General features: G+C 39.3%; 6 protein-coding genes across 7 annotated transcripts; 3 read left to right on the forward strand and 3 right to left on the reverse strand.

The window, feature by feature from the left end:
- Positions 1 to 333: 333 nt before the first annotated feature.
- Positions 334 to 2877, forward strand: LOC130232805 (uncharacterized). Its single transcript, XM_056462791.1, has 4 exons — positions 334 to 558; positions 702 to 860; positions 1013 to 1105; positions 2350 to 2877. The coding sequence occupies exons 1-4, from the start codon at positions 397 to 399 to the stop codon at positions 2674 to 2676; spliced, it is 741 nt and encodes a 246-aa protein (XP_056318766.1). The 5' UTR covers positions 334 to 396; the 3' UTR covers positions 2677 to 2877.
- A 10170-nt stretch (positions 2878 to 13047) lies between these two features.
- LOC130232694 (aerolysin-like protein) lies at positions 13048 to 14110 on the forward strand. Its single transcript, XM_056462669.1, has one exon. The coding sequence runs from the start codon at positions 13057 to 13059 to the stop codon at positions 14017 to 14019; it is 963 nt and encodes a 320-aa protein (XP_056318644.1). The 5' UTR covers positions 13048 to 13056; the 3' UTR covers positions 14020 to 14110.
- A 1911-nt stretch (positions 14111 to 16021) lies between these two features.
- LOC130232695 (aerolysin-like protein) lies at positions 16022 to 17491 on the forward strand. The gene is made up of 2 exons (XM_056462670.1): positions 16022 to 16075; positions 16257 to 17491. Exon 2 carries the CDS (start codon positions 16274 to 16276, stop codon positions 17234 to 17236), a length of 963 nt encoding a protein of 320 aa, XP_056318645.1. The 5' UTR covers positions 16022 to 16075; positions 16257 to 16273; the 3' UTR covers positions 17237 to 17491.
- Positions 17492 to 26711: 9220 nt separating this feature from the next.
- Positions 26712 to 32426, reverse strand: LOC130232696 (aerolysin-like protein). Of its 2 annotated transcripts, none has more exons than XM_056462672.1 (4): positions 32371 to 32426; positions 32189 to 32248; positions 31879 to 32010; positions 26712 to 28627 (listed from the first exon to the last, which is right to left on the reverse strand). In XM_056462672.1, the coding sequence occupies exon 4, from the start codon at positions 28608 to 28610 to the stop codon at positions 27666 to 27668; it is 945 nt and encodes a 314-aa protein (XP_056318647.1). In that variant the 5' UTR covers positions 28611 to 28627; positions 31879 to 32010; positions 32189 to 32248; positions 32371 to 32426; the 3' UTR covers positions 26712 to 27665. The 2 variants fall into 2 exon arrangements, with proteins under 2 accessions (XP_056318647.1, XP_056318646.1); XM_056462671.1 differs by having other exon boundaries at positions 31879 to 32083.
- A 4837-nt stretch (positions 32427 to 37263) lies between these two features.
- jac11 (jacalin 11) lies at positions 37264 to 38834 on the reverse strand. Its single transcript, XM_056462673.1, is given in 3 exon segments — positions 37264 to 38385; positions 38388 to 38471; positions 38694 to 38834. Coding segments are annotated over 2 exon segments (942 nt in total). The 5' UTR covers positions 38455 to 38471; positions 38694 to 38834; the 3' UTR covers positions 37264 to 37510.
- A 25223-nt stretch (positions 38835 to 64057) lies between these two features.
- Positions 64058 to 69454, reverse strand: LOC130232699 (aerolysin-like protein). Its single transcript, XM_056462674.1, has 2 exons — positions 69386 to 69454; positions 64058 to 65283 (listed from the first exon to the last, which is right to left on the reverse strand). The coding sequence occupies exon 2, from the start codon at positions 65279 to 65281 to the stop codon at positions 64334 to 64336; it is 948 nt and encodes a 315-aa protein (XP_056318649.1). The 5' UTR covers positions 65282 to 65283; positions 69386 to 69454; the 3' UTR covers positions 64058 to 64333.
- Positions 69455 to 72089: the final 2635 nt, after the last annotated feature.

A 72089-nucleotide genomic window follows, 5' to 3' on the forward strand; every position in this document is an offset into this window, starting at 1 on the left:
AAAGATGAAACACATATGACTCTACCACGAGATATGAAGCACGACATACTAGAAAAGCTTGCTGAGACGATGTACAGTTTCAAGGCTTACCCTGACGATGATGACTTCAGCAGTGTTGCAAAAGCACTGATTAGCAAACACCCCTGCCTCACTGAGCCTGGACCACACAGATGGTATGGCTGGAAAAATAGCCTTAAATTTAAGATGGCCAATTATCGCACAAAGCTTCGAAAAGCTGGATGTGAGGATGTAGCAATCAATGGAGGCAAAAGAAGTAAAGGCAACCCAGAGGGAGAATCCTCAAGCAAGAATATCATGCGGCCAAGAAGAGGTGAAGCAAACTACCTGCCTAACTTACCTGAAGGACATGATGAAACAAGTCTAGAAAATGCCAGAATGGTTCTAGTGGAAGAAATGAAGAAAAAACAACCAAATGGCACTCTCATTTCACAAATGATGGACCAATCATTCCCACTACGCAGACAAGAAATTGTAAAAAAGTTGCCTGCTGTACAGAACATGGTTGAACGATGGCCAGCACTCTTCATAGAGAGACAGGTAAGCAATTTTTGTTCTCAACCAATAAAATAATGCAAATTAAATATAAATTCAAGGTGTGTGACTAGAAATCCAAACACTTGTTGGAATGTTAATCCCTCTGCCACCTTTCCATCCCTACCCACTCCTCTCTACTTTTTCAGGTGTTTGCTGAGTTTAATAGAATCGCCAGTAAGAATCTTGAGGGAGACTTCTTTGAGGCTCTGGACCAGTATGCCCCACGTTACATTGAACTTTTCAAAACAAAAAAGGGAACTATTGGCCAGAAACTCAGGGAGCTGATGCAGCACATGAGCTGGATGGTAAGTAGGTTTATTTTGCTTTTGATCTGTGTGATAGTTCATCAATCAAGTTCTAAATAAGACCATCCAGACCAACTTATTTTATTTCCTATCTGCTTGTGCCTTGCAAATTACTCTGTTAACTGGTCTTTTCTCTCTCTGTGTATCATTAGACACCAGACGTCACAGTACTTCGCTCTGTTGTCCTCAAAGGCATTCCCATTTTACTCGGTGATGACTCCAGTGAATTCTACAAGACCTGCTCTGTAAGTACTTGCACATAAAAAAAAGTTTGGTCTTGTAGAACACTTAGAATTGAAGACCAGGAGACTTGGTTCTTTCTTTATTGAGAACACGAGCTGCTGCAGTTAAGTCTGATCAAGGCACAACAAAAGGGTTAAATATATCATATAATATTATTGACAAGAATACATTTCCATTACCAACACTTAGTGTCAGATAACTTAAAGACATTGCTATTGCCACAGTTTCTATGACTGCTCCACTGATTTCTTGTTGCAAATTTTACACACACACACACCCACCAACCTAGAGGTGGACACACCCACACACCACACACACACACACACACACACACACACACACAAACTTACTGACACGCTCACACTCACACATTCAAAAAGACTCACACACACAGATTCAAACACAGACACACACACACTCACACACACTCAAACACAGACTCAGACACACACACATACACTCAAACACAGGCTCACACACTCACACATTCAAAAAGACTCACACACACACACACACACACACACTTTACCAAAATAAGAGGAATTAAAATGAAAACTAAAATTTACAATTTTAATTTGAGTTGTCACTATTATTGCGTGAGCGTTAATAAAGAGCTTTTGTTAAACTATTTGTAGTTTCTTTTTCACGTTTGGCTTTTCATTTTAATATTGGCTGTCTTGCCTCGAGACTGTAGTGAAAATGAAATGTGAAATCACCAATTGCATTTTATTTTTCAATTTGACAGGGATGATGCACTGTCACCATGAGAATGAAATCATTTCATTTCATTCTCAATTTTGTCACACATTTTGCATACAGTTTTCTGTAATGAAATCGTTAATCTGGTTTTAATTTTCATTTTAGTCATTTAATTTATTTAAATTTGGCAGAAAATGTCTTCCATAGATTCTTAAACATATTCTTAAATTTGTAATCCTACAGTCTGCATGAACATAAAACTATACCTGCGTTGACATAGATGTAATTCAATATACAATATACATTTTGTACAGTGATTGATGTATTTTGTAGGTTGAAAAGTCAGTGTCACTCTTTGAGAATGTATAGACCTTTTTGTATCTCCATAGCTTTAGTTTAACCATAACAAATATATTTTGTTTGCTTTATTGTAACGATCCAGTGTGAAAACATATTTAAAACCATATTCTCTGATAACATTACAACACTAAAAAAGAATGTTTTAGAATAGCATAAATTGCAGTGCTGAAGAATGTGTGTCTTTTAGGATACAGAGAGAGACGAGGCCCTAGAATGCATCACTGTTGGTGTGCTGACAGTTGTCAGTGAAGATGGTCCTCACGAGGGTCAAAGCTCAGTGGACCTCCAGCCCATCTCCACTGCCATCATTCTGGAGGGAGGTATTGTCATGGATCATATTAAAAACTTGCCTCAGGCAGTTTGTCTTTTGTTTGGTCTTACATATGCATTGCATTTGGATTACCCAAAATGCATGGCAAATACACTCAACTTCATTCAGACTGTGATGCTTGGACTGGGAAAGAAAAACCTCCCACCAAAACTGTTAACTCTGAAGAACAGTCTTCTGGGTTAGAACAGTAAAGCAGCCATTAATGTTCTCTTATCAGAGAAATTTGATGCTTTCATGGAACTGTTCTCGCTTATTTACGTTCTCAATGGAAAAAAAGAATATTCCATTAAAGTCTACCATGTTATGCAGGTATGCTAATGGTGGAAATAGTGCCACGTTGTGTTGCAATGAGTTGTTAGTTGTTATTAGATGATAATGTCAGAAAATAACCTAGCAAGGTTATCCTGTTTACATTTGTGTTTTGAGAACTTTTAATGATGTTTTTATTTGTGTTGGTTTAATCCTTGGACTGCTCACTTTGGGACACAAAAGTATTTGTTGTACTTTCGGTTTTGATCAGAAATGCACTGATTTTGCATGCACTGAAGTCGTCCTGTAGTTAGCTGTTTAATATTGGGAGACTGTTACATGCATACAATTAGCTCACAGAAATGTTTTTATTTTATTTTTTTTATATTTTTCCTTGTCATTTTATACAGTTAAATCAAACCACAAATTTTTTGTTTAGCTGCTGTTTTGTACTTGAATGTGCATTGAATAAATTTTGTAATGGAGCTTAATCAAACCAGTGAGTGTTCTTTTAAATTATATGTTTGTGTTGTGTTTGCCTTTATCACATAGTAACAGCAAAAATAGATAAATGGGGAAGAGAAAAGGCCACATGTTGGACCCAAACCTGGGCAGCTGCAACAAGGACCCATTAAAGGAAATTGGTTTCTTTAATTTAAGTGAACTTGAAAAATGAGTGAGCAGAACTGAAAGTGTTAAGTTGTAGGTATTTAGTAATTCTAAGTGGGGTTAAATTTATATCAAGCAATCCACACAAAATGAAAAAATTAAGTTAACACTAAGCATGGCTATTAAGTTACATGAACATAAAAAAACTGTGTTAGTGGTACTACTTGATTTAGTACTGCACACTTAAAAAAAACAAGCTTTTCTAACTCACTAATCTTAAGTTTACTTTGCGTAATTTTTTTGAGGCAACGAGTTTGCATACTTTTTTTAAGTAAGGTCAACTAATTACATTTTACAGTGTAAGAGCAAGGGGCGGCCCCTGGTGGTTCGGCGGTATGGGTTGCGTATAGGGAGGAACGGCTCTTTAATGTTTATTTGCAACCCTTCAGAGAAAGACTGAAAATACGGGAGAAATACAGGAAATTACTTTTACGGGATGATAGCGGGATAAAACTGTAAAATATGGGAGAATCCCAGAAAAAAAGGGAGGGTTGACAGGTATGTTTAAGTCAGTTTTTAAGTGTCTGCTATGAAATGGCATAAATGTAATCTTCGCAGCACAACAAAAGTGCACAATTTAGTTTCAAACAGAAGGAGAGAAATGTTTCAATTCAGCTCATAGTCTGGGTTACATTGGTCCCTCGCTATAGCGCTGTTCACCTTTTACAGTCTTGCATTTTCATGGATTTTTTTTGCGCTGTCTGACATGCTTTTTAAAATTTTTTTACAGAGCATTTCGTTCTGCGTCCTGATTGGCTGTAGACCATTGTCAAGCAATCTCCACCGTGTCTCCTGTACAGTACAGAATGCGTTCAGCTTGTCAAATTAACATAAATCTTTGATTGCTAGTAGTGTGAGTTCCAACAAGATTGCAAAAAGGGTTGCAACTGTCCTCAACAAGACCATCGTAAGGGGGTCACACACTGGATGTGCCATGCCACACAGCGCCATGCATTTTAGAATTGTAAACATTGGTTTATATCAGGGTACACACACCGGCGCCACAAGTCAGCGGCGGTCTGTGGTGCCCAGCTACGACTCAGGACAAATGTTCATATTTCTCAGCACCATCCGAGTAATTTCTTTTTAAATACCAGGTCAATGTCCATATCCGGTGTGTGTTACTTCCAACTGTCATGTGTGCGGTGCATCCAGTGTGCGCGACCCCATTAAGGATGGAGTCTGCTAGTTTTGTGGATCAGTGACTGCAGGAAAAAGAACATTACGCTGGATGCCGACATTATCCACACCAAAAGCTAAAAAGCTTAATGAACATTTTGCTGACAGCGATGAATGTTTGCTCCTGACAACAGGTTTTGATCTTTGGTTTCATTCTATAATACTGGACTTACTTTTCTGGACTCTGGACTTATTAAAGTTTAAACTTTAAGAGTGTTTAAACGAGAGAAAAGTGTGAAAATGTTAACGCGTGTCTTGAGAAAAGTGTATTGAAGCTAGGGACTGCTATGAAAATAAAACTACTTACTAGGAGCAAGTCTATAGTGCTGATTTGGATTAGTCATTTAACTTAAGTCACATGTTTTTGGATAGTGAGAGAAAAAACGAGGGACCTGGGGAAAACTCACGCGAACAAGGAGAACATGTAAACTCCGCACAGAAACGTTGCCTGGTAAGGACTAGAAGCAATGACTTTCTTGCTGTGGGGCAACAGTGCTAACCACTGGACCGCCGTGCCGCTGTAAGGATGGCTATATCTCTCCATAATATTAAACCCTGAAAACTGTTATGGAACTCCACACGAGACAAGACCACGAGAATGGTCAAGCACTAAAACAATAAACTTTCTAATCTGAGAAGAAGATCAGCCAGAAAACCAGTGGTTCGGGTTGTCTCGATCATGCATCCTGAGCCCCCCTCTTTGCCCTGGACTTTACCTTCTCCACCAGAACAGCTCACTCACATTCCACACAGAATGTTTAAGTTTTTAATATGGTGTATCTTGTGGCTTTATATTCATATTTTGGGTCGTTTTAAATGTCTCTGTGTGATTGGTAAAGTGGTCCTAATTTCACTGTAATATTTTACAATCTCCCTTATATCAGTTAATTTGGGTTTTGACTTTGATAAGATCTTTACCAGATGCTCCACTCCAGGGAAAATGGTCTTTGCATCAACTCATGACCAGGCAAGAGTCTTGGTGAAGCTTTTATTGTCTTGAATTTATGATGATTTGAGTATTTAGGCAAAGGGTGCAGAAGTGTCTGGGGGATTCTGTAGACAGGATACCCCATTGCAGCTTGTGAGTCTCTGAGCTCTGCATCAGGACTTATATGCTGCGATGTATTTCTACACGGTCAGGTATTAATCTCTAACTTAAATGTATCTTTGAATAATTGATGTTGTACAATCTTGATTGGCTTATTTTGTTTAATTATGTGAATTAAAATGGAAAATCTTTGCCTGACAAATAAATGTAAAATTCTTGTTTAACTCTAATATCTCCTGAAATCATTTAAATCTAGTAGATTGTTTAGGCTGATGTTTCCGCAGCCTACGACCAGGATTAGTCATACATTCAGGCTCAATGGATGGAGCATGGGCACAGCATTAGAGACCTGTTGATTTCTGACAATCACTGACTTAGTATGATATAATCTATTGGCTAAATCAAACTTTCTTTAAGTATGTGCAAGCATGGGGCGACCTAATATTACTTAAAGTTTGATTTAGCTTAGTCAGAGAGTATAACTGGAAGCTAATTTCCTTTAAGTATGATCAAGCATGGGGCGGCCTATTGTTACTTAAAGGAAATTAGATTCCAGTTATATTCTCTGACTAAGCTAAATCAAACTTTCTTTAAGTATGTGCAAGCATGGGGCGGCCTATTATTACTTAAAGTTTGATTTAGCTTAGTCAGAGAGTATAACTGGAGGCTAATTTCCTTTAAGTATGAGCAAGGATGGGGCGGCCTATTATTACTTAAAAGAAATTAGCTTATCTGCTAAGAACCAGAACTGGCGAGGATGTGTCCATGAGCAGATGAAACTGGCCAGCATACTGACTCTAATCGACTTCGGGTAAATGATGAACCATTAAATGAGAATAAGGATTTATTAGGTTAACCAACCTAAATTAGACCTAATCACAACCTATAAGGTAATCAGCTGGAATTAGATGAATCTAAATCTAAAATTATTATAAATTGGAGTCAGATTAAAATTCGGAGTTGGAAACAAATTAAAATAAATCTTAATAAATAAAAATATTTCTTTTCACATGTGCTAAAAGGCTTACACGCATTTAACCTTCACCCATGCTGTTAGTTCCGTCATAGGAAAAATAGATGGGCCCTTACACCGCCCATCTAGGAAAAGAGGAGTAGGGGAGGAATGGGGGATTCTTTAAAACGAAGATGACTATGGTATTGAACTTAGATTATTTATGGAGAACAGGAAGCTGATTGGTGAATCATAATTGAATAATGCGGAGCCGTGATCCTCTCGAAATTAGTTTATAAATAAACTTCACAATGTCTGTAGTGAGGGGTTTTACAGCCTTAAAACATCTATAATAATTGTAAAAAAATAAAGCTGACTACTACGCGGATTTCGCCTATCGCAGATTATTTTAGACTGCGATTAACGAGGGATCACTATACACTCACAAGGGGGAGATGTAACATCATTAAATAAGAAATATGACCAGAAAATGGATTTGAACGCTTTTTTTAATTCAACACTTAGCTTTCAGTAATAATTGAATTGTGTGCAAAAAATGTGCATCAGCTTCAATAACTGAACACTATTTCTGTGTGCAGCTTCATGAGCCCATTAAGGACAGGCCAAATGCTGAATCCAAACCCTCCATTTGGCTTTAAGGTCATTCTCTTCTAAGGGCTACAGGAAAACGGAAATGAAAACACGGTACGGTTTTCAATTTGCTTGGGTTTGGTGCTAACATTTCACTGATTTTACTAGCCAAAAGTTTAGTTTTTACAACTGACCAGAGTATAGTAGCCATGAATTTGTTCTCCTTACAGCCAACAGCTAAAACATCATCACTAACAACATGCATCTACAAAGACACATAAATGGCATAATTTAACTTTGATGTATTTGACTATAAATCAGGCAGTGCTATCCCCAAAAACATTAAAGGGTGGTGCAGTGTTTTTTTTTAAGGCTTGGTTGTGTTTATGGTGTGCAAATCAACCTGTGCTTGTCCTGCAGCTGACCGCAGAACAAAATGATGCGAGCCGCGGTAAAAAAACACGCATTTTTGATGGCCTCATCTGTCCATCTGCAAGTCCACCTGTTCCCCTGTGTTTTTTTTTTGCTCCACAGTCTGTCATTGCGCCAATGCCCAAATCTACTTGTTTAATGGCCCTTACAAACCCAGTTCCATGGTACAGGTCCTTGTCACCCTACATGAGCCTGACCATTCATCCTCGCACTACCTCCATTTAGCCACACTTATAGAGTCGTATTTGGCTTTTAGTTTTATTTATGTTTCAATGTCTTTTATTTTTAAATTTGTCTGGTTTCCTGGTTCTCATAGCACGTGGTCTTGCCCAATTTTTGTCTGTACCAAAACTGGATAGCGCTGGATACACTTTTGTTAACCGATCACCGTCTCAAGTTTGCAGTGTACCCCATGCCTGGCATGGACAATCTCCTGGACTGCCTGGGCTGAGCACAATTTATTTATAATCTCACAAAGGGACACTGGCAGCCCCTGAAGCCAAAGAAAAAATAAAAGTCTTTTCTTTGTAAATTTGTCTTGGTTTCCTGGTTTATGGTCATTTTATTGTGTGTCTTGCTGTTCTTTAATCTACACTTTTCCATAGTTTCTGTCAAAGTGTAATTTTTATGGTCTAGTTTGGTCTAGTTATGTCCAGGTTTTGTCAAATTGTCTTTAAAAATACACAAGGGCCATTAAACTAATTGTGACAAGCTCATGAAGTTCCTCATTTGTATGTCAATTTGGCTGAAAGTATTTGCCAAATGAACATGTAAATTCAAAGTCCTGAAAACAATACTGACTACTCTTCAGGATTGCTGATTTGATTTATCATTCATGCAAACCAGAAGTTATTTCCATACCCGATAAACATGTTTATCTTTCTGCAGTATTTTATATCATAATTTTTCTATCCACTGCATTTTAAATTATGGTTTGCACTTCAGGTTAGGGTAATTTTCCATCAAAAAACTGAAATATTTTCAAATATTATTTCTGGTCTACAAATAATTCTCATCTGTGATTAAAAATTGAATAGGGTACGTTTTTCCTTATGCTTTATTTTGTCTGATATAAAAATTAAAATGAAAAAGTAATACAGTACGAGTACGTTGGCCAGCATGGTGGCTCAGTAGTTAGCACTGTCGTCTCACAGCATGAAGGTCGCTGGTTCGAGTCCTGGCCATGCATGGAGTGTATGGATGTTTCCAAGCACTGGGGGTTCATGAATGAATGTATTCTCAGTGCTGTGTTGTGGCTGGAATGGCATCCTGCACATAAAATATATGCCAGAGTAATTCATTCAGCTGTGGCAACCCCTGATAAATGAGTGAGTTATTTGGACTTCTCCACACCGTAAGTGTAAGGTGGACAATACATGTTTCACATTATCCACAGCTAAGATACTGAAACCATTGAAACATTGAAATCAACGTTTGGCATTGGTACAAGTGACCAAAGGTTTGGCTACAGCAGCTCGGCCATGTATATTGACACCATGGAGCTCCCGTCGAACAGTTGTGATGGAAACAGGGGAGTTGAGGTGCACGTTTAATTCTGCAGTGATTTGGGAAGCTGTGGTTTTATGTTTTTGGACAAAATCCAGCTGTGTGCTGATAGTTATTGCCACTGCAACATCATTCCCACTGCACCCCTAATGACGATGTGGCCCTAGCGGGTTCCAGAGGCTCACAGGGAAGCTACCAAGGAAAAGATTTCAATTCTAAAAACTTTGATTCATCAAGCTATCTCACAGCATGTGGTCTTGCCCAATTTTTGTCGGTAGCAAAACTGAATAACACTAGATAGGCTTTTGTTAACTGAACACAGTCTCAAGTTTGCAGTGTACCGCATGCCTGGAGTGGACAATCTCCTTAACTGCCTGGGCTGAGCATGCTTTATTTCCACCCTCAATCTTACAAAGGGATACTGGCAGCCCTTAAAGCCAAAGAAAAAAATTGCCTTCAGCATTAGCATTACTGAATGCTATCATTAAGGCCCAATCCCAATTCTACCCCTTAGCCCTTCTCCTTACCCCTACCCCTACCCCTCGTTTTGCGAGTTCCCGCGAATGGGTAGGGGTGTCCCAATTCTCTTTAGCTTGAAGGTGTTGAACGAAGATTTTTCAGGACCTCACTCGAAACCAAGGGGTAAGAAAATTTCCCAGAATACACCAGCCAAAACTGCACCCGGAAGTCAGGAGATCCCCAAATTTGTATTTTTTGTCATTATTATGAATTTTTACAACAAACAAACACATTTTTTTATATATTCATAACCGCGTTTGTGTTTTACCATCATGCTTTTTAAAAAAAAACTCTAATATAAAAACTGCTGAATTTCGCTATCTATAATCCCTAATATTAACTCCTATATAACAGTCCCACAACATTCTGTCACTCAATGACACTTGTATACCCTGTCAGAAAAGTCTAGTGGCTGGGAATGAGCTTCTTACAGTGTCTGCTATAATGTTAATGTTGTTTTCTTGTGTTTACTTGCGTAGATGGATATGGCCAGGGTTTAAATGCAGTTATCTTACGTACAGTTATCTTATTGCCACATTATATCGTTATGATAACATAATATATGCCTTCAGTGATTTCCTGAAGATAAATACCAAAAAATAACACAAATGGAATAAGCAGTCATGATCGTTGATCTCATATGAAGCAAGAGATCGCGATGACATCTGATGACGTGTGCAGATGCTGTAGTGCTGTCCCAATTTTTAGGGGTAAGTTTTGAAGCCCTTGCCCTTAACACTCATTTTTAAGGGGGAAGGGGAAAGGGTAGGGGTACCAAAATAGAATTGTGATTGCACCTAAGTCTGCCACCTTCCAGTGCTTGCTGGACGTCCTGCTCTGTCCACATCAGGAATATTTCGCCGCGTACCTGAATGACATCATTGTCTACTTTGAAAACTGGGAGGAAAATCTAACCCAATTGTGGAAGGTGCTGACAGAACTGCAAAAGGGTGGAATCACAGCCAACCCTAAGAAGTGTCATCTGGGGCTAGCCGAGTCATGTAATCTGGGTTCCCGAATTGGCTGAAGATTAAAGGCTGATTTATAGTTCTGCGTCAAGTGCATGCGTATGCTCCAGCACAGCCATTCATGCAGTCGCATATCCCTTGCCATGGCTGACGCCGACGCTGATGCGCACCTCTCAAAAAATATTACTACACGTCGCAACGATGCGCATCGCAAGCTCTGTGACTGGTGGGCTTGGTAGCTGTGACCAATGTGGGCAGGACCGAGACCCACGCGAACCCATTGAAGCGAGTGTTTACAAGTGTCGAGTCGTTAAGTAGCTCTAGATGGAAACAGTTGTTCTATGTTTACCTTATGTTTAAAGTTGTTACACGTCTGAATGAGCGAGTTTTAGCTACTTGTACATTAAGGTAGTGTTCAGAAAAAAAACAAAACACCCGTGAAGAAACTTGGCACAGAGGAACATAAAAACCTGCTGCCAGCTAGCGTTTTGGAAGCGTTATTGCAGAGCAACACAAACAGCACGCAGAAGTACAAATGCATGACAACGCGCAAGGCAGGTGTCATTGGTCACACCAATCACTCGATGCAGAAGTCTAAACCAGCCTTAATTAAACCCCTGAGATGAAGTCGAGGTTATTCAGAAAGTACAATGTCTAGTCAATAAGACCGAGGTACATGCTTTCTCCAATTGACTGGCTATTATAGATGTTTCTCTAAATCTAAATCTCTAAATTTTCGTCTATAGCAAGCCCTCTTTATGACCTAACCAAGACGTAGCAGTCAGAAAGAATTCACTGAATGAGGGAGTCGAGCAGGGGTTCTGAAGTCCCAGTTTAGGCCACTGCCCATTCTTTATGCCCTAGACACCAGCTTGGGTGCAGTCTTGTCATAGACAAAGGGAGGGGAAGAGCACACAATCACCTACATGAGTCACTGGCAAAGACCAGGTGCAGTATTTGGAAAAGAAAGCCCTCACCATCATGCAGGCAGTACTATCTAATGGGAAGGACATTAACACTGTGTATGGACCATGGCCCTTTGCAGTGGATGTCCAGGCCAAGGTCACCAATGTCCACATCTCCAGGGGGTTCCTTGGGGGATGAGGGGAGTGCAATAATCCACCCAATGTGGATTCATTGTCATTATTGGTACAGGACATTCATCCAAAATCAGCATGCCGATCAGCCGAACAGAATCAGCCTTCTGGAATGTAAGTGGCTACACAGAAGCATACGGTGAACTACAACTCCCAGAGACTTTTGGTTGTTTTCTCTCTATTTGAGAGGTGTTCAGCATGCCATAACAGAACCAGCACTGCACTTCTAAACAGACTGCACTCGCCTGTCCACCTGCATGTCCAGAAACTCTCCACAGACAGTTCATTCTCTCACACGGCACATTCACCTGCATGTCAATAAAACACGCCTCTGGGTCTTGTAACTTGTAACTTCTTGACTGGGTTTCACTCCCGCAGCTATTGTCAATCAGACTTCACAATTGGTAAGAATAAGAAAACATTTAATTTGTTTTGAGGAAAAATCTAAAGCTAAATCTAAATATCTTAATTTATGCAAATGTAAACATCATCAGCAGTTTCAGAATAAAATCAAAATGACAGTATACTCAAACGCATCACTAGAAATAGTAAAAAGCAGCTTAAAGTTTAACCATAAAGCTCTAATTTTAACACATTTCAGCCAATTTAATTAAATTATGGGACAACAAGAGCTCAACCCATACTTGTCAACACTCCCGTTTTTCTCAGGAGTCTCTCGTATTTCAGACCCTTTTCGTAATTTCCAGCATGCCACTCTTCCTCCTCAACTTACCAACCCCCCCTTTTTTTAAAATAGAAATAAAATAGAGGTTCATGAATAGATTGCCCTTAATAAGCTACATTAAATTATTTGGATACCTTATTTTCATAAGCAAACAGAAGACGCTGACACATGCTGTTTGGCTGTGTTTTCAAGCTCTATTTAAGCAGCTTAATGAAACCACAGTTCACCTCTCTGGCTTCAGTAGGTAAGAACAAGAAGTTCATCAGACTACAGTCATCCCACTGAGTATATTTACAGCACAGTGACTTGTATCTTTCAGTAGTCTTTCCAAAATCCTATTTTCTAGCAGGTATGCCAACACTGAGTACTGATTATTAAACTTTATCTTCGAGCTGAAATCTCGTGGTACTCCAAAGACAAGACGATAACAATATATTTAGTTTTAAGTCTAGCTCAAAGGAAACACAGAAATACATGTAGCTTAGATACTATAAAACGAATGTGAAAATATTTTGACAGTTTTAAAGTAATATATGTGTATAAATATATATGCATGTGTAAGTATTATCTAAAGTAAGATGAGTGTTGTTAATACTGCATACTCGATTTAGATTGCCCATTTTAATATTAATCTCTGATCTATTTTTTCAGATCTCATTTCATCAGAGATGTCCTACCCAACAACAAAAGGTGTAATTGGTGGTAAAGGAGGTGGTCCTTTTTCATTTACTGGTGAAAACAATGGTGCCAGTTTAGAGAAGATCTGGGTTTGGATGGGAGAATGGCAGATCAAGGCTGTCAGGGCTTGGCTTTCAGATGGTAGAGATACAACCTTCGGAGTACCATTTGGACAACAACAAGAGTTTGTGTTTTCACCTGGTGAGTGGTTCACCTCACTGTCCCTCTGGGAGAATGGGGAAGGATCACGTCTTGGAGCCATCAAATTCAAGACCATGGATAGTCAAGGTAATGCAAGAGAATTTTTTGCAAAGATGACAGGCAGGGCTTTACCAACAGAATGTCCGTTAGATGTTGGCTCTGGATATTGTCTTGGTATTGAGGGAAGATCGGGTTCAGACATCGACTGCATGGGGTTCAAGTTTCTCAATGCAGTTCAATCAGCAGTTCTCACCAATGTCAACTATCCCACCATCAACCAGCTGATCCCAAAGGTGGCCGTGGAAGAGATCAAGTCCATGACATTCAGAAACAACACCTCTGCTGCTCAACAACAAAAAATAGAAATGTCAAAGAAAGTGACCGTAGCGTCCTCATGGTCTCTGCTTCAAAACCTGACAGCAGCATTCGGCGTGGATGTGCAGGCTGGCATTCCAAAGATTGGAGAAGTTCAAAAGAATTTTAACGTCAGCATCACACCAGAAAGCTCTTATAACCGAGATCACACAAAAGAGAAAAATGAAACGCTGTCTAGCACTATTGATGTCCCACCAAAGAAGAAGGTGGATGTTAGTATCACCATTGGCAGAGCCTGTTTTGACCTGCCGTACACTGGCACAGTGAAGATCACTTGCAAGAATGGCAGTGTGTTAACGTACGAAACCAAGGGACAATACAAAGGCGTCACTTACACTGAGATCAAAGTGAAAACAAATGAAAGTGATGTTGTCTAGACAGATTGTCCTCGTTAAGATCTATTATTTCTTGATTTTACATATGTATTTCCTCACTGATTTTGTCAGTCATTCTAAATGTAACTGAAATATTCTTTGGTGTTTTGGGTGATCTGGGAAGTATAACATGATTATCCATTCTGTTTCTGGTACATATGAAATAAACTTTAACTGGTATGATTTAACAATACAACATCGATAAATTATGGTATGTATAATGTTTCTTACTCATTTCAGAATTTCAATCTATGATTTTAATATAACAATTAATAAATGTAAAATTTCCATTTACTGTGTTCTTTTACTGTACATTGTCTTTTTCTACACTTTTGTAAGGACAACAATATGAATTATTCCCAGTTTAAAACACATGTTGCCATCTAGAAATTATTGGCACCATATTTAACTCAAGTTTTTCAATCACAACAGATATAATCTAGGCTCAAGCTGAGCAACTTCATGAAACTCACTGTATACTCACTAAACCAGTTATACTAAATGTAGAGCACAACAGATTTTGAATAAGTTTTGGGGGAAAAAACTGCACATTGTAACACATTATATAAAAATATCTTTTTCTGAGCAGACTTGTTTGTCCATAAACTATGCAATTGCATAAAGAAATTTTAAAAACTAAATGCTAAAAACCTTTCATTTCTACAAAGACATTTGTTAATTCAGTTTTTCCTACAACATGCCAGAGTACAATAACTAATAATAGACCCCTGTTACAACCGGCTCAAAATTGTAACATTAGAGTAACAATACAGACCAGGTAAATTGAAAAGAGAAATGATTTATTAACAAAACGCCATAAGTAACAAAAGTATTTAAAGCAGTCAAAGTCAGTATAAATGGAAGTCAGTAGTGAAAAGCGGGTGCATGGTAGTGAACTGAGCTCATGATCCAAGATAAATCAAAATGTGCATGGCAAATATGGGGTAGGTACCTATGATTGCGTGAAGTGAAGACCAGGGCCACAGTGACGGCGGTGTTAAGGCTGAGGGGAGTTATTTGGAGGCGGTGAGTTATGATCACGCAAACAGTATTATATATATATATATATATATATATATATATATATATATATATATATATACACACACATATATATATATACATACATTTATGTGAAGTCCAAATTATTAGCCCCCCTATATTTTCTCCAATTTTTGTTTAACAGTGAGAAGATTATCAACACAACACATATCTTTGCCATGATGATGGTACATAATATTTCACATTTAATGACGGCAAGTTAGCATGATTAGGCAAATCAATAACAATTGTTTGTTCTGTAGACAATAAAAAATATTGCTTAAGGGGGCTAATAATATTGACATTAAAATGTTTTAAAAACTTTACCAACTGATTTTATTTTAGCCGATATAAAATCCTTGCTCTGTTAAACATCATTTGTGAAATATTTGAAAAAGAAAAGAAATTCACAGGAGGGAGAATAATTATGATTTAAACTGTATGTATGTATGTATGTATGTATGTGTATATGTATATGTGTATATGTGTATGTATGTATGTATATATGTATACTATCTATTTACTCGAGTAATTTTTTTTATCAGATACTTTTTTACTCTTGCTCGAGTAACTTTTAAGACTGTTACTTTTTCTTGGGTAGATTTTGGATACTCTACCCACCTCTACCAGAAAGGGAACAAGCTAAAAATGTTTCACACACTCTGTTCAGACCTGCACTTAGAGTTGTGCACTTGAGATCAGTTTGATAACACAGATTTGAACAGAGCCTAAGTTACTATGGCTGTGCCGCTCTTGCCTGAAAAACAAGGTGGACAGCTTAGAGGTTCTTGGGAAGCTCATTTTACTATTCCTGCTTTCCTCTGAATTTCCATTTTGAGTGGTTGTGAATTCCTGTCAGGAAGTCAACCATTTTTATTTGTGCAGGTCTCTGACTCATGGTTTCGGGGTGTGTTTTCCAGCTCTATTTAAGCAGCAGCTCAATCAAACATCCTTCACTTTTTTCAGCTTTTTGATGAGCTGCTCTTGAGAAGAAGTTCATCACACTGCAGTCAGTTATGTGAGTATAATTCCTGTGATATGCATCTAAATCTACTTTAACTAACTAATGTAGTATGAATTTAGAGCAAATAAAGTGAATCCAAGTTACTGTGAAACTTGGTAAAATTGTTGTTTATGCTTATTGAGTCTTTAGAGAGCTGATGATAATTGTGATATTAAATTTGTGATGTAATTTACAGACATAATTTCCTCAGAAATGTCCTACCCAACAACACTAGAGCAAATTGGTGGTCAAAGAGGTTCTCACTTTTCATTTACTGGTGAAAACAATGGTGCCAGTTTAGAGAAGATTTGGGTTTGGGTGGGGGAATGGCAGATCAAGGCTGTCAGGGCTTGGCTTTCAGATGGTAGAGATACAACCTTCGGAGAACCATCTGGACCGCATCAAGAATATGAATTTACCCCTGGAGAGTGTTTCACCTCACTGTCCCTCTGGGGTAACGATGAAGGATCACATGTTGGTGCCATCAAATTCAAGACCAACAAGGGTGGAGAATTTTTGGCGAAGATGACAAGGGGTTTAAAAACAGAATATCCCATCGATGTCGGCTCTGGATATTGTCTTGGTATTATAGGAAGAGCTGGTGCAGACATCTATGGCATAGGATTCTTCTTTCTCAATGAAGTTCAGTCAGCAGTTCTCACCAAAGTCAGCTACCCAACTATTAACCAGCTGATACCAGAGGTGGCCGTGGAAGAGCTCAAATCTGTCACTTTTGTAAATAAAACATCTGTTCAGAAAAAGCAAACTGAAAGTTTTCACATCGAAACCTCAAAGAAATTCACCAAAACATCTTCATGGTCTATGAGTAACAGCTTTACATTAGCATTCAGTGTGGAGGTGAAGGCTGGGATTCCCAAAATTGCAGAAGTTCCAACGGGATTCAGTGTCAGCGTTGGAGGTAAAAGAACCTACATGCATGGTCTGGAGCAGACGGATGAGAAAAACGAAACCCTGACCACCACTGTGGAAGTCCCACCAAAGAAGAAGGTGGATGTTGACATCACCATAGCCAAAGCAAGTTTTGACCTGCCGTACACTGGCACAGTGAAGATCACTTGCATGAATGGCAGTGAGTTAAAGTACAAAACCGAGGGCCAATACAAAGGCGTCACTTACACTGATATCAAAGTGAATACGGTTGAAACAGATCTGTAATGTCAAAACTGATTGTTTACAGGCAGAGTATCAGTTGATTTACCTTTGGTTAGTTTTGTCTGTGCTCCCCTTCCTCTGATCCATTTTAAATGAGTCTTTGCTTAATGATTTAAAAAGACGAATTGTACTGTATACCCAGAACTGTGGTTTTCCAATAATCTTTTCTGATTCTGTTTAAAAATGGTCATATAGCTTCATACCTTTTGTAATTTTGAAATCAGTAACAGATTATGTGAATATGTAAGAGTTTCGAATGTTAACTCAAAACTTTAATAAAATCATTGCATTTAAGAACCTTGTGTTTAGTGTAGTAAATGTGGTTTTGTTTAATAAAGTCATTTTATTAAATATGATTGTTTAGTTTTAGGTCACCATTATGTGGTTAAATATATTTTAAGCTACCACTATGGGGTTAAATAAATGGATCTGAAATAAGCTATTCATGATGACAGTAGACTGAGGTAAACATCAAGATTTACAAACAAACAAACATGCAAAGGTATCACAAATAATCACATTCACTAATGATCACATGTATTGTACGCCATATATTCAAAGTTTTTCAAAGTATATAATATACGTTGTTATTAAATAATTTATGAATATTTTGGTTGTAATTGGGGGGAAAAAAGTAATATTTCAATATTTAGCATTTGGAAAAATCTGATTAATAAAATGAATATAAATTTACCATGAAATATGACATCTAAGATGCAAATAGATGTCATTTAAGAGAGACAGCATTTCAGTGGGTAAACATACCATTTTTTTTGCTTAGAATACTACACGCTACGCTATACTGGGCCTGTTTTAGTAAGAAGGTTCAACCAACACGGAGATTAAACTTGAACTCAGATTAAAAACTCAGAGTTTTCGGTTTTCAAAACAGTTGATCTGAGTTAGGTCAATCAAGTCTGAGTAGACTGATTCAGCAACTATAAAAGGCATTATCTGTCAAGGTTCGATGAGGGGAAAAAGGGGCGAGGACTCAAGTGCAGAAATAATGGGTTTTATTAATAATAAATTAAAATAAAAGGCAAACAAACTACCCTGAGGGGGAAAACATTAACAAAACAGACAAACCAAACTAGACTGGGCAGGCTGGCAGGGATCAAGACTGGACCACTCACGATAAGGCAACATACAATGACGAACTGGCCCAGGACAGCAGACATGAGGAGAATATAAGCAGAAGTAAATTAACACACAGGTGAACAAAACAGGTGTTAGACAAGTGAATCTAATAAACTAATAATGGGTTAACAAGGAGGGTGGGACTAGACGATAGACGGGAGAGCACCTGACACAAAGAGACAACACAAGCCAGGTGCTCACATAAAACAGGACAAGAACACGCAGCCAATGAGAGAACTCCTTAACCGCGTGTTCGAATGACAAGACAACACAACACTGAAGCGCACAACAAAAGCACGCGACCAATGTACAGTAGTAAACACAGAGCCACGTGCTGACAACAGACGCAAGACACGATAAGTGAAAACACTTTACCGTGCGCTCACATAAATGCAACGCGCATGTTTCATCTCAGCGCCAACCAAAACCGAAACCAACTAGACGGAGACGCTGAGAATGAAACAGCACGATGCTGACAAAACAAATCACAAACACGAGTACAAGACCGCGCGTCAATGGCGCGCATGGTCCGCACGCACCTATGACGACGCGCACCCAGACATGACAAAACAAGTGCTCGACCCAAGAAAACTCGAGCCGAGCACTAACAGGACAGGACAAGACAGAGCTAGTGTCCGGACTCTGCCACAAAACAAGAATTAACAAAACCAGAGTGGCAGAACCCTGACATTATCAATGGAGCGCAGATATTACGAGTCACCATGGCAACATCTGAAAAAAAGAGATCAGCATTTTTTTCTCCAGCTGAACTTGATGTGCTCATGCAAAGTTACAGCAAACATGACCATATATTCTTTTAAAAGCAGCACCACTGCATCAGTGAAACAGAGACAGTTAGCGTGGGAAAACAGCTGCTAAAGTTAATGCGTAAGTTTATATTTAAAATATTTAAACTACACTGAAAAAAATTATTCAAAGATGATTCCTTGGATTTACTCAATTTTTTTAGGTTAAGTGGTTGTAACAATTTATTTGGGCTGAATTTAAACAAACAAATTAAGTTGAACATTGCTCTATTTAATTTGTTTGTTTAAATTCACTACAAATAAATAGTTTGCAACAGTTTTGCATGCAACACTTTTTTCAGTGTAGTAAAATATTAAAGTATAATAAAAAATAAGTAATGTAATGTGACGTTTATAGACTTTTCACTTGAAAAAGAGGGGAATTGGCCTTAATTTTGAAGTTATTTTAGATCTAATTGCATTTATTTACATAAAATAGGCTACTGCATAGTTTCTACAACAAACTTGACAAAACGAGAATGGAGATAGCCTTAACTTAATGTTCAGTGGAAATGCTTAATTTAAGTTTCCCACTTTTACACACGTTGATGTTATGAAGCGGACAGGAGACAGAGGTAAGGAAACGTTAGGGTGTTTATTAAATGACAACAAGGAGCACATGAAGGATAGCCAGGAGGATCAGGAATGATGTTGGGGTCTTTTCCTCCGTGGCTGGGTAATAGGAATACACGAGGATGGACAGCACACACCAGATACAGCTGACAGAGGATGACACAGACTTGGAAGGACTGGAAGACAGGACGATTCGGGAGGACCAGGAAGACTAGGAGGAATACAAAGAGAACAGGTAAGTAAATCGTTTGTTTTAGCTGAGGATGACTACGCTGAGTGGTCGCTCAGTTGTCCGCTTTCGTCGAGACGAGCCCGGACAATGAGCGACTGGAGTGCTGTGCTTTTATCTGGTGCTCGTGAATGTGATGCAGCTGTGTGCTCATTAGAAGTCAGGTGATGGTGATCTTCGTGAGTGGGGATCGTGAGAGCCTGACCAATCCGTGACAGTACCCCCCTCCCCAGGGCCCGCTCCTGAGGGCCGACACCTCCGACGCCGTGGTGGTCTCCCTCTGCCTCTAGGCGCTGGGAACTCAGGGTGGCTCTCATGAAACTCCACCATGAGACTAGGATCGAGAATATCAGCTCTGGGAACCCATGTCCTTTCTTCGGGGCCGTACCCTTCCCAGTCCACCAGGTACTCCAACTGGCCACCACGACGTCGGGAACGCAAGATCTCCTTCACTGCGTAGACGGCTCCTTCTTCTAGGAGCAGTGGAGGAGGGGGTTCCTCTTCGTGGTCAGGCTCTGTGGAGGGAAGAACAGGATCGTGATAGGGTTTCAGGAGTGATACGTGGAATGTAGGGTGAATACGGTAGTGAGAGGGTAATTGTAGTTTGTAGGTGACGGGGTTAACCTGTTCCACGATGGTGAAGGGACCAACAAATCGGGGACTTAACTTGCGAGAGGGCAGTCGCATGCGTATGTCCCGGGTGGATAGCCACACCTTTTGTCCGGGTGTGTATCTGGGTTCTTCAGACCTTCTTCTATCGGCGGTTACCTTGCTTCGACGGACTGCCCTCTGCAGATGTTGATGAGCCTCGTCCCAGACTCTCTCGCTCTCCCGGAACCAGTGATCCACTGCGGGGACATCAGATGGTTCGCCATCCCAGGGAAAGAGCGGTGGTTGGAAGCCCAGGACGCACTGGAATGGCGTGAGTCCGGTGGAGGGTTGCCGCAGTGAATTTTGGGCATATTCTGCCCAGCCCAAATACTGGCTCCAGGAGCTCTGGTGACCACTGCAGAAGGTCCTCAGGAACCGTCCCACCTCCTGAATCTTCCTCTCTGTCTGCCCGTTGGTTTGGGGATGATATCCAGAAGAGAGGCTGACGGCCACACCTAGGAGCTTGAAGAAGGCTTTCCATAGACGTGAGATGAACTGTGGACCTCTGTCCGACACAATATCTTCTGGAATACCAAATGACCTGAAGACTTGATTAAAGATATTGTCGGCTGTTTCAAAGGCTGTGGGAAGACCTTTCAGAGGGATTAGTTTGACAAACTTTGAGAATCTATCTACGATGACTAGAATACAGGTATTACCTTCTGACGAAGGGAGGTCAGTGATAAAGTCCACTCCTAGGTGTGACCAGGGACGGTTCGGAATCGGCAAGGGATGGAGCTTTCCAGCGGGTAGATGACGTGGGCTCTTGGATTGGGCACAGTCCTTACAGCCCTGAACAGATTGCCTCACATCCCTTGCCATGTTTGGCCACCAGAATCGTTGGGATACTAGCGAGAGAGTATTGTTGATCCCTGGATGTCCAGTGCCTAGCGAGGTATGTAAGGAGTGGATCAGATCTACCCGGTGTTCAGGTGGTATGAACTGCCGATGAGGAGGGCATCCCGGCGGAGCAGGGGCTTCCGGAGTGGCAACGACTGGAGGAGCGTTCCAGGTGATCGGACAAATGGAGATGTGTTCGGGAAGAATCTTCGTTGGGAGTTCTTCATGATCGTGATGCTCGTGTAAACGAGAGAGAGCGTCTGCTCTTAGATTCTTGGGTCCTGGACGATAGGAAATGGAGAAATCAAAACGTGAGAAGAAAAGTGACCATCTGGCTTGACGTGGACATAGTCTCTTGGCCTCTTTGATATATTGGAGGTTTTTGTGATCTGTGATCACCTGGAACGGATGTTTGGCTCCCTCCAACCAGTGACGCCACTCCTCCAAGGCTAGCTTGATTGCTAGAAGCTCCCTGTCTCCTATGCTGTAATTCTGCTCCGCCGGGCTCAACTTCCGAGAGAAATAGGCACAGGGATGCAGTCGGGGCGGTGTATCATGATGTTGGGATAATACTGCCCCGACGCCGGTGGTGGATGCGTCCACTTCCACCACGAAAGGAAGATTTGGGTCAGGATGAGTCAGGAGTGGGGCCCTTGTGAACTCCTTCTTAAGAAGGCGGAAGGCTGCGGCTGCTTCTTTGGTCCACTCCAGTCCTTTGGGTTTACCCTTGAGGAGATTAGTGAGAGGTGATGTAATCCTGCTGTAGTCCTTGATAAACCGTCTATAAAAGTTAGCAAACCCAAGAAACCTCTGGAGCTCCTTAATGGAAGTGGGTTCTGACCAGGATAGAACAGCCTCAATTTTCTTCCCATCCATACGTATACCGGTTTGGTCAATGATGTATCCCAAGAAATGAATCGACTTCTGGTGGAATGAGCATTTCTCCGCTTTGAGGTAGAGGTGATGTTCTCTCAATGTGTGTAGGACCTCCGCAACGTGTTGGCGATGTTCGGCCTCACTCCGGGAGTAAATGAGGATGTCATCTATGTACACTATTACAAAGTGGTGAAGAAACTCCCGGAGGACTTCATGAATGAAGTTTTGGAATACGGAGGGGGCGTTGACCAGACCGTAAGGCATGACCTCATATTCATAGTGGCCAGTAGGGGTCACGAATGCTGTCTTCCATTGGTCCCCCTCACGTATTCTTATCAGATTATACGCGCTGCGGAGGTCCAATTTAGTGAAGACTTTAGCTTCTCGGAGCTGTTCCAAAGCGGCTGGTACCAGAGGAAGGGGATATCGGTATTTTACTGTACCGTTATTTAGGACCCTGTAGTCGATGCATGGACGCAGCCCTCCGTCCTTCTTGGCCACAAAGAAGAAGCTTGAGGCGGCTGGTGATTTTGAGTGACGTATGTACCCCTGACTCAGAGCCTCCCTTATGTAATCTTCCATTGCCTGATTCTCTGGAAGCGAGAGCGGGTAGATCCTACCTCTTGGCAACTGGGCATCTGGAACTAGGTCGATCGCGCAGTCCCATGGCCGATGCGGCGGTAGCTGGGAAGCTCTCTTGGGGCAGAAGACATCATGAAAGGAGCTGTACTCCTTAGGAATGTGGATAGACTGCTTCTCAGGAGGACTCTCGACCGATGTTGTAAACAAAGAAATGGGGTTCCGACCTTGAAGAGGGAGATTTGGAAAACAGGTAGGTGTACATCCAGATCCCCATTTCTTTATCTCTCCTGTGCCCCAAGAGATGATGGGATCGTGCTTCACCAGCCACGGGCGCCCTAGAATGATGTCCATATTTGCACCCTCCAGAACCAGAAATTGAATCCTCTCTTGATGTAACAACCCCACTTGAAGAAGGATGTCTTCGCATTGTCGATGGATACGGGTCGAAGATCGAGTGCACTGGGTTATCGGTTGTATCTGGTATATATGCGAGGACGCCTCAGTACGTAGGTGGAGTTGACGACAGAGGGATTGGGAGATGAAGTTCCCTGCTGACCCGGAGTCGATGAGGGCTGTGACAAGGAGAGAAATAGAGGCAGTAGTTATTTGTACGGTGGTAGTAAGTGGTTTACATTGTTCAATATTCGTACTGAATACACTCACTGAAGTCCGAATGGGACGAAGGGGACACTCCATACGGGTGTGTCCACTGACACCGCAGTATAGACACAGACCCCGGGTCAGCCTCCTCTGTCGTTCCGCTGATGTCAGTCTTCCAGACTCTATTATCATGGGTTCTGGTTCTGGAGAGGCTGTTGACTCAGGCGATTGGAGGAGTGCAGACGAGGGGGTGATGGTGTCCTGTTGATAGGAACGGAGACGATCGGAACATCGGAGAGAATGTTGGATGAATCTCTCCAGACCCATAGTATCATCTAATGTGGCCAGCTGGATTCGGAGAGTGGGTTCCAAGCCGAGCCGGTACGTGGTCAACAACGATCTCTCATTCCATCCACTTGCAGCTGCTAGAGTGCGAAACCGGAGAGCATATTCCTGTGTAGATAGAGTACCTTGCTGTAGCTGAAACAGCTGCTCTCCAGCGGCTACTTCCCCATCAGAACGTCCAAACACCTCTTTGAAATACTCCGTGAAGGTAGTGATGGAATTCATGACCGGCCCGGCTTGGTTCCAGATCGTCTCAGCCCATTTAAGTGCAGGTCCAGAGAGTAGTGATACGATGTAGGCGATCTTTGACTTATCTGTGGGATATAGAGAAGGTTGCATTTCGAATATGAGGGAACATTGTAACAGAAAACCATTGCACTCCCCCGCTCCGCCTGAGTAGGGCGCTGGTCGGGCCATGGGACTGGAAGGAAGGGCCGAAGAAGAAACTGTGGAGGCGGAAGTGCTCGGTGCTGGTGGTGCGTTGGAAAGTGGAGCTGGTGGCTGTAGAATCCGCTTCAACTGGTCCACCAGCTCTGAAAGTGATCGGGGGTGCTCATGTTGTCGTCGTTAAGGGTCCGGGCTTCTGTTATGAAGCGGACAGGAGACAGAGGTAAGGAAACGTTAGGGTGTTTATTAAATGACAACAAGGAGCACATGAAGGATAGCCAGGAGGATCAGGAATGATGTTGGGGTCTTTTCCTCCGTGGCTGGGTAATAGGAATACACGAGGATGGACAGCACACACCAGATACAGCTGACAGAGGATGACACAGACTTGGAAGGACTGGAAGACAGGACGATTCGGGAGGACCAGGAAGACTAGGAGGAATACAAAGAGAACAGGTAAGTAAATCGTTTGTTTTAGCTGAGGATGACTACGCTGAGTGGTCGCTCAGTTGTCCGCTTTCGTCGAGACGAGCCCGGACAATGAGCGACTGGAGTGCTGTGCTTTTATCTGGTGCTCGTGAATGTGATGCAGCTGTGTGCTCATTAGAAGTCAGGTGATGGTGATCTTCGTGAGTGGGGATCGTGAGAGCCTGACCAATCCGTGACAGTTGATAAGTTGAAGATAAAACCTCTACAATTGAGTTTTTAATAGATGTAAAAGTGCACTTGTGTGTCTGCCTTTATTATTGATCGAGTGGTAGAGGTTGATATGACATTTAGAATGTAAGCAGTACTAAAAATAATAGTTTTTCAAACGAGTAATAATCCCATTAATCTAGTTACAGTACCAGTCCCTGTCAAAGGTCAGTGAATTTAAGCTAATTATTTATTTTTTGCAGTAATATCAAAGGAAAAACCTAAAATTATGGTATTGAATCTTTTCCAAAAAAAGGACAAGCCATTCTTGTAACTTTGTGTGACTGAAATGTAGGCATTGAATGAGTAAGGCTGAGGCAAGAAATACTGCTTCGTCTTTAAACAAAAGGAGAGGAGACTGACAGAAACTCAGAGTTTGGAGAATAAACCCTGCTCCTGACCAGGTTAGGTTCGAAAAAATGAGTTTAGGTTAGGCAAAAATCCTACATGAAGGTAATAGTTTGATTAAGGTGTTTACATGTTTACATTCGGAGAGCAGCATTTACAGCAGATCTTTCAGCCCATATTATTGTAGTGATATTACAGTTAACTTAGTAACTAAATCATTTTGACCAAGGTATGACTTTAGAAACTGAAAGAGTACTGCTGACGATACTAACTAACTTTGCCATCTGAATAAACATAAACAAAGAACACTGATCACACACTCACCAAATCCGTAGAGACGGGACAATCAACATCAACAGGAGCCATGTCTTTTTTAAAAGGAGACAAGTGGTAAATCCGGATTTCACCATTTCCAGATGTGAAAAGCTCTTGGGAAAAACATGTTCCTTACAAACATATTTTTGTCGCGTGTTAGCAGACCACTGTAATCCACACATGTCCACACGCAGCGGTGCTCTCATTGTGAAAAAATGAAAAAAAAAAAAAAAAACTTTGTTGCGGCACATTTATAAACACATTTATGAACACATTTATGAACACTGCTACCCATGTCTCCGAACAATTCTTCTGCTTCCACTTGTTTTAATTTCGATTGACAACACAACGTGGCGTCTCTCTGAACACTGAAACAGGTAAAAACAGTTATCAAAGCTTTCATGCATGTTGATGAAGTTGCGCCTCATTCACAATAGAGCTCGCGGATTGGTTCGAATCAACTCTTTCTCATGAATTAATGCTGAAAGCTCAAAGACGTCTGTTGGACCTGCCGGTACAGACATCCAGTCTTCACGCTGGAATTTACACAAGGATCTAATCAGCGTGGTGAAGCTTCAACATTTCTTTTCAAACCGGAAGAACGAATTTGCTCGAAATAACGCAAAAACAACCAATTTTCCCTTTTTTTTGTGAAATATATGTGTCCTAATAGTGTTTTAGCAACGTGGCACAGATAGATGACTGTCAACATCACAAAAAATGTGCGTTGGTGTTTCGTGACCCTTTAAATGAACAGTATTTTATTGTTAAAATAAATTTTTAACAATAGCGCCCCCTATTCTTCCTGCAGTTTCTGTTTGAAGTTTATCTTAATTTACTGTCATTATGCGATTAATCCAGACCTAGATGCTCTTTTGTTTAACAATGTAATGGTACATAGCATAATGGTGACTTGATTCTAAACAATCTCATTTAGAAATCTCAGACATGAAACTATATATATTTCCATACATCATATTTCTAAGTGGGATAATATTTGATGAAACAACACCATTATTCAAAAGCACACAGGGTTTTATTTAAACACAATTGTATTTATTAAATGTTTGTTTAATTGTTTGAAATTTGTACATGAATTAAGTCACTACTGATCTGTTTACTGATTACAAAATTACAGAAACTATGAGGCTACTGTATATGATAATTCTGTCACAGAATCTGAAAAGATTATTTGGAAAAGGCAATGTATAGATTTCCTCTTTTTAAATTCAATAAGCAAAGACATTTAAAATAAATCAGAGGAAGGAGAGCACAGACACAACCTAATCAAAGATAAATCCAACCCAGGCTCATTCTGAAAACGTAGTCCCGAGGACGTTTCTGGAGGCCGCGAATTATGTAGCCGGAGGTACGTATGGCTGCATTTCATTTTTTAAGCGAACGCTGTGGGGTGGTATGACGCCGTTCCTCTTAGCGCTTACCGGCTGACCGCTTACTTTCGTGGGGAGGGCTTTCCCGCCACAACCAGTTTGTCCGGTTAGCTCGTCCTGTATGTCGGCGGACTTGAGACACAGAGAGGAGCTGACCACGACGACGACGACCGGGTTCGAGTCCGGGGAAGAGCGGTTTCAGAAATCAGGTAAGACTAAAACAGAATCCAAGAAATAAAGCGAAGAAGTTTATAACAGGGTGAGAATGTGGTAAAATCCGAAAATGTGGTAAAAAAAAAAAACAGACGAGGGCTTTTCTTTTTCTGGACGGCTTTTGTAAATTGTTGGTTGGGTTTAGGGCGGGCGGGTCAATCGGTAAAATTGGTTGGGTTCAGGGAAGAATCATTTAGCCAGTCCGACAGACAGATGTTCGTTCGACAGCGGCCTCTAGTGGGTTTACGCGAGAACAGCGCGGGCGCGAACGGCACTCGCGGGAGACATCTGAGAAGATTTGCGAAAACCAAAAACAGCAAAAATACGTACCTCCCGGGACGTATTTTGCGGTCTCCAGAAACGTCCTCGGGACTACGTTTTCAGAATGAGCCTGGGTTGGATAAATCAACTTGTACTCTGCCTGTAAATTATCAGTTTTGACATTACAGATCTTTTTCAACCGTATTCACTTCAATATCAGTGTAAGCGACGCCTTTGTATTGGCCCTTGGTTTCATACTTTAACTCACTGCCATTCATACAAGTGATCTTCACTGTGCCAGTGTACGGCAGGTCAAAACTGGCTCTGCCAATGGTGATGTCAACATCTACTTTCTTCTTTGATGGAACTTTCACAGTGGTGGTTAGAGTTTTGTCTTTGTTATCCACCTGCTCCAGACTATATGTGCCCTCTGTTCCCACAATTATATTAAATCCTGTAGGAACTTCTACAATTTCTGGAATCCCAGCCTTCACCTCCATACTGAATGTTGATGTAAAGCTCTTCGTCATTGACCATGAAGATTTTTTGATCATTTTCTTTGAGGTTTTGATTGCTTGCTGTTGATTAGCAGATGTTTTGTTCTCATAAGTGACAGACTTGATCTCTTCCACGGCCACCTTTGGGATCAGCTGATTGATGGTGGGATAGTTGACATTGCTGAGAACTGCTGACTGAACCTCATTGAGAAACATGAACCCCATGCAGTCGATGTCGTCACCAGATCTCCCAACAATCCCAAGACAATATCCAGAGCCGACATCCATGGGACATTCTTTGTTTAAACCCCATGTCATCTGTGCAAAGAATTCTCCACCCTTGTTGGTCTTGAATTTGATGGCTCCAAGACGTGTTACATCACCGCTCCCCCAGACGGACAGTGAGGTGAAACACTCTCCAGGACTGAAAAAATATCCTTGAGGTGATCCAGATGGGTGTCCGAAGGTTGTATCTCTACCATCTGAAAGACATGCCCTGACAGCCTTGATCTGCCATTCTCCTACCCAAACCCAAATCTTTTCTAACCGGGCACCGTTGTTTTCACCAGTAAATGAAAAAGGGTCACCTCCTTGACCACCAACTTGCAATAGTGTTGTTGGGAAGGCCATCTTTGAGGAAATTATGTCTGTAAATTACATCACAAAAATAGCATTATAATTACCATCAGAACTCTAAAAAAATTAGTGAGCATAAACAATAATTTTACTTGTTTCACAGTAATTTAAATTCACTTTATTTTCTCACCAAATGTTTCTCAATTTATACTATATTGTAGGGGTGTACACTGGTCTCACAGTTCGGTTACGATTATCATGCCATCGATTCGGTTCAATTCGATTTCTCAGTGCATCACAGTGCATTGACGATGCTTTCCATACACAATTATTCTTGTATTAGCATCTATAAATATATATATATATATATATATATATATATATATAAATATATATATATATATATATATATATTATTTGTAACACAATTTTGTCCTTTATTACAAGCAGTCAAGTGAAGTTTCATAAACTAATTTCGAGAGGAGCACGTGATATGATTGAGCACGTCCGGCCACTCATCTGTAATCAGTAATATTCAATCAGAGTGATCCTAGTTTACTATAAATGGATCATTTTCTCCCTACTGTTTCTATCTTCGTTTGGAAGAATACCCCCTTCCACCCCATCTCCTCCTTTTCCTCCCTTTTCTAAAGGGGGAGCTCTCGAGACCTACCTGATCTCGGATCTCCTGATATGCTTATCGACCGGGTGGGAGCCCTGGGCTCAAATATCTCCGAGCTCAGGGTTCTCTCCCAGGACAGCATGCCAAACCTGCTATAAACGCCAAGCATATCTAAGTGGGAACTCTTGAAATATGTGTACTGTACATTTAACTTGACCTGCTCAAAGAAAAACTGAATGATTCAGATTTATACCTTCCAATCCGTCTCAGCATGGATCAACGATTTATCCTTTTTGCATCATCCTGTTTCTCAATATCTTTATTAAACAGGATTATTTGATTATTTAAATGAGTATTTAACTTTGAAATGATTTTAACTAATGAATAAGTTAAACACCCTGCTCTATGTAAGAATGTTCAGTGCATTCGCCTGTCTCTGTGTACGTTTTTCAGGAGCCACCAAACTGGGTCAGAGGTCACGGAGACCTTGAGTGGAACTGAGGGCTGAGGACTAGAAGCAACTGTTTCTATTGTTATTTCTATGAGTTAATACTATCTAAAATATCTAAAGTGATTTTGCTATTTTCACGGTTAATTGTTTTAAAGTGATTCTACTTTTTTATTCGAGATAGACTTTGTGTAGTAAGGATATTATAACTGCCTGTTTTTTAAACAGTTTTGATAAAAACGGCTGAGAGTACACTCAGTCTTGGGTAAGAAACAGATTATACGTTAAGTGTGTGTGCTCTATTTGATTGTGGATCCGTTTTACAGGTCTGGAGTCAGCTCTAAACAGTCTAGTGGATGTCTGACGTTTATGCTTGAGATATTGTTCAGAATTGTATGCACGCACCCCACATGGAAATTTTCCAAGTCTATCTGTGTATAGTATAGTAACACCTATATGTATGACGCAGTTAATGACGTTATTCAACCCAGGCTCACTCTGAGAACGTAGTCCCGGGGACGTTTCTGGAGACCGCGAAATACGTCCCGAGGGGTACGTATTTTTGCAGTTTTTGTTTTCGCAAGTCCGCGAGAGGCCGCTGTGCGCGCTTTTTCCCGCGCCGTTCTCGCGTAAACCCGCTAGAGGCCGCTGTCGAACGACCTTCCGCCTGTCTGCCTGGATGACAGAATGATTGACCGTGCGACCGGCCAATCGGCTGACCCACCCTCCTCTGTCCCTAAACCCAACCAACGACGATTCACAAAAGCTGTCCAGAAAAAGAAAAGCCCTCGTCTGATTTTTACCACGGTTTTGGATTTTGACCACATTCTCACCCTGTGATGAACTTGATCGCTTCATTTTTTGGATTTTGTTTTTGTTTTTTTACCTGATTTCTGGAACCGCTCTTCCCCAGACTCGAACTCGGTCGTCGTGGTCAGCCCCTCTCTGCGCCTCGAGTCCGCCAGAGTACACGAAGAGCTAACCGGACAAACTGGTTGCAGCGGGAAAGCCCTCCACACGGAGGCGTTCGCTTAAAAAAATGAAATGCAGCCGTACGTACCCCCGGCTACGTATTTCGCGGTCTCCAGAAATGTCCACGGGACTACGTTCTCAGAATGAGCCTGGGTTGACGTTATGTGAGAGTATAATTGTTATTCATTTGTGATTGTAAGCAGAGCGGCCTAGGAACTCATTGCGAGTGTTGAAGCTGGCATCTGCTGATGAAACTGCAAACTATCTTCAGTAAACTTTATTTATTTTAATCTCTGACTCCAGCTCGTCTTCATCTGACAGATAGGTCATTCTTTGGGTTACTGTACTGTACACCCATCCCTACAAAACACTTTTTGAATATTTTAAACAAAACTCAAGTACAGAAGACAGAATGAGCATTTAGAGCAAATAATCTAATGTAAATATTAATCCTGCTTGCTTTTTGAGAGCTGTCGAGCGAGTTCTTACACCCCTATGACTGGTCATTGCGTTTACGCACTCAACAGAAAGGGTTGCGATTGGCTCCAAAACTCAGCACTGTTCACTGTTCGCAGCTGATCCATCATATACCTGGTAGACAAAAAACTCATGTGTGGATCCACTATTTTCGCTGTAAAAGCTGAGAGGTGAGTAAAAGTTACCTTACAAACATACCAGCAGCTCAAATGTTTAATTTTCTCCCTAACAGTGAAATAAAAGTTCTGGGTTCTGCTGTAACTTCAGTATCAGTGAAAGACTGTTGAAGTAAACACACGAGCAGTGAATTGTGCACAGTTGTCTGTTTTTAAGTAGTTGGAGCATTAATTAAATCACCCTCGCCTCTCCTGATGAAAAAACAGCTTAAAGCTGGTTTTAACTTGTTGTTGGTTTCAGCCATTTCCAGCCGGGCTCTTAGATTGTCAAGCTGGGAGCCCAGCAAAAACCAGGCTGGTCAAGCTGGTTTTATCTGGTAATTTCCCAGCCAGACTAGCCAAAACCAGGCTGGAAATGGCCAAAACCATTTTAAAACCAGGCTGGCACTTATGGGATAATAACGCATATGAGATAAATGACGTCAGTATGTAATAACCGGTTATGATCTATTACAGAATCGATACGGAATTGTCCGCGTGTGCATCACGGTGCATCGAAGAAACAATTCATTTTGACACCCCTGCTATATTGTATCATTAAGTAAAACATTAGACCTGCAAAGTTTTAAGCTGTTAGTTATTTAGTTGAAGTATATTTTAGATGTATATCACTGGAATTATACTCACATAACTGACTTTAGTCTGATCCACTTCTTCTCAAGAGCAGCTCATCCAAAAGGTGGAAAAGTGAAGGATGTTTGATTAAGCTGCTGCTTAAATAGAGCTGGAAAACACACCCCGAAACCATGAGTCAGAGACCTGCACAAATAAAAATGGTTGACTTCCTGACAGGAATTCACAACCACTCAAAAGTCCCATTTTGAGGAAGATTCTGCAGAAAATATGAGGAGAGCGAGAATAGAGCTTTCGTTAGAAATCGTAAAATGAGCTTTCCAACAGACTCTCACACTTTGACACCCCTGTACCTTATACTTACCATAGTGACTGTGCTTAGTGATTGATGAGCGGATCTGATCTGTCAGATTACAACAGAATTCTGAAGAAACAAGAGGGGAATGCAACCAAGTGAACACTGAGCGGTCGTACAGCACGATATTATCTATTCAGAGAAGAAAGAAGAAAGAAAAGGAAAGAAAAAAACAAACAACAAACCTGTACCTTCTGCTCTCGTACACATGCTGCTCTCAGCCCTCCATTCTCACACACACAGAGAAAGAGAGAGAGAGAGTGAAGTTGTTGTACCTGTATATGTACTGTTTGAGACCAGCACATGGCATGCAATTATGGTTCCCCCTGTCTGTTACTATTGAAATATACCAACTCCAGAGGACAAAAGGGTATTTTAACTACTTCCTTTCTTCTTTTATAAGTCACAAAAAAGTAAACAGAGGCGGCCGCTTCCTTCAGGAGAAACTTTTTTTTCCCGTTTCTTCTACTTCAGTTTTAAAAAGTGTTCACCGTAATGTGAGATGATAATATAAACGCTTCACTACATTTCACACATTTTTATTCAGTATTTATTTATTTTGGAAGAGTGCTGTTCAGTTTTTTTGCTGTTTATTTTCTGTAGTTTTTTTTAAAGCTGTAGTATTAGCCGAGGTGTTTGTCACTAAAAAGAAGATGCTAGTTATCGCTAACCCAATGTCTACATGCACTGTCAGGAGTCTTAGCGAACGTTTGCCATCGCGTCAGATGAAGTCCATGCATCGGAAAAACCCATGTTATGCATTTCAGTGGCCTTTTACTTAAAATATACTGTAGGTGGGAAACAATGTCTTCTCTTTGGTTTAAGTTTTTAATATTTTGTTTAACCCCCCCCCCCCCTCCCATTTTAAATTTTCCATCATCTTGTAAAATAGATATGTGGCTTCATCCGTGCAAGCTGTGCTGTGACTACCAACCACTGAGAGTTAATTAAAATAAACTTGCACATTGAGAGAGTGAGAGAGAGAGAGGAGGGGGGGCACATGCACGCTTACTGCCAATTGTTGCCAAGAAAAAGTTAATGTATTGTAGACTAACAGTAACATACTTAAGCACGTTAAGTTTAAAGAGCCCCTATTATGGGTTAAAATGACCTTCCGTGCAGTGTGTAACACAGCTCTCAGTGAGGTGAAATATCCAGCTAAGGCTTAAATCTGAAAGTGCACAGTGTTTAAAACTATTGATTCATCGATAAGTGATGCGGTTTCCTCCGGGTGCTCCGGTTTCCCACACAGACAAGTGGTATAGGTGAATTGGTAGGCTAAATTGTCTGTAGTGTATGAGTGTGAATGACTATGCGTAAAACAAGCTGGATAAGTTGGCGGTTCATTCTGCTGTGGCGACCCTGGATTAATAAAGGGACTAAGCCAATAAGTAAATGAATGAATGAATGAATGAATGATTCATCGATAAAAGAGTCGACTCCGAGTGGTTTAAATGAATTGTTGGGGTAACGAATATTTAGCCGTGATGGCGTGACGTCGATACAGAACTCAAGCCCCGCCCATTTGTTGCACGCGCAAACTCTGAAAAATTATAAGCCCTGCCCACAAACACTGTAGAAAGAAAAAGAGGACGACAAACACTGTAGCAGATCCCGGATGAATCAGAGCACAGCGTCCTCGCGACTTGAAGTGTGAGGGAAAGTTAGTGTTATTTACAGTACCCAAAGCTGAGGCTGTGAAGAGTCAGTGGATGAAGGTTATTTCTGCAAAAACACCTCAGTATTATCGCTCCAGCCTTGTGCTGTGTTCCCGTCATTTTTCTGATGAATGCTTTAGCAATCTACATGCTTACAATAAGGGATTCATCAGCCGTTTGTTAAAGGAAGGATCAGAAAAGACTACTGATGTATGGGACTTTGTAAGAGCTTGACCGGAACTTTACAATACACAGTTCATGGACCAGTTTCTTCCTCCATTTCACAAGTGTAAATAACTTAAATGCGATTAAAATCGCTGCCTCCTTGTTTTCTTTCGCTAGCAAATTAATTGTGTTACTTGTAATCGCTCCACGTGGCTTGTAGTGTATCTGGTTAACTCTTTATATTCTGATATCGCGTTTAAATCTACGTTAAAAATGTGATGCGTGCTGCTTTGTTAAAGGATTCAAATGCATTTTTGAGCTCGCGATTCTCTGCCATTTGTCATTGCTATGGCCACCGTCAGCTGTTCCTACACACGTGCCACTGTGTGGATTTACTGAATGTGTGTCATGGTTAAGAATAGAGCAATATGCTGGTGTTAAACTGCATTGCTTTATTGCACTCCTGCATTGGGTTCACACATACTCTCTGCACTCTGACTACTTCAAAATTGTTGATAAGCCGTGGTGGGCATTTCTCTCTGTCTTGCACTGAATGCATCGGACCAATCAGCGCAGATTAGCAACGTGCTAAGGAGGGGTTTGAGAACTAATGAATCAAATGTATCATGTGGGAGTCGTTGGGGTAATTACGTAAGAATAAATGCATATTATAAGACAATGAAAGGTTTTTTTGAACTTGCATGCATATCAGCCTGTTGTTGGAGACCCCAAAACCAAAATATGACCCTTTTAAATGCATAATAGGGGCTCTTTAAAATAATGGCTACAAATAGCCGTGCATGCACAAGTGGTGGGATTTTTAATTTACTCTCAAAACGCTGCAAATTGCTGCTTTCCCTTTGATACTTTTGTTTCCTGCACCCCAAGGGAAAATATCTTCACATTAAAGTGAGGCTACTACTCGGCCCGGATCCATCTTGTGATTATTCCACTCAGGATTTGCAGCTTTAAAGTCATTCTTTAAGAAATGTAGCCTACTTCTTTATATCATTCAGTGCTATCTTAATATTAGATTCTTTATTAAAGTTTCGTAATTTAATTTATTTTAATAATACATTTTTGTAATTTTGTAATCAATGTGTATTGCTAAGTGCACCCCTCACAGATCTCTCTTTTAAATTATTATTTTCTACAGGGTGCTTTCTAATAATATATTTGTGCATATACATTAGATTATTAAGTACCGAAGCAAAATTTGGAACTAATCTAACAAAAAATATACTGAAGATCACTGTCCAAATATTAGTACACCCAAATTAATATGCTGGGGGAAAATATGAAATAAAATTTTAATAAAAATAAATCAACCGAAACATAAAAAAAATAAAATGTTGTTGAAATGTTGTAGTTTGTATTTTTAATGTTTTTTTTTGCAATAACTTATTTAAATTTAAATGTATCGTTCTACAAGATCAGAATCAGTTTTTTATTGCCAAATCTGCTTCACACACACAAGGAATTTGTTTTGGCTACAGAAGCTTCCAGTGTACATAAAGTGACAAGTGACAACACAAAATAAATAAATATGAAAGATGTTTGGTATGTATATATATATATATATATATGTGTATATATATATATATATATATATATATATATATATATATATATTGAACTATCGTAAATTTGCTTTATGAAACAGAATCCGCTATTAATAAACCTGACTTTAAAATTAGCCTGGCTTTTTCTCTAAGCTTGGTTTATGGATCTTTAGGGAGAATACAAACTTAAGAGTTCAGATATAAACTGTAGCTAAAATGTTCTTCACTTGATCAAGATAGCGTTTATATATATATATATATTAGTGGTGGGCCATTATCGGCGTTAACGCGAGACTCTTATCGCACGATAAAAATATCTCCGTTAATCTATTCTCAAAGTAGGGTTGGGAGCTGGGTCTGTTCTACGCAAGCTATAATGACTTTTACCTTGATATTTTAGCGCGGATGTATCCCTGACCGGTGAGCCGTCTGACAAAAAAAGTGCCCTTCTGAATCAAAACCAGCTGGAATGGATGCCTGACTTTAACTACAGTTCGGCAGTTTCACTTTCACTCATGAATATTTCATTCATGCCTCCATGACAAACTGGGGTGTTAGACACAAATAAGGAGCAAGGACTGGTGAGAGTGTTATGGAATGTAATAACGTTCGCCAAACGTAAAGGAAAAAAAACTTCCGCATTTTGCGGTGTGTGTTTGTGTTTTGTGTGTGTGGTCCTTTACAGACAGCCGCCTGTGTCTTGGATCTTGTCGATAAATATGGCGAAAAGTCCAACATGACGGTAATAGTTGGAATGCAGTGTTTACTTCAGTAATGCCACTAATATCTGCACTCCACGTGTCTTAATTCCATTTCAGTTAAGTTCAGTTATGACTTTAGTCTGATTAAGGTTATCAAAATTCTCTGTTTACATGGTGGACTCTTAATCAGAGTATTGTTTTAATCATATTAAAATTGTATTAAAGTATTGTTGCCCATGTAAACATGCAATGTTTGACACTGTCAGGGCTCTGTGAACTTGACATTGAGAAGCAGCATTATCTGTTTGTACGTACATCAAAAGCAAGTATGAAATCCCTGTTTGGAGCTTATGTAGGCCTACAGTTCAACATTCATGTTTAACTGAATAAACAGTTAGTAAACACAAGTACATCTTATTAAACATCATTTATTTCATCACCAACTATCATAGTAGAACAGTTTCTCAAGCAGTTTGTGATGCATTTTGGAAACAGGAGATAACCCCCTGGTTTAATGCGCCACCTGGCTCGAGAAACCCGTTCTCAAAGATTTATTATTTGGGTAGCACACATATTCTGAATGCCTTCGGCAGAATTCAAATGAACTATTTTAATCTAGATTAATTTCAAAATTTAGATTAGTCTAGATTTAAAAAAATTTTATCTATGCCCACCTATAATATATATATATATATATATATATATATATATATATATATATATATATATATATATATATATATATATGTGTGTGTGTGTGTGTGTGTGTGTGTGTGTGTGTGTGTGTGTGTGTGTGTGTGTATCCAAATATTAACTTGTATGACATATATGAAATGTTTATGTATTGCCATATATCAGATTTCTATGTTTTAATAATGTTTAATGAAGCAACGCCATTAAACAAAACTACAACAGGTTCATTTTAAATGCAAAGTTTTTTATTTCATGTTTGATTAAACATTTGAAATTCTTACACGAAGTAAATCACATGGATCTGTTAGTCTGATTACAAAATTACAAAAACTATGAAGCTAAATGACCATTAAGTAACAGAATCTAAAAAAAGAGTATGTGGAAAAGACAAAGCTGAGTATATAGTTTCTCTTTTTAAAATCATTTAATAAAAGACGAGATTAAAATGGATCAGAGGAATGAGAGCACAGACAAAACCCAATCAAAGGTAAATCAACGTTTACTCTGCTAGTAAACTCAGCCAAGGCCAGCCAAGAGCAATTTGTCTTGGCATTACAGATCTGTTTCTTGAATGTTTACAATCAAATCAGTGTAAGCGACGCCTTTGCATTGGCCCTTGGTTTCATACTTTAACACACTGCCATTCTTGCAAGTGATCTTCACTGTGCCAGTGTACGGCAGGTCAAAATCGGCTCTGCCAATGGTGATGTGAACAGTTGCCTTCATCTGTGGTGGGACGTCTACAGGGGTAGCCAGAACTTCGATTCCCTCTTCAATCTTTTCCACAACGGAGGTATTTTCAGCTCCAACACTGATATTGAATCCCGGAGGAACTACTTTAAGAACTGGAACCCCAGCCTTCACCTCCACACAGAATGTTGATGTTAAGCTGTTGCTCTTAGACCATGCAGATCTTTTGATCACTTTCTTTGAGGCTTCAATTTTGAGCTGTTGATTAGCAGAGGTTTTGTTCTCATAAAAGATGGACTTGATCTCTTCCATGGCCACCTGTGGTGTCAGCTGGTTGATGGTGGGATAGTTGACATTGGTGAGAACTGCTGACTGAACTGCATTGAGAAACTTGAACCCCATGCAGTCGATATCAGAACCACATCTTCCCTCAATACCCATACAAAATCCAGAGCCGACGTCAATGGGATGTTCTTGTTTTAAACCACTTGTCATATATGCAAAAAACTGTCCACCCTTGTTGGTCTTCAATTTGATGGCTCCAAGACGTGTTCCTGCTCCGTTGTCCCAGAGGGACAGTGAGGTGAAACACTCTCCAGATGAAAACACATACTCTTGATGTGATCCAGATGGTACGCCAAAGGTTGTATCTCTGCCATCTGAAAGTCAAGCCCTGACAGCCTTGATCTGCCGTTCTCCCACCCAAACCCAGATCTTCTCCAAACTGGCACCATTTTTTCATCAATAAATAAAAATGGACCACCTCCTTTACCACCAATTATCACTACTGATGTTGGTTGAGCCATCTCTGAGGAAATCAGGTCTGTCAATAACATAAAAAATAATTATCAGAATGATAATCAGAAGACTCAATCAGCATAAACAACAATTTTACATGTAGCACAGTACCTTGGATTAACTTTATTTGCTCACCAAAGATTTTACAATTTATACTCTATAGTATAGTCTTGTAATATCTCCATGCAAAGTTTCAAGCTGTTAGTTGAATGACATTTTAGATGCCCATCACAGGAATGATACTCACATAATTGACTGTAGTCTGATGAACAGCTTCTCAAGAGCAGCTCGTAAGGTAAAAGCCGATAAAGTAAAGGATGTTTGATCAAGCTGCTGCTTAAATAGAGCTGGAAAACAGACACGTGAGATCAGTACGAAAAAAATGTGTTGACTTCTTGACAGGGGATTGATTGGTGACCACTCCAAAATTCTTGTGTTGATGAAAATATGAGGAAAGCAACAACAACTACTACAATAAAGCTTTCATAAGATGCTGTAAAATGAGATTTAAAACAAACTTAAAGCTAGCCACCTTGTTTTTCAGGTAAGAACAGTGCAGCCATTGTAACTAGGGCCCTGCTTACATCAGGTATTAAAGAGATCTGTACTCACTAAATATGTGGTTTCAAACCTTTATGAGTTTCTTTATTCTGTTGAACACTACATGATTTATTCCACTTAAAGAGGGTGGGTAAATCATGACAGAATTTTCATTTTTGGTGCATTTTTGTCAATCTGATCACAGGTGAACAGGCTGTGAAGTGTTTTGAGTTTGTCCACTTTCATCCACATTCAGAGGTAAAATGCAGAAAGTACTTTGACAAATTTTGGTTTATAATCCTTTCTTTTTTCTCTTGAAGAAATTAATTTCCTGTCAAATAAACTGCAAAGAGGTTTGAAATAGGTTATAACTGCTTCATTCTTCTCAATCAGCAGCTTTCATGCAGCGACTGTGAACTGGTATGCTTTCCATAAGATACTACTTTATGAATGTTTTGTTTCATGGATAGGCCAAAAGTCTTCAATGTGTTGTTAATAAATTTATTCCATTTGAAGGAACATATAGGAACGAACATGATTTCAGGCTGCATAACCTTGATTTTGCACGTTACATGATCTGTATTTAATGTGAAATCAATTCCTGAACCTTTGAAATTATTTTATTTGACATATTTTACATTTCTAAAATATTTGCTAAACAATTTTAAAGAATTCATCGTACATTATAAATTTGCACAAGCTTATTTTGCTGTATACAAATCAAAGAAGGCCTACAGTACAGTATATATACAGCCACATATTAAACCTCACAAGCAAATAAATCTGAAGTCCTACAATAAAGCAACAGCAGAAAAGAGTCTACTTCGCCCTTGCAAAATAAGGTTTTAATTTTAAAGGGCACCTATGGTGAAAGATCTACTTTTCAAGCTGTTTGCACAGACGTGTGTAGATCTAGTGTATAGACAGTCATATTGGGGTGAAATAAACACACCCAGTCCTGTTTTTTTCAATTTAGCAACATAAAAACAGTGGACCAATTAGAGCGGTTTTCAGACCGACCGCAACTTGACATAGGAGTGCGGTCCCCCCGCCCACCAAATTGATTGACAGCTGCGCGTATTAACATATCCCGGTAGTCACGTGTAAAATCATATCAACAAGACCAGACGTGCGCAAAGCAACCGGAAATAAAAGGTGTGTTCAGTTCGCTAAGATAATCAATCATCATCAAACGTGATCAAGAGTGAGTTTTACAGGTTTATAATGTTTTAAAACAGCATGGGTGTACTGAATTACAGCGATTCCCTTCAGATTCACTTAATCAGCACAGCCGCCAGAACAATTATAAAGGAAGATGCTTCAATCGCGGTTTCTGGACGTTAAATCAGGTTTATTTTGTACATTAACATAACAGATATTCATACAGCAGTGAGGATTAACCTGTATCCTGTCACATATGAGTGCAAACAGAGTGCGAAGCTAACCGCGCGCGCTGTCTCTCTCTCTCTCTCTGTGTGGGTGTCTGCGCTATTGATGTATGTCTGCGCTATTGGTGTATGTCTGCGCTATTGGTGTGTGTGTGCGCGTGTCCTCGCTGTGTGTGCGCGTGAACTTTGTAACAACATTGTGTGCGACTCATGGTTGCAACTCACAAAAAATGCATCAAATACTCATTGGTAAAGTTCTTACTGTAGTATTTCTCACAAACGCGACGTGAGATCTGCTTCCTGAGGCAGCCGAGGGCGGCGACTGAGGCATGTTGCTGACAGGCATGTGGGAAGGGTGGACGGGGAGGACTAGCCTTAAAGGCCCAGTACAAAAAAACAAGAACCAAGTTTTACCGGCTATAATACAGACACTTCAGACAGCTATAATAAATACTCTGATGGTTGTTTTGAGTTGAAACTTTACAGACACATTCTGGGGACACAAAAGACATATTAAATCTGAAAAAAGGGGTAACCATTAACATTTAACATTACTTTTATCATGACAGAATTATAAATAATTATAATTATTATAATTATAAAAAAAATAAATGAGCATAATACAGTTTCTATAGTCCTGAGATAAACTCAAATAAAATATCTTCTTTAAAAATAACAGACCTATAGGCCTACTGTATATGACAGACGACACAATCTGACTAAAAAACATGAATGCTTGCTGTAAATTAGGCTACATTATTTAAGCTTTCGTTATGACTCATTGATCTGTTGTGGTCCAGCTGATGTTTCCTTTTTTAATATTAATATTTTCTTTGAAACCTGTACAGGCTACCACTGTTGACACTAATTGTTAAAATAATCAGCCTTTTAGCAAAGCCTGATATTTTCCTGCAGGTTTGACGCAGACTAAACTAAACTTGCTGAGGCCAGTTTTACTAAATAATCCCTCGCTAAATCTCGCCGTGAGTGAGACGGAGAAAGTTCAAAAGAAGGTCCGCTCATGTTTCAACGCCAAAACACTGGTCTGTTAAATAAAATATTAATATAAATAAAACTAAAGTGAAATATTCACAGTTTCAGAGTAATCTGTATTAGGCTAAATCATTTTCTGTTAATGACAATCAATATTGCGCCCGTCAGTTTCACTTTTATTAATTTAATCAACTACTTTGACCACAATGAGCCAGTCTTTACAAACTATTCACAGCACTTAAAAGTATTCCCCTCCGATGAATAAACTCAGTCAGAAGGATGAGAGAACAGAAACTTTTAATATTACAGAATAATTTACGGAGTGGTGCATCTGCAGCCAGTGCATGAATGAAGCACTTGATAGATCACTGAGACACAGCGCGCAGCCCTCCGGTATCTACAGACACTTCCAAAACTGAGCAGCACAGAGGGAAGAAATAAGTGCGTTGATGATCTGTCCAATGTATTATTGAGCCTTGTCTAGTTTTAAATTTCAGGTAAGCCTACTTTGTATGTAAAGAGTGGGTAATAACTCTCTCTACTCCAGTGTTGCGAATGCGATCTGCTGATCTAACAGACACACATGATTTAGAAACAGCAATTAACTCCTTGTTGCAGGTCAAAATAAACCCACTTAATGCAGAACCAAATGCATTTCTCCACTGATTACTTATATTAATAGGAGCAAATAGTCTTGGAGAAAGTTTTTCGTGTTGTCATGAATGCGACACGCAGTTTGAATTGTGAATGAATGAAGGCATGCGCTGAATTGAACATGAATTTAACCACGTGAATATTCATCTGTACTTCACATTAAACTGTAGAATGGCTTCAGAACATTCGGGATATACAGTAGTAGACCTACATGACAACTTTCTAGTGCCTTATAATAAGTTACCTTCATGGCTTTTGTTGGCTTATGAATTACACAGAATATAGGGCACGTGCAAGATCGGATTTGGATCGGCACCAGCTGGCCGATACAAGATCCAGCATAAACATGCGGTATCAAACCGATATCCGATTCAAGTATCAGGATTGGTGCATCTCTACTTTACACATTGGGGGGGAAATCTTCATCCACCACCAGTGACGTGACGACAGCCATATTGCACCAGACCGCACACTACACAGCAGCTAAGTGAAGACAGAGTGATGAAGCCAATTAGGATATGGGGATGGTTACGAGGCCATGATGGACAGAGGTCAGTGGGCAAATTTGGCCAGGATGCCAAGGTTAAACCCCTACTCTTTTTGAAGGACATCCTGGGATTTTTAATGACCACAGATTCAGGGCCTCAGTTTAACGTCTCATCCAAAAGACGGTGCTCACTGACAGTGTAGAGTCCCCATCACTATACTGGGGCATTAGGACCCACACAGACCATGGGTAGAGCGCCCCCTGCTGGCCTCACTAACAGCACACCTAGCAGCAACCTAGCTTTCCCTTTTGGTCTCCCATCCAGCTACTGACCGGGTGCAGCCCTGCTTAGCTTCAGTGGGCGACCATGTGAGAGTTGCAGAAAAGAAAAACATTAATTGAATGTCAGTTTATGGTCATTTTATGATAAATAAAAAAATATTTCTTTGGTTTACAATACATGAAGATACAGATTTTGTTCCACCACATACTAGGAAGATATTTTGAAAAAAGCTGAAACCCTGAAACCATTGACTTCCATATTATTGGGTTTCTTATGGAAGTAAACAGTTAGCGGCTTTCTTCAAAATAGTGTCTTTAGTGTTTAACAGAATAAAGAAACTCATAAAGGATTGAAACCACCTTACAGTGAGTACATTTACACTTTTGGGTGAACTATTCCTATAATACCTGATGTAAGCAGGGCCCAAGTTACAATGGCTGCACTGTTCTTACCTGAAAAACAAGGTGGCTAGCTTTAAGTTTGTTTTAAATCTCATTTTACAGCATCTTATGAAGGCTTTATTGTAGTATTTGTTGTTGCTTTCCTCATATTTTCCTCTGAACAAGAACTTTGGAGTGGTCACCAATCTATCACCTGTCACGTGTCTGTTTTCCAGCTTTAATTAAGCTACGGCTCAATAAAACAGGCCCTGTCTGAGGTCCTGTTTACACGAATATGTTTTAGTTTTAAAACGCATAACTTCTGCTATGGTTTCACTTTCCATCCACATGTAACGGTGGCCATACCTTAAACCCCAAGTGGGTAATATTTTACTTTTTGTTCGGGTGCCAGACGGAATAAATCCATCAATATTACAAATTTAACTTAAGCCCAGACAGCTTTAAGCCACCAACTACAACTATACTAAATATAACAAATAAAATACACAAAAAAATCTACACAAATTCACCAAATGAGTACGTATTGAAATATATATATTTTCCCTCACTGAAATATCACCAACAACACAAACAAAATTGAAAATAAACAACAACAAAAAACTGTTTTATGAAAATATCATTATCAATTTATAGCACACTAAAAGAAAAATGTATCCACTGAAATATAATAATCAGTATCTACTACATGAAGGACAAACCAGGGAGCATTTCATCAGTATACAAAAACAAACCCCAAGAAAGTTACACCCCTCACAATCATCTGGCCATACAAAGGTAAACAACTTGTAAAAAATGAATTCAAGATTTCTTTCAATTAACAACCACAATGGAGGCATTGCTGGGATTTAAACAGTTCGTGCAATGTATGTGTGTGTGGGAGTGTGTGTATGTGTCCAGAGGTCTCTATGCACTGAATGTATATGCACACTAACAGTTCATTCAACGAGTAGAAGCGTGTGGATAAGGTCAACAGCTGAAAACCAGTGGTGTAGTCCTAAAAAAAATAGGTGGTGTACTATTATCAACCAAATCCAAATTTTAAAAGTAGCAAAGAAACGATGAAAGTCAATGTATCTTTGATTCGTTTGATTTATATATATATATATATATATATATATATATATATATATATATATATATATATATATATATATATATATATATATATATATAAATATAAATATATATATATATATATATATATATATATAAATATAAATATATGTATGTGTGTGTGTGTGTGTATACACACATATATACACACACTGCACAGCTGTGGTTTGCTGACTAACTAAAAAAATGAGTTCAGGAGCGGGATTTTGCCGCCGTTTTATATCAAATTTAAAGGGGACTGAGGCGGTCATTTAGTAGTGTACAGGTAATCGCAAAAGTGTTAGGGGGGATGAATGGAAATATAGGAGGGCTAAAGTGACGCCCATGCTGTTTTACAATTTTACTTAAACGTTTCAGCAAGACATCATTCAGATGATTCATTGAGATCTTCGAAAAACTCAAATACTCAATGCACAAATATTAGGTAGGTCTAATCACCAAAACAAGTGAGTATACCGAGAGTATGATCCTCAGAAGTTGTAATACCCAAACAGCTCGTGGAAAAAAGTAGGCATACTGAGTATACGTGCGTATAGCAAGGACTACACCTCTGCTGAAAACACATCGCTTTGGCAGTCAACGCATCAACGATGCTGGTATGCTAGTGTTTTGTTTTCCTTTTTTGTTGTGAAAATGTAAAGTACCTGAAGCCAGTGAACTAGAGGGAAATCACCTACGGCCCGCGTCTATGGAGAGCGACGTCACTCAGCTCCCTTTGTGGTGGAAACCGCAAATAATCTCGAGCAATGACTAAACCCACCAACTCAGCCAAACGCCTCTCCTAACGCTCTTAACAGCAGTCACTCTCCGCTGGATTCGTTCACCGCTGGCACACTTGTGCAGCCACTCGCTATTTGGCGTTTACAACTTGTCACTTTCAACCAGAGCCAACTCGACCACTCTGTTTGTGGTGCTCTTCCCTGTACCGTTCTTCCCACTTCCCTCGCTCTTTTTGTCCCTACTTTTTGTATCCATCCTGCCCTTATTTAACCTTTCATCATTTTCCTCCAGGTGGTATGGATTTGGATCTTAATTGCCACACACACTTCCCCAGAGTTTTTGAGTGCTGCTACTCTGTCTCAGTGTGGATGGAGGAAAACTGAGACATGATTGTGCCTCTTTCTCAAAAACAAGTACACAAAGTTCAGACTTGCATCCTTTCCTTGTAAGTTTAGACTTCACATGTTTGATAGGGAGAATGAACTCATGAAGATGTGAGGACACGTCAGGTAAATCTTCAAATACTACATTTAATAACATCATTCACATCACCCTGGCTACATTGTTTCACTATCAACAATAAAATGAAAACTTGGTATGAACGACTGCCTCTTTTACTTTTGACATTAACAACCTAAACATAAGAGACACCAAAAATGTTTAGGCATCATGTACATACTTATATGACCATCATTTTTACTGTATGCATATTTATGACAAAATGGAGCCTAATAGTATATTAATCTTATAATAAAGTAAGTATATTAAACCCAATAATAATATCATAACTGCCTCCTTTTATTTTCATTGAAATATATGACACTTCAGGCTTACTGTGTGCTTTTGGCAATATGTGCTTAATGTTATAAGCTATATGCATACAAGATTATCAAAGGAAATGTATAATGAAATACTGCTTACTAATTATTGCTGAGTATTAGATTTAATAATCAATAATGGCCATTATAAAAGTAAAAAGAACAATAAGTTTATACAATACAAGAAATAAAGACAAGCAATTAGTCTAACATGCTGAATCATTGTACATGGTTACATAAATTCATATATTAAAGGGCACATATTTTCCCCCTTCTTCGAGATTTAAGACGAGTCATTCGTGTCTCCAGAATGTGTCTGTAAAGCAACCATCAGCTTATTTATTATGCCCCATAGAACAGGGATGCCCAAAGTTTTTTTTAAAAGGGCCAAAAACTAAACTTTATTGAGGGTGGTGGGCCGGAGGTAAATATACCAAACTGTAAAGTTGTCAATGTAATTTTCTAATTTCATTCATTCATTCATTTTCAACCAATGTTCCGGGCCAGGTCGCAGGGGCAGCAGTTCCACTGACTTCCCTCTCTCCAGACACTTCCTCCAGCTCCTCCAGGGGGAATCCCGAGGCGTTCCCAAGCCAACCGAGAGATATAGTCCTCCAGCGTGTCATGAGTCTTACCCGAGGCCTCCTCCTGGTGGGACATGCCTGGAACACTTTTCTAGGTATGCGTCCAGAAGGCATCCGAAACAGATGCCCGAGCCACCTCAGCTGACTTCTCTCGATTCGGAGGAGTAGCGGCTCTACTCCGAGAGAGTTCGCCCTGGCACCCTGTGAAGGAAACTCATTTCGGCCGCTTGTATCGGAGATCTTGCCCTTTCCCCTATGGTCATGAGCTTTGGGTCATGACCGAGAGTAGGAACGTAGATTGACCAGTAAATCGAGAGCTTTGCCTTTCAGCTCAGCTTAATCATCACAACGAACCGGTACATCGACTGCCTTACTGCTGCATCAATCTGCCTGTCAATCTTACGTCCCATCCTTGCCTCATGCGTGAACAAAACCCCAAGATACTGGAACTCCTCCACCTGGGGGTAAGGACTTTCCTCCAACCTGGAAATGGCAAACCACTTTTTTCTAGTGGAGCACCATGGCCTCAAACTTGGAGGTGCTGATTCTCATCCCAGCCGCATCACACTTGGCAGCAAACCATCCCAGAACATGCTGAAGGTCCATGTTCGCTGAAACCAACAGAACAACATCGTCTGCGAATAACAGAGATGAGATTCTGTGGTCCCGAACCAGACCCCTTCCAGCCCAAGGCCGCACTTTGAAATTCTGTCCATAAAAATTATGAACAGAATTAGTGACAAAGGGCAGCCCTGCCAACATGCACTGGAAAAAAGTTTGACTTATTGCCAGCAATGCGAACCAAACTCCTACTCTGTTCATACAGGGACAAGACAGCCCTTAACAGAGCGCTTTTTACCCTATACTCCCAGAGCACCCTCGAGGCCACGAGGGACACGGTCGAATGCCTTCTCCAAGTCCTCAAAACACATGTGGACTGGTTGGACATACTCCCATGAACCCTCAAGCACCCTGGTGAGGGTATAGAGTTGGTCCAATTTACCACGGCCTGGACAAAAACTGCATTGTTCCTCCTGAATCCTAGGTTCAACCATTGGCCGGATCCTCCTCTCCAGTACCCTGGCACAGACTTTCCCAGGAAGGCTGAGGAGTGTGATCCTCCTATAGTTCTTAAAAGGGGAACCACCACCCCAGTTGCCAGTCCAGAGGTACTGTCCCCGACCTCTATGTGATATTGTAGAGACGTGTCAGCCCCACAATATCCTGAGACCCAAGATACACAGGGTGAATCTCATCCACCCCCGCTGCTTTGCCACTGCGGAGCAGTGCAAACTACCTCAGTGACCTCAGCCTGGGTGATGGGTGAGGCCACCCCTGCATCCCCAGTCTCTGCTTCCTCAATGAAAGACATGTCAGTGGGGCTAATGAGATCCTCAAAGTATTCCTTCCACAGTCCGACAACATTCCTAGTCGGGGTCAACAGCTCCCCACTTCCGCTGTAAACAGTGTCGATGTGGAGCTGCTTGATGTGGACGGTTTGCCAGAATCTCTTTGGGGCCGACCAATAGTCTTCCTCCATGGTCCTTCCAAACTCTTACCAGGCCAGAGTTTTTGCTTCCACAACTACCTGAGCTCCAGCAAGCTTGGCCCATCGGTACCCATCAGCTGCATCAGGAGTCCTGCAAGCCAAACAAGTCCTGTAGGACTCCTTTTTCAGCTTGACGGCATCCCTTACTTCTAGTGTTCACCACCGGATTCGTGGACTGCCACCGCGACAGGCATCACAGACCTTATGGCTACAGCTCTTCACGACCGCATCAACAATGAAGTCGGAGAACATGGACCACTCTGTCTCAATGTCTCCAGCCTCCTTCATGATCTAGTCAAAGCTCTTCCAGAGGTGAGAGTTGAAAATCTCTCTGACTTGAGGTTCAGCCAGATGTTCCCAGAGGACCCTCACAATACGTTTGGGCCTGCCAGGGTCTGTCCAGCTTTCCCCCTGCCAGCGGATCCAACTCACCACCAGATGGTGATCAGCTGACTGCTCTGCCCCTCTCTTTACTTGAGTGTCCAAAACATACGGTCGAAGATCAGATGATACAACCACAAAGTCAATCATTGACCTCTGCCCTAGTGTGTCCTGGTGCCATGTGCAGTGATGAACACCCGTATGCTTGAACATGGTGTTTGTTATGGACAATCTGTGATAAGCACAGAAATCCAATAACAGAACACCTCTCGGATTCAGATCAGGGAGGCCGTTCCTCCCAATCACACCTCTCAAGGTATCACTGTCATTTCCCACGTGGGCATTGAAGTCCCCCAGTAGAACAATGGGGTCCTCAGTCTGAGCACCTTTCAGCACCCCTCCCATTGACTTGACTCCTAGAAGAATGGGTACTCTGCACTGGTGTTTGGCCCATAGGCCGATCCCTGACCCGAAGGCACAGGGAGGCAACACTCTCATTCACCGGAGAAAACTTCAACACATGGCGGCTAAGTTGGGGTGCTATAAGTAAGCCCACACAAGCCAGCCGCCTCTAACTATGAGCAACTCCAGCCACTCTCAAGAAGTTGAGTTCCAGAGCCTCAGTTATGTGTGGAGGTGAGCCTAACTATCTCTAGTTGGTACCGTTCCACCTCCCGCACAAGCTCGAGCTCCTTCCCTTCCACTGAGGTGACATTCCATGTCCCAAGAGCCAGTTTCTGTGCCTGACGATCAGGTTGTCATGGTCCAAACCTTCGATCACCACCCGTTCCACAATGCACCGGCCCCTTACGGCTCCCCCTGCAGGAGAATGGTCACACGTTGATCCTTCGGGCTAAGCCTGGCCGGGTTCCATGGAAAAAAAAAACAGCCACCAAGCACTCGCATACGAGCCCCAACCCCAGGCCTTGCTCCAGGGTGGGGTCCCGATTGCGCCATACCAGCAGACATCACGGTCTTATGAAACTCACAAGGGGTTTTGGAACCGCACTTAGTCTGTCCTGTCACCGAAGACCTTTTTGCATTGGGAGACTCTACCAGGGGCATTAACCCCCGACAACATAGCTCTTAGGATCACTTAGGCACTCAAACCCCTCCACCATGATGAGGTGGCGGTTCATGGAGGAATTTCCTAATTCATTATTATAATTCATTATATAATTTATTACATAATTTAATTAATACTATAATTTATTATATTTAAAATACTTTAATTGTATTAATAAGTATTCATTTTTGCACATTTTATAATGAACATCTTGCAATTAAAAAAACATGAACAATCTCATTTAAAACACTAAAAAATACACTTTGCCTTGATTCACTTGCTGATGTCTTCTGCAATGTCCGCTATCCATCAAGTGACTGTATTTAATTATTTTTTAAAATCTGATTCATTAACAACATTTCATTGAAAGATTTAATGTCAGTTAAAAAACAAAAGTTGTGTTAAATTAGAAATGATAATCTCTGTTAAAGGCATTCTACCGAAAATTCCCATTCTTTTGCCCATGTGCCTGTCAGAGTCTGCCTCAATCTCTGCCTCGACTGTGTCAGATAAACAGCACAGTGACAGACATGAAGGAAGCAGATCTCATGTAACGTTTGTGAGAAATACTACAGTAAGAACTTTACCAATCAGTATTTCATGTATTTGTTGTGGAGGTGCAACGATGAGTCCCACACAATGTCGTTATAAAGTTCATGCACGCACACGCACACATACACAGACACACACAGCGCACACATTTAACTTGGCACTATGACAACGTTTCAGATGACTGTTCTAGAGCCTACAATCTGTCAGATTCTGGAGTGCATTACAGCTCTAAAGAAAATTATAAATGATAAATTATCCTAAACAGAACTACTTTTTTAGAGATGGTACACAAGTATAGAATTTCACTCACCTGGGAAATGGAGGCCACATGAATGGTTTGCAAGCACAATTAAGTGCACACAACATGCCATATCATCTGATAATTGTAAAAATATTTCCAAAAAGCAACTGACTGTGTAAAGCCACATAAAAAAAAAATACATATATATGCTACGTATATGCTGAGTTCAGCAGCTAATCAGCCGGAATCAGCTGAGGTGAAGTGACGGCGAGCAGCGAGACCTAGCTGTCACTCAAGTTGCCACAACCTTAATTATGCAGACTCAATAAAACTTAATATAAACGAAATGGATGAGTTAAAAAAATTCACCCCCTCACAGCTAATATTAGCTATGTGTGTGTAACAGATGACCGCTAACGGCGAGTTTAAATACACCCAAGTGCAGTTTATTTACAGTGAAATGAATGAACGAATCATGAACGTAACAATAAACTAAAAACAAACACATGGCATGGCATGAAAACACAAGAGACTTACCGACAGAGGAACAACGTAAATACATATAAAGCTAGACAGGCACAATGAAACAGAAGGGTGTATATATACCAAACACAAGGGATAACATGACATGGTAAACCAATGAAAAACGAGAGACAAGACCAAATGAAAGCATGACACATACACACACTAGGAAGCACTTGACTAGCCACATGACAAGGTTAAGCAATAGGAACATGACACACAAACACTAGGGATCACATAGCAGGTAGCAGGGCAAGAAAACAGGACACAATACAGGACCCGACATAACTAAATGCAAAATAATAGACAGGACAACATGAAACACCTTACAATATGAACCCAAATACTCCTTTGTACCAGGCTGTAAACGCTTTTTTTTCTGCTGTAAAGTTGTCCATTTTAACAGTGGGCTCAATAGAAATCTGCTCTATTATGGAGCCATAACTAGCGTAAGTTCGATGAATTGCAGTTTCAGTTACTTTCGTATTTGTTTCATGAGAGAGCAGGAGGTTGTCGCTTGGTTAATCTCCACTGTTGTATGGATATCCGTTATGTTAATGTACAAAATAACCCTGATTTTACATCTACAAACCAGGATTGAAGCATCATCTTTTATAATTGTACTCAGGGGCAGACTTAACCAATAGGCGAGGTAAGCAACCGCTTGGGATCCCGGGAAAATAGGGGGCCCCGACCAATGCCAAGAAGCCTATATTAATCATCCTAATGCTGCGTTCACACCAGTTGTGGAATCGTCAAGCGCGAGTGATTTACAGTCGCATATAGCTACTTGGGGTTTTGACCTGCCACCTACTGGACATTTAAAGTACCATACTATATATTCGGTTGAGTTTTACTTTCAGTTTCTCTTAGTGTGCGGTCAAGAGTAACGCACTTGCAGATTATCTCTGTGGGTGATTGAAACATGGAAATATATGTCCATAAGTGCTCTATCTTTTAAAAATATTCAAGGGTCATTTCATTATTATTGGTTTTATACTACCTGTATTTTGTTGTACAAACACTGATTGTTTGATAGGGTTTGAACTGTATTCACTAGTTCAGACTTAATTGGGATCATTACGGGGCATCGGTAAGCATGCACATAATCCAGGAGTCCAGTCAGAGGTATTTAATTGGTTAATTTAAATATGCACATATGTGTGTGTGGTCTCTACAATAAACACAAAGGATATAAATAATCAGTTTACAATGATATGATAAATGAACATCAAATTACAGATGAAATATTAGAACAGAATATGTTGCTAAATAAATGTTTACATAATTACTGCACCTATCAACAACTCGTTAATACAATGTGCGTTGGCGCCTCGTGCACGAATGACAAACATTCCTTTGCTAGCATTAGCTCAATACACGTGCAATGAGACATATGACACGTCCGACCGGCGAGTGCAAACCCTAACAACAATGCAAGCATGGCAGGTTCATGAATATTTATGTTGGAACTTGGAAGTAAACTTACTTTAAAAGTTACGCACACTCATAAGCTTGGCCGTGATACATCTGGTGACTCGAATACCTCTTACGAGCCCTCTCACGAGTCCTCCGTAGCACTAAAGCGAAACTGGAAGTTGCGTCAGTCTCTGGGGGCGGGACTAAGGTATAGCTGTCAATCAATCCGAAACTACTATTAATTCCCTAAACCTTTTCAACACTGATGGTGTAACAAATATGATAATTTTGCTAATATTAGATTAAAATTGTCTGATTTAAAAGATTTTCCTCATATGCTTATTAAGATTTACATTAGTAAAATTTCACTGCTGGTTGAATTGAACATGGTAAGGTAAATGTGAAAAAATACATACTTCCGCCATCTGATGTAGTTAAAAAAGATATTAAAAAAGAACTATTGTCAGTAAAGTCACTAAAGTTATACAAACTGCTTTCTGCTGTTCTTGCGCTATCTGTATACTTTTGGTTAGGCAACAAATGGTTGGGACAGAATAATAATAATTATTATCATGCCTATTATTTGTAGTATTTTCAAGGCATTTAAAGAACCCCTTCAATATGTACAACAAGAAACAAAAAGCTGGAGTTCTGACTGCATATACTCTATGGAAAAATGACTGAGTGTGTGTTTAACGCTCAGCCACACACAACAACCACAAATATATTTCAGCAGTTGTGTGATGCAAAAAACATGCTGATCTGCTTTTACGCCCCATCTAAGGGTAAGGACGCAACATGGAAGACTACACACACAATGCTGCTTAAGAAAATATATAAAGATTTCATTTTCACAATGATTTTCTCAAACTAAATTTGTCTCTTTTTTTCAACTTCAGGAGCTGACCAGGCCAAAACAAGAAACAAAACAATCTAAATTTAAATCCCCTCTAAATTCCCTATTTTCAGCAAAAAGAAAGAAAATAAAATACACTTTCTGACCTTACTCCCTTGTCCACAAAAACAATCAATTAAAAAAAGTACAAAAGAAAATGGCGTCAAGCTCCCTACTTACTATGTACAGAAATTTACAATTAGCAAACAAATCCAAAGGGGGCAAAACATCAGAGTAGTCACTTAACAGGCAGAGGTCAGATTTTCAATGTCAACAAAGCAAGAGTAATGCACTAAATACTTTCACAAACTCCAATTCAACAAATCTAACTAACAAACACACAACTTCTTTCTGAAATTGTAGACACACCACTACCAACCACAAGTGAGCTCAAACAGCTAAACAGAAAATGACAGAGGAAGAATTTATAGGCAGACAGGAGTCAGCTGACTAGGCAGGGTGTGGCATCAATTGGAGCAGGGGCAGGACCAAACAAAGGAACAAGCAGCTGCTTCCTGCAGAGAGACACAGAACACTTCCCAAAAATAAAAAGAGCAGTATTAATACATAAAGGGACATAACATCTGCATTATAACTGGTGACAGGTAATGCTAGAAATTTAAACACCATGTCTGTTGTCCTAAGATGCATCAATCATGCCAGGTTTCCACTTTTTTCATGTGTTTGAATATTAAAACGACCCTCCTATGAATTGTCAGTCACTGAAATGGCCCCCCGCCAATTTGAGTTTGAGACCCCCTGCTCTATTGGAAACCCCAGTGTGGATGTAGATTGTTTTCGGATTGTTTTAGGCATCACGGTGGCACAGTGGGTAGTACAATCGCCTCACAGCAAGAAAGTCGGTGGTTCGAGCCTCGGCTGGGTCAGTTGACATTTCTGTGTGGAGTTTGCATGTTCTCCCTGTGATCACGTGGGTTTCCTCCGGGTGCTCTGGTTTCCCCACAATCTAAACACATGCACTATAGATGAATTGGGTAAGCTAAATTGCCGTGCATGGATGTTTCCCAGTGATGGGTTGCAGCTGGAAGGGCATCCGCTGCATAAAACCTATGCTGCATAAGTTGGCGGTTCATTCCGCTGTGGCGACCCCAGATTAATAAACGGACTAAGCCGAAAATAAATGAATGAACACTGTTTTAGAACTGAAATACATCAGTGTAAATGGGGACTGATAGTGTGTGCTACTCACTACACAGAGCCTGCAGCTGTGGGCCATACCCGAGCTAGCCCAGACTGCTCCTATTTAGATTTGGTGTGGGCTGGCCATTGCCCGCAGTGCCCGCAAAAAACAGCATAGGCCCTGCATAAGCATGTTTGCTGGGTATGTTTCTTGTCCTCTCCCTCTCTGTCCCTGAATCCAGTGCCAATTGTTTATTTTCTTAAGCTGGTGTTATCTGGCATATCACCATGCAGCAAAAGAAAAGCCCCATCTTATGCGAGTTTCCTGATGCTACAGGAAATGTGACAGATTCACTCTCCCCTCGACTGAAATGTGACGTTCTCAGCAATTGCTTCCTGTAACAAGATATGGAAGGGGACCACAGACAACCTCTTCAAAAACACTGTTCATCAAGTTGATAAAGCCGGTTGTTCTCCATATGCAAATTTAGTTTTTGTATTTGAGGTCCGTATTCAGAATTTTCTTGAGCAAAGTGTTACAAGCAGGGTACTTTTGTTGAGGGGAATTCACAATGTCATTCTGCGACATGTGTCTGGATGACTCTCCCTCACTGGGCATTGTTCAATATGCATTCTTATACTATCTTCTGTCCTTGTTCAATGTCATCATCAACTGGCAAAATTCAGTTCCAAGAATGAAGACCACAAGATCGGAGGATGCATGAATCGAGACTTGAGCACAGCATTCATTCAAAGTCCCAGAAGTCATTGCGGATATATAATAAGGAAAGCAAAGCATTTTTTAAAACACTAATATTGACAGTTCAGAGACATAACTTGTTTATCTCAGGAGTTTGCCTAACTGAGATGGTGAAAATTCACATGAACATTTTAATAAAGGCATAATCACATTGAAAGGGGTTTATTTGCTGAAAGTTACATTAAATCTTTTCTATATGTTTTGTGGAAAGTATCTTCGTAAGGTTATTTATATTGGAAAGGAAAAAACTAATGTTGTAAAAAAATAAATGTAAAATTTTATATTTAAAGGGGTGGTCCAGGTGATCCAAACAATGCCCAGGCCCTTTTTTCCCGGGGCGTTTGAGAAGTGTGAGTGCTGTGAATTGGGCTCAGGTGCGGTTCACTTGACCGGCCCTGGCCCGGTTGGAAGAGGTGTGCCAGAGCGCGGTTCAGCCCGAAAGTGGAGACAAGACGTGAAGTTTAAGATTTAAGCGCTTTTGATATGTGTCATAAAGGGTGGAGGATTAAAGACCTGCAGTACCGTAGGTCGTACCAACTCAGTGGAGACCTTAAAGAAGTACCCTGTTCTGGGGTACAGGAATACGTTCACCATGCCAGGTGAAAATTCCAAACAAGAGGGAGCTACAGACAGTACTTGTAAATCTCCTACTCTTTTGAGAGAAACATGACATTTAAGCATTAGAAACCTTTCTGACACTGCCTCAATGGGTTCAAAAAGGGGGCTGCCGACAGGCCCTCGAGCACCATCAACAAATCCTAAGCAGGAACCCTACTAGTGCAATTAGGCCTCAACCTCCTGGATCCATGGAGGAATCTGACCACCAGAAGGTCTCTGCCGAGACCATCAGTACCATATGCGGACATTGCCACTACATATACATTAAGCATCATATTCCAAACACTCCTGGATAAAATTCCAGCACTAACCCCACAGGCGGTGAAACTGGACCCAGGTGGTGATCGGTACACCACGAAGTGAAAAATTTCTACTTGGTGGTATACAATTTCCTCCAGGAAGGGGCTCTGGAGCTGAGTATGGTTTAAACACCCTCAGTAGAAAAACCAAGATCTATGAAGTGGGTCCCCTCAGAGGCCACACCCATAGCTTCCACAGGTCCGGAAGGGGTGTATCACTCCCCCACCTGGGACAGAAGAACTATCTGAACGAGAATCTCCCATGGAAGACCATTGAGAAAAGACACTAGGTCTGAGAACCACACTCATGTACAGTAGGTCAATAAGGGGCCACCATTAGTAGGTTGAGCCCCCTAAATGGACCCTCTCCAGGACTCCCAGGAGCAAAGGGATTGTGGGAAAAGCATACAGACGAAGCCTCAGCCATGTCTGCACCATGACATCCAACACAAATGATGCTGGGTGTGTCAGTAAAAAAAAAAAAAAAAAAAAACCACAATAGGCATTGTTTATTGTTTTGTTTTTTTCCATTTTTGCTGCATAATTCATCCTGTGATGTGGAAAGTAACAAGTCCGGCCAAGAAACACCCCTATCTATTTGAAATGGTACCTCATTCTGCACAGTAACGTCTGCACGACTGGCTGAGTGTGTAACTGCGCAAGCAGGAAACTGTCACGGATTGGCAAGGCTCTTCCACCAGTATCACGCAACGAGCATCCTCACCTGAGTATTAACCATGCACAGCTGCACCCAATCACTCTGACTTACTATATAAGCACACACCTCACCTCACTCATTGTACGGTCTCGTTCCCACGAAGCGGACTCATAGCGAGTACCTCCTGGTAGTCACTATCATTATCTATCATCGTCTGTACTTACCTGATCTCTGTTTCCTTCCAGTCTGTCCAGTGTTCCCGGTGTCCTGTCAGCGTTGTGTGTATCGTCAGTCTGTCTTCCCCGCAAGCCCTCTGGTGTGTGCATTCGATCTTCCCCAGTGTCTGTCATCCAACCTGCCACAAAGAAGGATCATCAGCTCAACCGAACTCCATTCACTTCCCCAACGTTATCCTTGTGTGCTCCACTGTTGGATTAAACATCTTTCATAACTTACTCACCTTGTTTGTCTGTCTGCTTCCCTAACAGAAACACATCAGGAAAATCCTGACACTATCCCGGTCTGCAACGGATATGGGTTTTGATGTTACAATTAACGGTGGTGCTGACTCACCCCAAACTCGTCCTCCGACCAAATTATTCCAAAGAATGTGATTTTTCAGGTGTTTTATTTTTAATAAATTTGCAACAATTAAAAAAAAAACTCTTTGGCAACACTTTATAATAACTACACACTATGAATCATTTACTAAGCATTAGCATCTAGTGAATTCCCTATCTGTTAAGCATTAACTTTACATTAATAAACGTTAGTAAGCAGTTTATAACTGCAGCTACAAATGATCTATTCTTGACTTACAACCACATTCATAATGTGGTTAATAATTGTATTTTCATACTTTGTTAATGATTTATTTTTCATGACTAAATGAAGTATTGCATTATTTACAAACCATTTGTATTTAAGAGTAGTCGATGGTTTGTAAGATCATTCAGAATGAGTTAGTAAATGAGTAATAAACTATTGAAATCAACGTTTATAAATCTTATTATTCAGGCATATACTAATAGCTAATTTGTATGTTAATAAATGCTTTACTAGCACAACTTCATGCAGTTTTGTGACCTAATCTAAAGTGAGGACTATTCATGCTTTATAAACCCCTTATAAATGACAACTAAAGGCTCAGTATCAATTGAACAATCATCATTGCAATCTTATCTAAAATGACTGTAAAGTTTAAACATTGCTGAATAACAGGAGTGTCAAAATACAACATAAATGGATAAAACAGCAATATAGTAATTTAACAATATAATAAGATGCAATGTTTAAACTGTACAGTAATTTAATTTCACGTAAGGTTGCAGAGATTTATTTTTGATTTGATACGGTTTCATTTGTGTATCTTCAAATGAATAATGTCGTTTATGTTCGTTTTTCCTGTTTGGAATATAACTGAGCCTTTAATTGTCATTTATAAGGGATTTATAAAGCATAAATAGTCCTCACTTTAGATTAGGTCACAAAACTGGATGAAATTGAGGTCATAAAGCATATATTAATATACAAATTAACTATTAGTATATGCCTGAATAATAAGAGTTATAAATGTTAATTTTAATAGTTTATTAATCATTTATTATCTTATTATAAATGATCTTAAAAAAGCACCAACTATTCTTAAATAAATGGTTTGTAAATAATGCAATTCTTAATTTAGTAATGAAAAATAAATCATTAACAAAGTAGGAAAGTACAAGTATTAAGCACATTATGAATGTGGTTGTACATCAAGAACACAGCATTTGTAGCTGCAGTTATAAACTGCTTACTAACGTTTATTAATGTAGAGTTAATGCTTAAAAAATAATGAATTCACTATTTGCTAATGCTTAATAAATGGTTCATAGTTTGTAGTTATCTTTTTTCACATTGTCATTATGGGGTTTTGTGTGTACAATTTGGAGGAAATAAATTAATCTATTTTGCAATAAGGCTGTAACATAAAAAAAGTGAAAAAAATTAAACGCTATGAATACTTTCTGGATGCAATTAAACCACATTAATAAGTAAATAGAGTTAATAAATAAACGTTTCTTAAAACTTTCATTGAAATATATTGTTAATGATTGGATGGGTGTTGGCCTGATTGAGTATAGTTTTACTTGGACATGGGAAAATGAAGACCAGTTTAAAAGGATTTAACCTACAACACAATATTTCAGTGGATTTAAAATGAGTTTTTTGAAAATTGAGACATTAAGACCCTGCAGATACCTTGTGAATGCCACATTGTTGCTTGTGATACATTTTGGCTTCCTCCAAAACTTGCAACATGTGAAATCAATATAGTGCATTATAGTAAAAAGAAAACATTGTATGTATTTAGATACTGCATTACAGAAACATTTTGTATTTCTAAAGTTTAAAGTTGAACATTAGCGCCATCCTCAGACTAAACTACGCAAGAACAGACACACACACTTACTTGTATTAAGCAAACCGAACCAGTAAACATGCATAAAGCAATAGTATCATGGATGTTTTTGTTTGGTGTTGCAGTTACCTGCATAACAGTTGACATTATCTCTCTAACTATATATATATATATATACACACGTTTTCATTCATTCATTTTCTTTTCGGCTTAGTACCTTTATTAATCCGGGGTCACCACAGCGAAATGAACCGCCAACTTATTCAGCACATGTTTTACGCAGCAGAAGCCCTTCCAGCCGCAACCCATCTCTGGGAAACAACTATACACACTCACTCACACTCATACACTATGGACAATTTAGCCTTCCCAATTCACCTGTACCACATGTCTTTGGACTGTGGGGGAAATGTGGACCAGAGTACCCGGAGGGAGAACATGCAAACTCCACACAGAAACGCCAACTGACCCAGCCGAGGCTCGAACCAGCAACCTTCTTGCTGTGAGGCAACAGCACTACCTACTGCGCCACTGCGTCACCTATATATATATATATATATATATATATATATATATATATATATATATATATATATATATATATATATATATATATATATATATATATATATATATATATATATATATATATATATATATATATATATATATATATATATATATATATATATATATATATATATATATATATATATATATATATATATACACACACACACAGTTGAAGTCAGAATTATTAGCCATACCCCCCCCCCTTTTTTTTTTTCCCCGATTTCTGTTTAACCGAGAGAAGATTTTTTTTCAACACAATAATTCAGACTTTAACTCTATTATACATAATACACTTAAAAATGTTTGACTAATATGGTAGGGTTGTATACTAAACTAACAATATTCCAGAGGGAGAAAATGTGGCGATGTGGCTGCGTTTTGGGGGCTTGAGTTTTTGTGACAATGAATTTGCAAGTTGGTTCTTTTTTTTGTATGATAGTTTTTCATCAATAAACAAGATTAACCAGTATCATGTCTCGTATTCAGTATGAAGTGACACTTTTAAGTACACTACTTCTTACTTTAATTTCCCTAACAGTAATTTTTGGGTAAAGTATCGGTATCGGATCAGTATTGCCAATCCTCACCTTCATTTTACTTGGTATCGGATCGGATAGGAAACCAGTGGTATCGCACATCACTAGCGAAGATGCTACTCACTGCACCACCGTGTAGCTGGAATTTATATAATAAGTGAATTTATTAAAACTTTTGGTTTAAAAATTACTTTGAATGAATACAAAAAGTTTGTTCAATGTATCTCCCCAAAGTTACTTCACCTTATTAAAACCGCAAAAATATATAACCATGTATCTGTTTCTCTTCCAGAGCTTACTATTAAGGGCCTTTCTATCATAAATAAAAAATTTAATAACAATTATATGAGAAAAATTCTAACTGCAGATTTAAGTGTTCCTCCAATAGCAAAGGTTAAATGGAAACAAGCATTCCCTTCATTCTTTTTCCCCCAAAAATCAGATATTACAAAACACACAATTCCTACTAAAGTAAAAGAAGCTAATTTTAAAATAATACATAGATATTATCCATGCAATGATTTTATTAGTGAGTTTAAGGAGGGTTTTTCATCCTTGTGTTGTTTTTGTAAAATGGAACCTTCATTTATTTTTCACTTGCAGTTTTGGTCACAAGTTTCCTTTTTACTTTTTGAAGTGTATTATAAATGTATCAATATAACTGATAAACTGGTTTTATTTATGGATTGCAACTCTGGATTATTAAAAATGTACAACATAACAAAAATTCTTATTTTATTTGGAAAGTCCCACATCCACAAAACAAAAAAACTGACTGTACCAAACTGTAAACTATTTTTCATTGAACTAAATATGATTTCCTGACTTCTATACAGAGTAATACCAAAACTATTAAACTGCTGGAAAAAATACTTAATGTACATGATTCATTTTTGTTGTTAATTCCCTTGTGTACTGTTTTATGTACGCTCTCAGAAATAAAGGTACAGGAGCTGTCACTGGGGTGGTACCTTTTCAAAAGGTACAGATTTGTACTTGAAGGGTCCACATTAATACCTTAAATGTATCCTCTTAAAAATTCTAGGTACTAATATATACTTTTGAGGATGCTTTAAGCACAAAAAGTATGTTAGCCACGCCCAATACCTCAGACCAAAGTAATCTGAGAATTTAACTCAAAACAAACAGGAAGTGCATTTTCAGATTTTCATTTTCAAGCGCAAATAATTTTTTTTCTTAATGACACGCACAGATGAATTGTTCATCATAAAACTAGCAATGTGAGCTAATAAAATCAGTAAGGTTAGTTTTAATTTCATTTGTACTTTAAGCAACATTTATAAAACGACTTTGTACTCTAATCATTTACTGTATTCTTCAAATGACAAAAAGTAGTGCCTATTTAGAAAACGTTTATCAGAAACTAAATTAAGTAAAAATTATTATTTTTGCTGGAGCATTTTTGTTGTGATGCACTGAAAACAATTATTCAAAGATGATTCCTTGAATTTACTTAGATTTTTTACGTTAAGTGGTTGTAAACAATTTAATTAGGCTGAATTTAAACAAACAAATTAAGTTGAACATTGCTCAATTTAATTTGTTTGTTTAAATTCAACACAAATAAATTGTTTGCAAGTTTTGCATGCAACAATTTTTCAGGGTGGATGTCATCAAAATTATCTCAAATCAGGGTTTATACGGTCATAGAAAACCTGGAAAAGTCATGGAATTTTGACATTTTTCAGGCCTGGAAAAGTTTTGGAAAAGTCATGGAAATTAGTTTAACAAATATCTGTATGGTTGAATTAGGGCTGCACGATATTGGGAAAATCTGACATTACCATATTTTGTATTTCTGTGATGTACATTGCGATGTAAATACAATTTCACCAGATGATTTAACAGGATTATTTGGATTGATTGGGGGGATTCTGTAGAGACGTGAATCTCAAATAACATAACAAATAAATTACACGCATAAGTAAATAAAATATAGTGAAGATAAAAGTGAATTCTAGTTTTCAGGTATTCACTATTCAGGTACAGCTATTGAATAATCAACCCTGCATAGTCTTCATTGTAGATTATTAAATCTTTATTAAAGTTACAAAATATTTCTTGTGGCCGGATGTTTTAAAGTCTAAAAATATTGAAATGTTCACACAGTCACAGGCCTTAAAGCAGGGGTCACCAAACTTGTTCCTGGAGGGCCGGTGTCCTTCAGATTTTAGCTCCAACCCTAATCAAACACACCTGAACAAGCTAATCAAGGTCTTACTAGGTATTCTTGAAACAATCAAGCAGGTGTGTTGAGGCAAGTTGGAGCTAAACCCTGCAGGGACACCGGCCCTCCAGGACCGTGATTGGTGACCCCTGCCTTAAAGGGACAGTTTACTCAAAGATTAAAATGTACTCATTATTTACTCACACTTCACTTGTTTCAATATTATAGGAGTTATTCAATTATATTCTGTTTGTCTTCATTAAAAAAAAAAGAAAACTCATAAATGGTTGAAATAAGTGAAGGGTGTAATCAAAATGGTAAGTCATTTTTTGGTGAGCTATCTCTTTAAAAATGCATGCAGATGATAAACTTTTACTCCATTATGATTCAACTATAATCCCAACATTGCATATGCTGCGATGTGACTATTGCGGATGCTCACATTGCGATATCGATGCTGAAACGATATATTGTGCAGCCCTAACTTGAATATAGGTTAGTTGTCTTTACTTCTTTTCTGTCCTTGGCCAAAAACTTCCTCTCACATTATTAGTGCTGTGTAAGCATTATCAAAATCAATTTCACATAGATATAAAAACAAATGTAAACACAATAGATTGTTGCGTGTCTATATTATGCTGTTATAAATTTGAACATCATGGTTTGTCTTATTATTTACCATGTATATGTAGACCTTACATGAAAAAGTCATGGAATTTTAGTAGTAAAGATGTGTGTGAACCCTGTAAATTTACATCAGCAAACGATCAATTTCACTGTCATTTGATCTGACAAACAGTAGCATTAGCAATTAGCATAGTTTGTTTGTTTTTTTTAGATTCCAGGGTCTAAATCAGGGGTCACCAATCTCGGTCCTGGAGGGCCGGTGTCCCTCCAGGGTTTAGCTCCAACTTGCCTCAACACACCTGCCTGGGTGTTTCAAGTATACCTAGTAAGATCTTGATTAGCTTGTTCAGGTGTGTTTGATTAGGGTTGGAGCTAAAATCTGATGGACACCGGCCCTCCAGGAACAAGTTTGGTGACCCCTGGTCTAAATGGTGTCTTTTGCTTTTTTCCAGGGAACACACACCAACGGCCAAAGTCAGGATTTTTGTTAACCTATTTGAATTTTGGTTTGTTTTTCAGTCTACTATTAGCCCCCCTGTATATTTTCCCCCAATTTCTGTTTAACGGAGAGAAGATTTTGTCAACATATTTTTCTAATCATAATAGTTTTAATAACTGATCTCTAATAACTGATTTATTTGATCTTTGCCATGATGACAGTAAATAATATTTGACTAGATATTTTTCAAGACACTTCTGTACAGCTTAAAGTGACATTTAAAGGCTTAACTAGGTTAATTAGGTTAACTAGGCAGGTTAGGGTAATTAGGCAAATTATTGTATAACGATGGTTTGTTCTGTAGACTATCAGAAAAAATATATAGCTTAAAGGGGCTAATAATTTTGATCTTAAAATGATTTTGAAAAAATTAAGAACTGCTTTTATTCTAGCCGAAATAAAACAAATAAGACTTTCTCCAGAAGAAAAAATATTATCAGACATACTGTGAAAATTTCCTTGCTCTGTTAAACATCATTTGGGAAATATTTAAAAAAGAAAAAAAAAAAATCAAAGAGGGGCTAATAATTCTGATGTTAACTGTATAAAATATTCTGCATCAAATCATTATCTGCATTTTTGTATGTTTGTTTTAAAGCTTGAAGTTTATCTTTATTTACTGTTATGAATAGATTATTTCACACTCATTTTTAACCGAAACAACACCATTAAACAAAACTACACAAGATTTATTTGAAATGCAATGCTTTTTATTCTATGTTCGCTTAAACACTTGAAATTCTTATATGAAGTGAAATCACATGATCTGCCACTGATTACAAAAGGTTTGAAGCTATAAGATCATTCTTTAACAGAATATGAAATGATTATGTAAAAACAACAATGCTGAGTATATGTTTCCTCTTTTTAAAGTTATTAAGCAAAGACGCATTTAGAAAGGATCAAATAAAGAAGAGCTCAGACAAAACCCAATCAAAGGTAAATCAACTGATACTCTGCTGGTGAACAATCTGTTTTGACATTACAGATCTTTTTCAACTGTATTCACTTTAATATCAGTGTAAGTGACGCCTTTGTATTGGCCCTTGGTTTCATACTGTAACACACTGCCATTCTTGCAAGTGATCTTCACTGTGCCAGTGTACGGCAGGTCAAAACTGGCTCTGCCAATGGTGATGTCAACATCCACCTTCTTCTGTGGTGGTACTACAACAGCGGTGGTCAGGGTTTCATTTCTCTCATCCGTCTCCTCCAGACCATAGGTGCTTTCAACTCCAACAGTATAACTGAATCCTGTCGAAACTTCTACAACTTCGGGAATCCCAGCCTTCACCTCCATACTGAATGTTGACGAGAAGCTGGAAGTCATAGACCATGAAGATTTTTTGATCACCTTCTTCGAGCTTTCGATTTTTTGGTGTTGAGTAGCTGAGGTTTTGTTCTCATAAGTGATCGACTTGATCTCTTCCATAGCCACCTTTGGGATCAGCTGGTTGATGGTGGGATAGTTGACATTGGTGAGAACAGTTGACTGAACTGCATTGAGAAACACGAACCCCATGAGGTCGATGTCTGAACCTGATCTTCCCATAATGCCAAGACAAAATCCAGAGCCGACATCCATGGGATACTCTGTTTTTAAACCCCAACTTGTCATATATGCAAAAAATTTTCCACCCTTGTTGGTCTTGAATTTGATGGCCCCCAAGCGTGTTCCTGCTCCATTCCCCCAGAGGGACAGCGAGGTGAAACACTCACCAGGTGAAAACACATACTCTTGATGGGATCCATATGGTATTCCAAAGGTTTCATCTCTACCATCTGTAAGCCAGGCCCTGACAGCCTTGATCTGCCATCCTCCCACCCAAACCCAGATCCTCTCCAAACTGGCACCATTATTATCACCAGTAAATTTAAATGGAGAACCTCCTCCATTACCACACTGCTCTACTGTTGTTGGGTAGGCCATCTCTGAGGAAATTAGATATAAAGATAAATAACAAAATTAGCATCATGATTATTATATAGACACATTTTAATATGGTACATTTGTATTTTTCTCTAGAAGACCCAACAAGCATCCATAATTTTATTTGTTCCTTGTTTCTCATTAACTTGGTGTCACAATTAACCTCCTAGGGCAGGGGTCACCAATCACGGTCCTGGAGGGCCGGTGTCCCTGCAGGGTTTAGCTCCAACTTGCCTCAACACACCTGCTTGATTGTTTCAAGAATACCTAGTAAGACCTTGATTAGCTTGTTCAGGTGTGTTTGATTAGGGTTGGAGCTAAAATCTGCAGGACACCGGCCCTCCAGGAACAAGTTTGGTGACCCCTGTCCTAGGGCTTAGTAGCCACATATGTGGACAGCACATTTTAGCTCTTATGTCTAATGTTTTTTATTTTGTTACAGACATACTGTACAGTGTCATCCTGCAACTGTTTTGCAGCATATGAAATGTCCCAAGCACTATTTTAACTGTCCAAAATGGGCAAAAAAAAAATTTTAAATTGTTTTTACAGATAGTCAAAACATGTTCAAGAAATATGTGTGTATGTAAGGGATAATCGACGGCTTAAAAAGATTTGAACGTCCGTTAAAAGATTTTAATGCACGATGTGGAAGCGAAGTGCATTAAAATCTTTTAACGCACGGAAAGCCGTTGATTTTCCCGCATATTCCATGGTCGTTTGCCAATTATTGTCAGTTTTTATATGTTAGACTTTCTAGTCCCTCCACTGAATCAGCTGTGACAGGTTGACAAACGGGGAGAGAGAGCATGTGCTGTTTATACCTGCTAATATTAAGATGCGATTTCATCAATCCAATCACAGGTGGACAATTCCTAGTCACACCTGGAGTGTGTTTCCAGTCACGCACGTTTCTATTGTATACTTCCTACCAGTTCTCTGATGAGGGAGGATCTGTATGTATATTGGCTTTCTCTTAACATTACCTTTAAAGCTTTAAACCGGAAACGCGGGGTCATGCGTCAAGTTTCGCAGGTTGCTGCAGTGCAAAGTTCAAGCTTGGTGAACTCTGACCTGCGAAATCGCATCACTTGACTGCCCGCCCCATTTAATCCCGCCCCTTTTCGCAGCGCCATAAAACAGAATTTCACACGGACAAAGCCCAGTGTGACCGCAGCTTAATACTGCGAAAGCTGGTCTACCTATAGCAGAATTGCCGCGATTTACATTTCATAATCAACATACAAATCTTATTAAAAGTACCATATCAATTAAATGCGCTTTAGGAATATGTCACATACTGGCTAATGAAATTAAAGATCATTTATTTCCTATCAACTTTAAGCCTTCACACTTTAGTTTTAGCATGCTGTTTTTATAATATTCCCTTTAACAAATATTTTTGAACATCTAAAGTAAATAAATCGTGTTATTATGCCTCTTTCGAATCAATGTATTAGGCTAGGCAAACTAATCTCATGGTGTTGATCTAACAAAAAGACGGCGATCACTGCTTTAAGTAAAATAAAGTTATGATTATTAAAACACATTAATCTATACAAGTCTATACACATGAAATAAAACATTCACAAAGCTGTATCTTATAAAACACCAGTTCAAGGACTCATAAGATGCATTAAAGAGAAAGCAGCCAAAGCCCATTTGAGAAATCTGATGTAAATGTAGGGAAATTTAGCAAAAGACAAGAAAAAACATATTGGGACAGATTATTTACGGTCATGAATTAATTGTGAAACTAATCTCTGCGATCTGCCAAAAAAATACACCTGAGACCAAATAATAGGTTTCATCAGATGCTTGGAGAGCCATCCCCCTAATTTAATTGACTTAGTTATAGACATCTACAAGAACAAAGACAATAGGAGACTTGTTTCAAAATTGTATTCTGTTATCCAATCCACCAAGGAAGACTCAACAAATGACATCAGACTAAAATGGGAGAGAGAATCCAACCTAGTTATCTTAGAGGAAGATTGGTTGAATATCTGCTCAGTACAGGCCACCTCTTCCAGCTCTGGTATGTGGAGAGATTTCTGCTGGAGGAATCTTACCAGATACTTTATAACCCCCAAGTTAACATGCATGCAAACACGGGAGAAGGACAGGGGACAGTGCTGGAGGTAATGTGGAGAAGACTTGGCAAACCACTTTCACATATTTTGGAGTTGCCCATCCATTCAGTCATACTGGCAGGACGTAATGTAAGTAATACGAAATATTTTTTGGTGATGATGTGGATTTTTCTTTTACAACAATTTATTTGGGAATTATTGCAGCCAACTTAACAGTAAAAGACAAGTATTTATTAAAAATACTCCTAGCAACCAGTAAGAAAGCTGTGACTCGAAATGGTTGGATATCAAATCTAATGTTCAAAATATGGAGAGGATGACTTTTTCTTTTAAACTACAAATGGACAAATACCTGCAATATTGGGAGAAACGGATTGTACTTATGCCTTTACACAGTGTAATCTGATTTCTATATGCACTTGTTAATGTGACCTGTAAGGAAATATGCGACCAGTCAACTGTCAATTTAAGTTCCGGTGTTTTATTGTACTACTTATTTTATTTATTATTATATTTATTATTTTAATCTATTATTTGTATTTTTTCCGTTTTTTCCTTTAAAAAAAAGAAATAAAAATAAAGTATAAAAAAATAAATTAAAAAAAGGTAAAAAGACTGACCGTTAGATACACAAATTATAAATTAATTATATATCATGTTTTAACAACAGAGATGCAAGAGATTAGATCCAGTGGCAGATCCTAAGATGGTCTGGTCGATATAAAGCTTCGCTCGAGAGGGAGCCGTTCACGAAGCTGCCGCTGACCGCCTGGAGCTTCCAACATTTTTAAACACGCGCTCTTCTTCTAAATAAACTGCCGATTTGACTTTAAAATAACTATATTCTTGCTTGAAAAACTCTTAAAACTTGATTTTGTGGCATAATTTAGGAGTATTTTCCTAATTTTGCGGATTCCCGTCTGCCATTAACAGTCCTCATCTGTTTACTGTGCAGCACATGCGAGTTGCTATGGTAATTATAATTGTTTGGGAGAAGCGAATTTAGGTTGTTCGGATACGTTTGCGGCCGGAAGTTAATGAGAATTATTTCTATTACTTAAAAAATTTCCCATTTATTGTATTTTATTAACGTCTACCCCCACCCCAACCCTAAACCCAACCGTCACGGTAACGTAAAAACCAACACAGTCTCACGGCAATTCGTAACTTTTTGATTTAGTGGCTAATTCGTTTGAATTCGTACGATCTAATTCGTACATTTTCATACGATTTGCTCATCCCCCAATGACGGTTGGGTTTAGGGGTGGGGTTTGGTGCCATGCCTCCTTTTTAAAATCCTACAATTTCGTACGACTGAACTCGTACGAATTTGTACGAATTAGCTACTAAATTGACGAAACGTAAAATACTTACGTTTTCTTGTGAGATCAGGCTGTAAAAACAGTTGTTGTACCGAGTATTATTTATGTTATCTATTAAATTACCCAATAAATTGTATTTTTTAACGCCTACCCCCACCCTAAACCAAACCATCACAGTACTGTAAAAATATTGATTATTGTTATACAGTGTCATAAAAAAATGCTGCTATATTAATGTGCATATCGCACTTCCGGCCGGCCGTATATCCAATCTTGACTTTACCGCAAATTTATTTCAAAACTGACTGGAACTACCTGTGCGTATATAATAATGCACACCCCTCCAGCCAATCAGAATCAAGAATTTCAACAGACCATGGAAAAAGTGTTATTAATGCCACAAAGGTGACTTTATTGTGTTTTATGGAAATTCGGACCACGAGTCCACATATATGGACGTCATTTTCTTCTAAAAGTACATCATATCAGAAGATGATCCTTAAATTTTATTCTAATTAGGTTCCAATAAGCCCAAATAGCTGAAAGAAATAAAAAAAAATGCAAGTAAAAACAGCTTGGGTCTTAAGAGGTCAATACCACATTATATAATATCCTTATGTCATTTAAAGTTTCAAACTCTGAGCTACATGCATTACATTTAAGGTGTCCAATACAAGAATTATACTCACTTGGATGAATGAAGTCTGAAGAAGAGCTTCTCAATATGCAACTCGTCGGGTGAAAGCCAGAGAAGTGAGAAATGTATGATTGGGATGCTGCTTAAATAGAGCTGGCAGTACACACGCAGACTCTGAGTCAGACATTTGCATAAAAAAAAGGATAGATGCATTTGGTCATAAAGGGTTGGTCATTACAGGCCATCAGCTTTCTTTAATATATCTTCTTTTGTGTTCATCAAAAGAAAAGAAACTTAGTTTTAGAACAAGTGAAGGGAAATTAAATGATATTTACAGAATTTTTACTTTTGGGTGAACTATCCCCTTTTGAGTCCTGAAATGATTGCAGAAAATAGCTTAATTCTGCTTTACAAAATAAGCTTGCAAGCCAGTGACAGCTCTCGCCTTTATGTCTGAGTGTATTTAAAGTATATAGGGGATGAAAGTAACGTGGGATGAAAGTAGCACAGCAATTTTCTCGAAGCCCTGACAAAATTTGAGTTCCAGCAAGCAACCCTTGATGGAGCTGCCAAATATCAGCTGATTTCGGGACAGTGTCCTGCGGTGAGCTCCCAATTTCAGTTTTTTAAGTTCAGAAAGTAAATTATTGTAGTTGTTCTTTTTTTCTTCATTAAAAGTCATGTTTCTCTTTTCATGCATCACAGTAATGATCAATCTACAGGGTATTTAGTGCAAGGACACATCCGTAAGTTTGCAACCTCTGAGTTTTTCAGTTTAAAAGTACATCAGGTTTAAATGGCAAGAGTTCCTGTGGGGTAACTGCTAATAGCCATAACTTATTTTTCACCTCCACATTAGAGTTTCAGTGTTTTAATTGATGTGTTTTATAAAATGAACGCATATTTCCAAAAATAATAATAAAAAAAAAAAATTGTAGAAAATCTTAACATTTTGCTTTGTTTGGTTGCTTTTAAAAGCATTTGATGGAGCTTAAATTTAAAATGAAAATGCAGTTTAATGTTTTTTTGCAAATATAAACTACACTCACCGGCCACTTTATTAGGTACACCTAGCCAACTGCTCGTTAACACAAATTACTAATCAGCCAATTACATGGCAGCAACTCAATGCGTTTAGACATGTAGACATGGTCACGATGATCTGCTGCAGTTCAAACCAAGCATCAGAATGGAGAAAAGGGTAATTTAACGGACTTTGAATGTGGCATGGTTGTTGGTGCCAGACGGGCTGGTCTGAGTATATCAGAAACTGCTGATCTACTTGGATTTTCATGCACAACCATCTCTAGGGTCTTACAGAGAATGGTCTGAAAAAGAGAAAATATCCAGTGAGCGGCAGTTCTGTGGGCGCAAATGCCTTGTTGATGCCATAGGAGAATGGCCAGACTGGTTCCAGCTGATAAAAATGCAATGGTTACTGAAATAAGCACTCGTTACAACAGAGGTCTGCAGAAGAGCATCTCTGAACACACAACACGTCCAACCTTGAGGCAGATGGGCTACTGCAGCAGAAGACCACACCGGGTACCACTCCTGTCAGCTAAGAACAGGAAACTGAGGCTACAATTCACACAGACTCACCAAAATTGGACAATAGATTGGAGAAACGTTGCCTGGTCTGATGAGTCTCCATTTCTGCTGCAACATTCGGATGGTAGGCTCAGAATTTGGCGTCAACAACATGAAAGCATAGATCCATCAAAATACCACTTGTTATTAGACCACACTTGAGTTAGTTTCCACAACAAAATACATTTCTGTCTAATACATTCTCTTTTAATAATAGGATTTTATGAAAATTAATATCCGGCTCTCCCCTATCTGATAAGTTTTGGGTTGATACTTGAGTTTCTAATGTTGTGATTTATCAAATGCAGAAACTATTAACTTTATTTCTGACAGAAACTGCAGCTGGTTTAAATCAAAGTATCTCCTGAATGTGTTAATGTGCAAGTACTTATTGAGTCTTGTGTAACATCTGACAGTGCAGAAAAAGTGCTGACCGGTTTTCTGGTGGCATCTTGCACTTCTCTTTTCTCTTGAACCTAAATCATCCTAAAAATACTCAAGTAGCAACACTAAAATATTTTTGAGGACTCAGGTTCTTTATAACATCAGTACACTGTAAAAATGACTAGTTCGCTTTACTCAAAATAAGTGAGTAAACTTCTTGATTTTAAAACACTACTGAGTTACTAAGTGCATTCTTATGAAAATGTAGTTGTCGGCGCCAATAGCCAAGTGGTTAAGTGCGCCGACATATAGCACGATGGTGCTCACGGCGACCCGAGTTCGATTCCCTGCTCGAGGTCCTTTGCCAACCCTTCTCTTCTCTCTGCTCCTAATACTTTCCTGTCTGAAATCTCCACTGTCTTATCTCAATTAAAGGTGAAAAACCCCAAAAAATAATTATAAAAAAACTTAACAGTTCCAAGTTTCAAAGGGCTTACTTACTTTAAGTCAACTTGTCGCTTTTAAGTCCACAGTTTGCTCACTTTAAGTAAATAATCTCTTTTTACAATGTATGATGCACAGTATTCATTCATTCATTTTCATTTCGACTTAGTCTCTTTATTAATCTGGGGTCGCCACAGCAAAATTAACCGCCAACTATTCCAGCATATGTGATGCACTCGGTGCATCCCTTAGCGGGTTTCCACACAGGTTTCTGCATCTTGTTTATGTACGCTATGAACAGCAGCTACGCTAATTATTCTCTTTACTCTCCATTTACA

This window comes from Danio aesculapii, chromosome 7, assembly GCF_903798145.1.
Source record: "Danio aesculapii chromosome 7, fDanAes4.1, whole genome shotgun sequence".
In the NCBI taxonomy this organism is placed as follows: domain Eukaryota; kingdom Metazoa; phylum Chordata; class Actinopteri; order Cypriniformes; family Danionidae; genus Danio; species Danio aesculapii.

What these genes read in the sequence shown, in the direction of transcription:
- LOC130232805 (XM_056462791.1), top strand. Translation starts at nt 397, where the DNA reads ATGGTTCTAGTGGAAGAAATGAAGAAAAAACAACCAAATGGCACTCTC. An exon ending in TGCAGCACATGAGCTGGATG is followed by an intron (nt 861 to 1,012) that starts GTAAGTAGGTTT and finishes GTGTATCATTAG; the next exon opens with ACACCAGACGTCACAGTACT. An exon ending in AATTCTACAAGACCTGCTCT is followed by an intron (nt 1,106 to 2,349) that starts GTAAGTACTTGC and finishes TGTGTCTTTTAG; the next exon opens with GATACAGAGAGAGACGAGGC.
- LOC130232694 (XM_056462669.1), top strand. Translation starts at nt 13,057, where the DNA reads ATGTCCTACCCAACAACAAAAGGTGTAATTGGTGGTAAAGGAGGTGGT.
- LOC130232695 (XM_056462670.1), top strand. Translation starts at nt 16,274, where the DNA reads ATGTCCTACCCAACAACACTAGAGCAAATTGGTGGTCAAAGAGGTTCT.
- LOC130232696 (XM_056462672.1), bottom strand. Translation starts at nt 28,610, where the DNA reads ATGGCCTTCCCAACAACACTATTGCAAGTTGGTGGTCAAGGAGGTGAC.
- LOC130232699 (XM_056462674.1), bottom strand. Translation starts at nt 65,281, where the DNA reads ATGGCCTACCCAACAACAGTAGAGCAGTGTGGTAATGGAGGAGGTTCT.